We start from the raw sequence: 72,089 nt of genomic DNA on the forward strand, positions 1-72,089 counted from the left end.
TCCCCATTAGGCTTACTCTTTTCCTAAAAGCGTACCAATCATATCAACCACATAAGGGATTTTAAAGGGAATCCCCATTAGGCTTACTCTTTTCCTAAAAGCGTACCAATCCTATCGAGGAACATGATAATAATAAAAACCAACCCAAGTTATTATAAACAACTATATTTTTAAATGACAACTTAAGCTAAAAATTCTAAATAATAACATGAAACATGTCAAAGAATAATATTTGATATCTCAAACATCAACAAACTAACTGTCCTAGTTCGATATTCCAGATATTCCATTAGAATGACTGATGTTGGACTAGCTGACTCCCTAAGCTTAACTAAGAAAAATGACTTACGAATCCAACGAAGTTTTCAAACCGTTCAAAAAATCTTAATCATGTTTTATCTGGTTCAAGATAACCCAACGAGTTTAACATTTTGTCTTAAAATCCCAACTAAATTACACTTTTGTTTAATTCTTTCGAAGTAAAAGAAGAGAAACAGATGACGTGACTTATTACTATATCGGAAAAATAACTTGTAAGACCAACGAAGTTTTCAAACCGTTAAAAAAAACCCAATCATATTTTGTTTGTTAAACAAACACCCAACAAACTCAACATTTTACACAAATAAAATATGATCAGGATTTTTTAAACGGTTTAGAAACTTTGTTGGATTTTTTTAGACTAAATGTTAAGTTCGTTGAATTTTTTTAAACATTCAAAACAATATTGATGTTTTTTAAATAGTTTGTAAACTTCTTTGGGCATGTAAGTTATTTTCCCTAATAACTACATGTTCAAACTTCAATCTTCAAAGATCATCAACACATCTAATACCAAATGTTTAAATATTAGATTAAAACATTCAAAAATATCTAACCATTTATTCGTAAAATGTCCAAACGTGTCAATCTTCCTTATTTTCATATAACATTTTAAACCATCAATTAGTCTACAACAATGTAAAATAAAATGATTTTAACAAAAAATCATAATAAGTTTTATTTTTCGTTAAAATATTATTATATAATTTATTTACCTTTCTCACATCATACTCAACTGTACGTAAATAAACTTTGATCTCACCGAAACAAGTTGTTGTTAAAAAAAATGAATAAAAATTCTAAATATATAAAGTATAATGGAATCTTAATAACTAAAATTCAACATGTCATCACCTCGTAATTCCTTCAAAATCCAACTTTGACAACACATTGATATCTCCAATGTCTTTGCGTGTAGTTAACTACGATGTAGACCTACCATCTAGCACATGTGGTCAATGTATGTTGTAATACCCACAAATTCGGGCTAACCAATTTAGAAATAAAAAACATTAAAAATAACTTTTTGATAGAAGATTATTTAGGATAAATAATACTAACCAAAGCTATAGTATATGTCACAAGGTATACCTAGGGGTGCAAACGAGCCAAGCTACTCGCGAGCTACTCGATATCGGATCGTTAAAAGCTCGACTCGAAACCGATTTTAAACGAGCCCGAGCCGAGCTCGAGCTTAATATTAAGCTAGTTTATTAAACGAGCTCGAGCTCAAGCCTATGTCAGAAAGCTCGATTAGGCTCGCGAGCCTAAACGAGCCTTTATATAATATAATTTATTATTATTTATATATATTAAAATAAAAACATATTAGGGGAATTATGAATTTCGGGTATTAGTAAACGAGCTTTTTAAGGAGCTCGAGCCGAGCTTAAGCTTATTTAGCCACGCCTAATAAAAACGAGTCGAGCTCGAGCCCGAGCCGAGCTTGTATAACTCTTTATGAGCTCGAGCCGAGCTCAGTAAAAGAAAGCTTGAATCGAGCCGAGCTTGAGCTCGAGCCTCATATAACTTAAACGAGCCCGAGCCGAGCCTGGCTAGGCTCGGGCTCGACTCGGCTCGTTTGCACCCCTAGGTATACCGGTCATTTTAGGTTTTTCGCAAGTTGGGAAGGTGTCATCCGATTTAGGAATAGGGGCAAGTTGGGCCCCATGTATTTCTGTCCTTTTAGGTTTTTGGCTCGGGTGAGCCGGGTTGCATATCGCTTGGATCTTCCAGAAGAGCTCAGTCAGATTCATAGCATGTTCCATGTCTCTCAGACACAGAAGTGCTAAGTGGATGATTCAATAGTGGTCCCATTGGAGGATATTCAGGTAGATGACCGCCTAAATTATATCAAGAGATCGGTGGTGATCCTTGATCGAAAGATGAAAACCTTGAGGAACTAGTATGTGGAGTTGGTGAAGGTATAATGGCAGCACCATAAAGGTTCATAGTGGACTTAGGAGCTAGAATAAGAGATGAGGGAGCACTATCTGAAGTTATTCGGTGCAGCGGACTTCGAGGACGAAGTCTTATTCAAGTGGGTAGAATTGTAACACTCTCACTTAGGGTATATTTCATATTTAACTCTTCTCATTTAACAGTTTTTCATTTTAGTCATTGAGCTAGTACATGGGGTGTACAGGGTGGTACGCTTAGCGTATTAACCCGGTTTGGATCGCTTCTTTGGACCACGTACGTGGGCATACACTTGTGTACGCATGATGTACGTGTGAGTAAGTGAAACCATAATTTTAGGGTGTTACACCCTATTTAAACCTTGTAATAGCCTCACTAGTTCATGTTTAGACAACATCCATCCCCTCTTGTCCAGAAAATCGAACCCTAAGTGAAATCTTGAGAGTTTGAACCTTAAAGTGTGATTGTTGGTGCTTTGTGAAGAAGAAAAAGAAGTGAACCATTTGGAGTGGTGCTTGGAGCTTGAAGATCTGAGATTTCTTCTTCATTTGCTTTCCTTCTGAGGTAAAAAGCTTCTATCTTGCTAATCCATTATGCTACATCTAGTTAGGTGCCATTTTGTGCTTTTTGAGTATATTGTTTGATTGTTGAACCTCTTGATTCACTCCAAAAGTGATTGATGGTAGATCTAGGGTCCTTTAGGTCCCTTTGTCCATAAAAATGCAAGCTTTATGGTATTTATGATCACATGAATGTGTTAAGTCATTTGTTAATCTCCTTTGATCTCTAAGAGCCTTATTAAGTCGTGCATTCACGTAAAGTTGGAAACTTTATGTGATAAACCACCTTAAGGAAGTCAGATCTAAGTGTTGGAGTGAAGTCTTAACCGTTTAAGAGCTGAATGAGAAAGTTGGCCAAGTGGTGGAGTATGTTAAGCGAACAAGCAGGTACACCACACATATAAGCTCTTAAGCGAGTACGCTTAGCATACAAGCTGAGTACATCATGTGTACTTAGCAGATGGGCTTTAGAATGTTGGGGCTCACGGTGTTAGGCCATGTTTGGACTCTAGATGATTAGGGTCTTGGTGGGCCATCAGAAAATTATTTGGGCTAATGATATTTTATTGGACTTTGGTTGAAGGCCCATGAAGGGGTTTAGACCCAATTTGGAAATTTTGGCAATAATTGGGCCTTGGATGATTATTTTGGAATCTGGGCTTTTTGGACATTTAGATTGGGATTTGGCCTTGGGCTAATTTAGGGAAAGGGTAAAAATGCCTTTTACCTTAGTTTGGACTCTTAATGTGTATCAGGATCTAATTATTAATTAGATGTTAGTTTGCAATTGATAGCATGAGGATTTAGCGGGACAACAACCAGAGATTTTTCTGTGAGATTCAATAGTGCAAGGTGAGTTTCCTCAACATGTTTAGTGGGTATAATGCACCAATGTCGGCCCATGATCAGTTATGCTAGGATACTAGATGTCCTTGTGACTCTTGTATATGAATATGCTTATATGGTGGTAAGGACCCGTTATGCGAGTTTGATCGGGGCCCATTATACTTATTGGATGGGGCCCGTTATACTTAGTTGGTGGGGCGCGTTATGCAAGTGTGGGAGAGGCCCATTAGGTGTTTATTTATGTATGGTATGTGGTATTTTGGGGAACTCACTAAGCTTTGTGCTTACGATTTTCAGTTTATATTTTGGGTACTTTAGGATCGAAAAGGAAGAGTCGGGATGATTATAGCGCACACACCACCTTTTCCGCACTCTGATATTTACTCTGATATGTTTTGATGTAGTGACATACTTTGATCTTTTGGGGCTGTATGACAATGTTTGGATTAATGTTTTTATTAATTCAAAAATAAAAATTTTGGTCTTATTTTTGGGACGTTACACTCAATCAACAACCCAAATCCTTCAAGTTTGACCCAAGTTCAAACTGGCCAGAAGTCAATGGTCAACGATCAACAAAAACCAACGGTCAACCATGTTGTGACATCCCCAAAATCACGGCCAGAAAAGACCGATTTTCATTTATGCTTTTAAAATAAATTCAGAGTAAATCCTTTTGATTTGAAAGAGTTGCGGAATTTGTTCCCAAAAACAAAACATGATAAAACAATGTTTACCAAAGCATTTCATAAAAGAAATGTATTTTTCATTATATAATCAAAACTCGGGGTGTTATGTTCCGATATAGACCATTAAGCATAAACAATAACATTACAAGTCATTCAACAAATATATACATATACAGACTTGTAAACAAAACAACTTGATGGGTCATCCATCTTACGCCCTTGCACCACTTCCTGTAATACAAATAAAACTGAGTGGGTCAGGCTTGGGAGCCTGGTGAGCATATAGGGTTTTCAACCCACAATAAATAAATTATATTTAATTTCACCAACCAATCACTATCCCGATTACCCATTCCCGTTATCCTCACTTTACGCCCCTAAAACAACATCTATATCAAGGGACCTAATCTAGGATTTTCATCGGGACGGACATTACTGCTAAGGGGTTTCCTCAACAATAGATATCCTAAAGGCAACCATGAGGGGGATAGAGTACACCGGTGAACACATCGTTCACAACACCTACAGGTTATGAACCTGCTGGCGTTCCACGAGACTGTCTAGAAGGAGTCTGTGGTCGTTATCCATACTCTGCTGAATAACTAGGTCAACAACAACAACATCGAGGCCTCTCATCTGTTTATTACACACCAACTATCTACCCATGTTCTACCCAACATATTAGTAGATAAAAATATATATTTTTATACATAGTTTAAAACCTGTATAGCATTTTCATTCGATATATATTCCACATAACAGATGAGGCACACCCACATAACACGTATTTCATAGAAAACAAATCAGATCTATGAGATTGAAGAGAGTGAATATACATTCACGCACATAACAACAAAATTATACACATAACACGTATTTCGTATAAAATACTTCATAATTATGCGTTAGAAGAAAGTAACTATACACTCATTTGATCAGAAGATGATCGGATAGCACTACGGCTTGTAGAAGTAGTATTCTTCGGTAGATCTGGAAGATCTTCACAAAAATTGAACTTCTCGCGGGCAGAGCTTCGGCTCGGAAACCGCACTTCTCGGGATCTTCAGGATCTCGGGACTTGCTTCGGGACTCGGGAATATTACCGGGGCTTCGGGGGTAAAAACGTAGAGCTTCGGCACGAAACGGAGGAGAAATGAGCAACTATACCCGGACCCCTCGCATCCTATTTATAGGAGGCTGGAACCTCCTCGTACGCGAGGCGTACATGGCTCCGAAATCGTCACTGCATGCGTCATCCGAAGTGTCGACATTTCTTTCTGTACGCGAGGCGTACTCGAGTACGCGGGGCGTACTCCGGATGAGTCCGGTGACTCGTCTTCGGATAAGGCCGGATTTAATAATTAAATTTAATTATTAATTATTTAATAAACTTCGAAAATTCATATCTCCTTCATAAGAACTCCGTTTTCGACGTTCTTTATATCCACGCGAAGGTGAAACTACGCTTTACAACTTTCGTTTAGACTCCGTCGGCTAATTTTGACTTTATTTTTATTATTTATTTTTAATAGGCCGGGACAGAAAATTTCGTTATAAATTCATAACTTCTTCGTTTGACGTGCGTTCTCGCCTAACTTTTTATCACTTTGATACTAACAACGAGATCTTCGATTCTCTTTTAGATCACTAAGGCTAAATATCGCTCTAACGTAAATTTCACTTTTTACGTCATTCAGCGGTGCTGGTTTTGTCGCGAAACTTCGACAGGTCATAACTTCTTCGTTATAACTCGGATTTCGGCATTCTTTATATCCTCGGAAACCTTGTTTCAACTAATACAACATTATCTAAAGATATCAAGTTTATTTTACACTTAAATTTTGACGCTTGTTTTTATTCTTAATTAATTAAACCACATAATTAAGCAATTAAGCACAAAACACATAATACTCAAATAATACACTTCTATTGTTTCAAAACGGGTTACAAAGGTTAACCTAGACTATCACATTGCTAAAAGTGGCAAGCCCAGAAACACAGACGTTACAATTCTCTCCACCTTAGAATGATTCCGTCCCCGGAATCACACATCAACAAACAAATGCGGATAGCGACCCATCATGTCACTCTCCGTCTCCCAGGTGAGATTCGGCCCATTCGTGTGTTTCCATCGGACAAGCACTAACTCGACCATCTTGCGTCGCAACTTCTTAGTCTTTCGGTCAACAATTGCCTCTGGTTCTTCAATCAACCTTTTGTTCTCATCGATTCTCAACTCCGAAAGTGGAATCATGTTGGGAACTTCCCCCGTGAACTTTCGTAAATAACACACATGAAAAGTGTTATGAATTCCATTCAGTTCTTCTGGTAGTTCGAGCTTGTAAGCTTGGTTCCCAATCTTCTGAAGAACTTTAAACGGTCCAATAAACCTTGGACTCAACTTTCCCCTTTTACCAAATCTTATAAGTCCCTTCCACGGCGAGACTTTAAGCAAAACCGAATCCCCAACTTCAAAAGTCATCAGTCTTCGCTTTTTGTCAACGTAGCTCTTTTGACGATCCTGAGCCGCTAACATTCTTTCCCTAATTATTTTCAACTTTTCAACAGTTTGATGAACCATCTACGGTCCCATAAACTGCTTTTCCCCAGCCTCAAGCCAACAAGACGGCGTACGACACTTTTGTCCATACAAAGCTTGGTAAGGTGCCATCTTAATGCTCGAGTGAAAACTATTATTATAGGAAAATTCTACCAATGGTAAATGTGCATCCCAATTACCTAGGAATTCCAAGGTACATGCTCTCAGCATATCCTCAAGTATTTGTATCGTTCTTTCACTCTGACCATCAGGCTGCGGATGGTAAGCTGTACTTAAACATAACTTGGTACCCATTTCCTCTTATAGAATTTTTCAAAACCTTGAGGTGAAATGACTATCACGATCCGACACAATGGTTTGCGGAACACCGTGAAGTCTCACAATTTCCTTCACATAAGAATTCGCAAGCTTTTCCATAGACCATTTCTCCCTGGCTACTATGAAATGCGCACTCTTAGTGAATCGATCGACGGCCACCCAAATCATGTCGTGACCATTCTTTGTTCTGGGCAGTTTAGTGACAAAATCCATGGCAATGTCTTCCCACTTACCCATAGGCATAGGTAAAGGTTCTAAACTCCCGTACGGTTTCTGATGTTGTGTCTTGACTCTTGCACAAGTCACACACTCAGCCACATACTTTGCAACGTCAAGCTTCATCGTCGGCCACCAGTAGTAGGGTTTCAGGTCCCTATACATTTTAGTGCTACCGGGGTGAATCGAGTACATGATTTTGTGAGCTTCTTCCATCAGAAGATCTCTGATTCCTCCTGTCTTAGGTATCCAAATCCGATCTTGGAACACCTTTAGTCCATGACTGTTTACACCGAACACCAACGTTTTGCCCAAACGTTCCTCCTTTCGGCCATTCTTCTCAGAAGCTTCCTCTTGAGCTTTCTTTATACTTTCCACAATGGTCGAGACAACTTCAATTATCAACGCTCTTAGCCTTTCCTTTCAAGATTGACTTTCCGACTGAGAGCATCAGCAACAACATTAGCTTTACCGGGATGGTAGAGTATCTCACAGTCGTAGTCCTTGAGTAATTCCAGCCAGCGTCGTTGCCTCATATTCAATTCCTTCTGATTAAAGAGATATTGGAGACTCTTATGATCAGTGAAAAGTTTGCACTTCGTGCCATAGATGTAATGCCTCCATATCTTCAGAGCGAAAACTACCGCTGCCAACTCGAAATCATGAGTCGGGTAGTTCTTTTCATGCTCCTTTAATTGTCGAGACACATATGCTATCACCTTTTCTCTTTGGGTCAAAACACAACCCAACCCAACCCCAGACGCATCGCTATAAACAGCGAAGTCTTCGACTCCATCGGGTAGAGAAAGTATCAGTGCCTCGCATAGCTTCTTCTTTAGCTTCTCGAATGCTTCTTTATGCTTATCACTCCAAGCATAAGTAGCTCCTTTGTGGGTCAAAGCTGTCAATAGAGTAGCAATCGAAGAAAAAGCCTTGGATAAACCTTCGGTAATATCCGGATAATCCTAAAAAGCTTCGGATCTCTGTGGGACTTTTGGGTTGTTCCCACTTCATCACAGCTTCGATCTTCGCTGGATCAACCATTATCCCTTCTTGGTTGACCACGTGACTCAAGAATTGGACTTCACAAATCCAAAAATCACATTAGGAGAACTTAGCATACAGCTTCTCCTTCTTCAAGACTTCTAACACTTCTCGCAAGTGTCTTCCATGCTCCTCCTGGCTTTTTGAGTAAATCAGAATGTCGTCTATGAACACTATCACGGATTTATCAAGGAACGGATTACAAACCCTATTCATTAAATCCATGAATGCTGTCGGAGCATTGGTTAGTCCAAACGACATAACCAAGAACTCGTAGTGTCCATATCTAGTTCTGAACGCAGTCTTCTCTATATCCTGCTCTCTCACTTTCAGCTGATGATATCCTGACCTCAAGTCGATCTTCGAGATATAGCTCGAACCTTGTAGTTGATCGAATAGGTCATCAATCCTCGGCAACGGATATCTATTCTTTATTGTTGCCTTATTCAGCTCTCGGTAATCAATGCACATTCTCATGCTTCCATCTTTCTTCTTCACGAATAACTCCGGAGCTCCCTAGGGTGATGAACTAGGTCTAATGAAACCTTTGTCCAATAACTCCTGAAGTTGCATCATCAGCTCCTTCATCTCCGTCGGTGCTAATCGATAAGGTGCTTTTTCAATTGGCGTTGTTCCTGGTAACAAGTCAACACGAAATTCCACTTGTCGATCAGGCGGTAATCCAGGAAGATCTTCGGGAAATACTTCCGGATAATCACACACCACAGGAATACTCTGCATCACCTTCTTCTCCTTCTTAGCATCAATCAGGAATGCTAAATATGATGTACATCCCTTGGTCAAACACTTTCTGGATTTCATTAGGGAAATGATTCTAGAATTCACTCTGCGTTTGTCCCCATACACCATAAACGAATCTTTCCCAGGCGGGTTCACTTTAACTATCTTCTTCTTGCACAATATCTCGGCATCATTGGCACTAAGCCAATGCATTCCCAACACGATGTCGAAACCGTTAAGTTCGATATGCAATAATTCTTCGTGAAACTTATTCCCATTAAGGTCGATTAAGATGTTTTTCATACGATGGCTAACAGGTACAAACTTGCCACTAGCAACTTCGACTAATAAAGCATTATCTAGTCTATCAACAGGCAAGGCTAGTTTTCTACCAAATTCATGCGATATAAAGGAGTAGTTGGCTCCAGAATTAAATAAAATTTGGGCAGGCAATTTGTTAACGAGAAAGGTACCTGAAGCGACATCAGCTTCATCTTTAGCAGCTTCCAGTGTCATCTGGAATGCTCTCGCCTTTGGCTTTGGCGGAATGTTGGGTCTAGCTGCCTCCTTCTTCTTCAGGCAGTCCCTCGACATGTGTCCCTCCTCACCACAACCATAACAAACTTTCTTAGTGAGGGTACATTCATTGGCATAGTGACCTGGCTTTCCACACTTGTAGCATGTGGCCACTACCTCACATTTTCCATGATGCTTCTTCTTACATTTATCGTACCATTTCGCTTCGCCTCCACTTCCCCTCGAACCAGACTTCGAGAACTTGTTTTTCTTATTGGACCCTGAAGTTCCATCGAACTTCCTCTTTTCACCAACCTCTATCCTTTCCATACCCTTTTCCTTCTGTTGGGCCTCCACATTCTTAGCTACACGAACAACCGTTTTCAGAGTAGTTGCCATCTTGACTGTCGGGCCAAAGTCGGCAGGCAGTCCATTAGCAAACCTCTCAATCTTGGAGAGTTCCGTTGGCACTAGGTACGGAAATAATTTCATTTTCTCAGTGAATGCCATAGCATAGTCGTCTACGCTCATCCTCCCCTTCTTCAAGTTTTGGAACTCATTGTTTAGATCAATCAGATCTATCTCTGAACAATATTGCACCCTTAGTTGTTCCAAGAACTCCTCCCATGACATTTTCAGGGCTTTCCCTTGTGGCATAGTATCTGCCAACAACTTCCACCAACTTAATACTCCAGTCTTCAGTTGTCTGACTGCAAAGACAGTCTTCTGTTTGTTGCTACAGTCGCAACTTTCGAATACCATCTCCATTTCGGAGATCCAATCCATTATTTCAACAGGCTTTGGGCTCCCAGAAAGACTTGGCGGTTTGGCGCCCAAGAAATTCTTGTACATTCGCCCATCGTTGTTGTTTCTCCTTTCCGGATTGTTCCTTCGTTCTTCTTGAGTCCCAACTTGACTCATAATGCGACTATTGTTCCCTTCCTCCGATTGCTCGGGAATCAATTCAGGTTCCTCAATAGGTATGATAGGTTCGTCCCTATTATTATGCAACATTTGTCGCATCTCCTCCCTTTGTTCGGCTAACATAGCCCGAATCATGGCTTGCACTCTAACCATGGTGATCTGTTCTGGTGCTGCTGCTACAACAGGTATTTGCTCAATCACTTGTGGTTGATTCCTGTTTTCATCCGCGTTTCCAACGCCACTCCTTGTTCTCACCATTTTTGATCTACACACGGAATAAGGTGAAATTTAGATCTTCGATCATGATAGATTTTCAAATCATCCTTATCACTCCGAAACAATTACATGCTAGTTCTAATATCGTATACATACGCTTAGAATCCTAAACACATAAACCTTCAGATCCGGTTGGCAACAAACCGTAGATCCGAACAAATAATATCATATATGGCAACATATAACATTTAGCACATAAAAGTATTTTAGTTAACGTTCCTAAAATAAACTAGTGCTTGTGTCTAAAATCCAGCAGACACACATCTCAAATTCCACTTAGCATTCTAAGTTTAAGTTTAGAAATCCTACAAATTCCTAGTTCGCTTAAACTAATGCTCTGATACCAACTGTGACATCCCCAAAATCACGGTCAGAAAAGACCGATTTTCATTTATACTTTTAAAATAAATTCAGAGTAAATCCTTTTGATTTAAAAGAGTTGCGGAATTTGTTCCCAAAAACAAAACATGATAAAACAATGTTTACCAAAGCATTTCATAAAAGAAATGTATTTTTCATTATATAATCAAAACTCGGGGTGTCATGTTCCGATACAGACCATTAAGCATAAACATTAACATTACAAGTCATTCAACAAATATATACATATACAGACTTGTAAACAAAACAACTTGATGGTTCATCCATCTTACGCCCTTGCGCCACTTCGTGTAATACAAATAAAACTGAGTGGGTCAGGCTTGGGAGCCTGGTGAGCATATAGGGTTTTCAACCCACAATAAGTAAATTATATTTAATTTCACCAACCAATCACTATCCCGATTACCCATTCCCGTTATCCTCACTTTACGTCCCTAAAACAACATCTATATCAAGGGACCTAATCTAGGATTTTCATCGGGACGGATATTACTGCTAAAGGGTTTCCTCAACAATAGATATCCTAAAGGCAACCATGAGGGGGATAGAGTACACCGGTGAACACATCGTTCACAACACCTACAGGTTATGAACCTGCTGGTGTTCCACGAGACTGTCTAGAAGGAGTCTGTGGTCGTTATCCATACTCCGCTGAATAACTAGGTCAACAACAACAACATCGAGGCCTCTTATCTGTTTATTACACACCAACTATCTACCCATGTTCTACCCAACATATTAGTAGATAAAAATATATATTTTTATACATAGTTTAAAACCTGTATAGCATTTTCATTCGATATATATTCCACATAACAGATGAGGCACACCCACATAACATGTATTTCATAGAAAACAAATCAGATCTATGAGATTGAAGAGAGTGAATATACATTCACGCACATAACAACAAAATTATACACATAACACGTATTTCGTATAAAATACTTCATAATTATGCGTTAGAAGAAAGTAACTATACACTCACTTGATCAGAAGATGATCCGACAGCACTACGGCTTGTAGAAGTAGTATTTTTCGGTAGATCTGGAAGATCTTCACAAAAATTGAACTTCTCACGGGCAGAGCTTCGGCTCGGAAACCGCACTTCTCGGGATCTTCAGGATCTCGGGACTTGCTTCGGGACTCGGGAATATTACCGAGGCTTCGGGGGTAAAAATGTAGAGCTTCGGCACGAAATGGAGGAGAAATGAGCAACTATACCCGGACCCCTCGCATCCTATTTATAGGAGGCTGGAACCTCCTCGTACGCGGGGCGTACATGGCTCCGAAGTCGTCACTGCATGCGTCATCCGAAGTGTCGACATTTCTTGCTGTACGCGAGGGCGTACTCGAGTACGCGGGGCGTACTCCGGATGAGTCCGGTGACTCGTCTTCGGATAAGGCCGGATTTAATAATTAGATTTAATTATTAATTATTTAATAAACTTCGAAAATTCATATCTCCTTCATAAGAACTCCGTTTTCGACGTTCTTTATATCCACGCGAAGGTGAAACTACGCTCTACAACTTTCGTTTAGACTCCGTCGGCTAATTTTGACTTTATTTTTATTATTTATTTTTAATAGGCCGGGACAGAAAATTTCGTTATAAATTCATAACTTCTTCGTTTGACGTGCGTTCTCGCCTAACTTTTTATCACTTTGATACTAACAACGAGATCTTCAATTCTCGTTTAGATCACTAAGGCTAAATATCGCTCTAACGTAAATTTCACTTTTTACGTCATTCAGCGGTGCCGGTTTTGTCGCGAAACTTCGACAGGTCATAACTTCTTCGTTATAACTCGGATTTCGGCATTCTTTATATCCTCAGAAACCTTGCTTCAACTACTACAACATTATCTAAAGATATCAAGTTTATTTTACACTTAAATTTTGACGCTTGTTTTTATTCTTAATTAATCAAACCACATAATTAAGCAATTAAGCACAAAACACATAATACTCAAATAATACACTTCTATTATTTCAAAACGGGTTACAAAGGTTAACCTAGACTATCACATTGCTAAAAATGGAAAGCCCAGAAACACAGGCGTTACACATGTCAACAGTCACTACGCCATGGTGAGTCCTTGGTCGTGTCGTAGTCAATTCTGGACAAATTAGACGCGTTGCAGTGTGCCACCCTGCTATGGGCCTTCCTTGGTTGCGTTTGATTTCGGTTAGAAAAGTTTTTCTTCATTAAGAGCTTAATCCTTACTGATTAAGGCTTATAACTTTAGATCTGGTACTTCTTAATGACTTAACAGATAAAGTTTCCAATTTTATCTAATTAAACATCAACCCAAAGTAAGATCTTAAATCCTAAGTCCATTAATCTCTCATAATGACCAAAACATGTGCATGGTTCAAAGGAACCCAAAAATTAACACTTTTCCATCATATTCAGTCCTGAAATGGTCACCAAGTAAGTCTAAGGTTTTGGAGTTACTTAAAGCTCTAAGAACATCCCTCTAAAGGATTCAAAAGGACCTCAAAGCATGAACTAAAAAACATGAATGATAAATGTGGAAGCTTTATACCTTCTAGAGCTCCACAAGATGCAGGAGATGCAAGATTTAAAGTAAAAACAACCCTCCTATCAACAAGCTCACCACATTTTTCTCCTAACTTTCACTCCAAGGCTTAAAACATTATGAACACTATATAAACACCAAGCACACTTAATTGGGAGTAGGGTTTGCTTCTAAAGGGAGGGAGACCGAAACAAGGCAAAATCCTAACCATCATGTTACTTAAATATGGCCCAAGGCTTGAACTCTAGGCTTTAGGAATCAGCCGCTATTGCGTCGTGGCGATTACCTGACTGCGTTGCGGTCGACATCCAAACACGCTCTTCATTAAATCTTATACTCGAAATCCTTAAGTCTTCAACTTATCAAATCTAGAAAATGGGTGTTACATGAATTTTTTAACAATAAATGTATGTGTATATGCATGCTTGTGTTATTGTTCTTTTATGTGTGTGTGTGTGTGTGTTTCACTGTTCCTATAAATGTTACTATTCTTCTTTGTGTATATGTGTGATTTTTGTAACCACAATTTATATGTATGTTAGTTTCTATGCGTGTGTGACAAGCATGAACATCATCGAAATAACAACCTTATGGCTATGTATGTTCATGTGTATCTGTTTTTTTATGTGTGTGTATGACAAACATGGACAATTTCTGATATTTTTTAATTAATGGTTAGTTATTAGTAAGGAGTCGAAATATACCTAAAGGTCCTTGATTTGAAGATCCTTGGCTAGATGTAGTCCCATGATTAGTGTCTCGTATTCAGCCTCGTTATTGGTTGCATTTTACTCACAACTGACTGAGCCTCGTTATTGGTTGCATCTCGTATTCAACCTCGTTATTGGTTACATCAAATGTTATATATAAACAGATTCTTTGTGAATTTATGAATTATAACTCTGTGTTTTCATTTTCAATAGTATTGCTTTAAATCCTTAACGTAGTTATATATTTGAAATTCCAATCGCGTTCTCTGAAAATTTTGGTTTATAATTTGTTAATCTCCATTAGTAACTATTTAATCTTTTCTTTACTCAACATATATAATATACTGATTTCTTACATAGGTTATCTGATAAAGATATAACAAGTGTATCAAGAAATGATATAGCAGAAAGAACAAACACATAAAATCATGAGGGGAATCAAAACAAAGTAAATATATGAATCAATAACATTCAATTTATTAAACTGACCTTAATCAGTTATAATCAGTTTAAGTGTTTAACCGATTATTCCAAATCTTATTTTGATTTGTATTGGTATCATATATTCATTGGTTTAACTGAATAAACCGTTTAAAAATATAAATATTTTTAAGTTATTTTTTTTAAGTATTCATATGCCATAATAACGACTTTCACAATAGATTATATTCCATTATAATTTGTATAACCGAAGAAATCATTATTATGCAATTATAGGCTCATGAAAACTCTTGCTCATCAAAATACTACAAGGTGGTGGTCAAGATTCTTATTAAGGGTAAAGGGTATGACCATATACATCGTTAAACTTTCTATTTCAAAATATATTTTAATATTTAAAAAAAAAAATTATATACTTATATCTTTGCCTTGAAGTGTGTTCTTATTTTTAAATGGGTGAGTGGTTTTCCTTACTCTTTGATGCTCTTTGGTTAAAAATTGTTAAGGCTATCCATAGTATCCATGGTTTGATTGGTAATCCTCCTCAGAAAATCCTAGTAGCTAACTTAATAATATCTTTGTCCTTCAAAAAAATATATACATATTGCCTTGAACCGTGTTCTTATTTTTAAATGGGGTTTTCATATCTAGCTTTTTGCTAACTTAATAATATCTTTGTCCTTAAAAAAAAAATATGCAATAAATATACATATTGCATTGAGACAAAAACACAAGATTGTAGATTATTTGTCCACCCACATATTCAGGGTCGGTTCTCTGATTTCGAAGGCCCTGTGCGAAAAATAAAAATAGGCCCTTAATATAATTTTTTATATGTATATAAAAAATATTGTTAATACTACTAAGGTGTTGTAATCGATTAAGATAGATAAGAGTCAACTAGAAAAAAACAAAAAATAAAATGGGCTCTCAATATATAGTTTTTATGCATATAAACAAATTTTAATAATACTAACTAAGGAAGTGCCCCCCGCGTTGCGGGGGTTAGATGTTGTTGGTTATTTGTTTCAAGGTTGTGAAGCTTTGTTTTCTTGTTAAGTGGATGTTGTAAATCCGTGTATGTGACAACCCGAAGTTTTTCCATTGCCGCAAACCATTTCGTCCGTAAAACTCGTTTAATCGAATTATTCTGATTTCGTTTTTGGATTAGGTCAATTAAGTTAAGACTTTTATTTGACCTTGTAAGTATCCAAACATGTTGGAAACATGTGAAAACACCCCAAACTAGTTATTAGAAAAATTTTAGTTTCGACCATATCGGGTGATGACAACTTAATCGGGTGCGACCAAAAGCCTCGGTTAACATCAGTATTGGGTATAATTCCACCGTGTATCAAATTCAAACCATATTTAAAGTGAATTAAGACTCATTTGGAGCCTTTTCACTCTCTCTCTCTCTCTCTAACCTCTCTCCTCAACTCAAGAATTTGATCCAAAAATCATCCATTTCAAGCTTCAAAACACCAAGGTAATCATCCTAGCTTCTTGTACATCATTCTTAGCCTTCAATTTCGAGTTCAATTCATGAATTAGGACCTCAAACATGTGTTTACGGCCCTAGAACACTCTTGGGCCGTGAACACATATAAATGGTGTTTTTGAGCCTCAAAACCCTTCCAAATCACCATTGGAGCTTAGATATGGCTTAAGAACTTATTGGATTGGACTTAGGACACCTTAAACTCAACATTTTGGGAGTAAACATGAGTTTACTGCCCAAGAACAAGCTTGGGCCATAAACACCATTTCATGGAGAGTAAACTCCTTTTTGGGTGTTAAAATGCAACTTACACACCTCATAAGCCCTGGAATAAAGTCTAGAAGAAACCACAAACAAGTTAGGGACCTTAAACTTGATTAAAACAACTCCATAAGGAGTTCACAGCCGTAAACCCCCCAAGAACGAGTTCCTGGGCCGTAAACTCCTATAAATGGGTTGTTTGATGCCCTAAACTCACCCCTTGGCTTGTAAAATTGAGTAGAATCACTTGTGATAAATCATTGACCTTCAAAACACTTAAGAATGATGTGGGTGAGAGTTTACGGCCGTAAACACTTAGTTTACTGCCGTAAACTCATAAATTGGTCCATATGGTTAAATTAATTCCTTGATAATGCCCTAGAACCAAACCTAGCAACACCCCTCATTTGATTTAAGGCCATTTAGCATATAAGAACACCCCACCATGAGCTTACGGCCGTAAACTCATGGGGATGTGGTGTTTAGGGCCGTGAACACTCCTTAGAGTTTACTCTTCAAGAGTAAACTCCATATCCTAGCCATTCATGTCCAGAAAAGTCACCCGGGTCACTCCAAACACTTAATTTGAAGTGTTTTCGCGTCTTGGAGTGTATAATCGTACATGATTAGTGTTTTAAAGTCTAATTAGATACATTTGTGTATCATTTAACATTATATAGGAACCTCGCACGTTTTCAAGCCTTGATTCGACGTTTAGCATCCCAGTCGACACATTTCCCGTCCGGTGAGTTCATACCCCTACCCTTTTTTTTTAAATGTTTTTCAAATGTTTTCAGGAGGGGAATACAAGCAAAAGTACAAGGAAATCTTGTACTTAATCTTATTATTTTCTGTTCAAATGTTTCATATTTTGAATACTTTTAATATCGAAAATCATACTAACCATTTGTTCGAATTGCAGAGTGAATTGTCAAACTAATTGTAGATTCCTTTAATAGATGTTATAAACTAAGTTTCATATTATGTTTTGTTTAAGGAATCATACTAATCATAAACTAAGATTAATACGAATATAACTAATAGGATAGAACGAATACGAATATAACTAATAGGATAGAACGAATACGAACACGAATAGGATTAGGAATAGGACTAGGAATACGAATACGAATACGAAATAACGCCTTTGGATGACGCCAAGACTTCAAATATACAGCTTGTGTACCCATTGGGTTTCACCAGAGTTTCGAAATTAATTTGACAGTACGCCTCTGGACATCGACTGTCGACAGAGTTTCGAAAATACGTCTAAGGTACTCTTTTGGAAATCACCAGAACTTCGAAAATATTGTTAATGTATGCTTCTGAGTGAATCCAAATATTCGAAAATACCTCTAAGTATAGCAGATAATCAACAATCGAATGTAGGATAACTAAGATATTACAATACTTAACTAATACTATAATTAAGGTAGTTACTAGTACATCGAAATCTAAACTACTAATTAAGTATCAAATGGACAGCTAAACACTTAGAAAAATATGGGATTTTCTTGGAATAACGTAACAACTCGTAAACAAATTAAATAACAAAATGATAACTAAAATTTACTTTTAAGAAAATATGAGATTTTCTTGGGTCGTAACATTTTCAGAAACCAAAAGGAATCTTGTACATTTTCATAAAAACAAAGCGCTTATGAACTCACCAGCTTTATGCTGATTTTTAAAATGCTTGTATTCTTAGGTTCTACTTAGACAGGTACCCCGCGTCCTTTTGCAGAAGACGGAGCGAATGGAAGTCACGTCTTTCTTTTGTTTAAACTTATGTATCTATGAAACTTGTACTACTTTACTTTTCAACTGATGTAATGAAATCTATGTAATGTAACGTTTTGTGTTTTACTTCGCTTACTATGTACATTGGTTATGATATTCACATGAAGTCACCTCCGCCCCGAGATGTTTCCGCCTTCGGTTTCGGGGTGTGACAGTGTAACACTGTAACTTACTATTTTAATAATAAAATGGTTAAGGTTTGTTTATCTGTTTTTATCATTGAATTCTTATGCTTTTTTTTTAATAGTTTGGATCGATAATTAGTGTCATACGTTTCTTTGATCTATTAATTATCCTTTTTTAGGACAGTCAAATGGTATGTTAGATATTTATCGTCTTTATTGACATAAGCAAAAGATAGCAAAATATTAGAGAGATGTGCATACAATTAGTTACACAAAAGACACAGCTTCATCATATGAACATAGTTACACAAAAGACATAGCTTCATCATATGAACAGGAGATGATTGAGCTCCTTGATGATGGTCTTGTAGGTGGGAAGAGAATTAGTAACATTTATGAATGATTTATGTATATACTAATTTTGGACGTTTAAGAGATCTTGTAATTTTAGTTGTTTATACTTTTCAATTCTCTTATGGATTGATGCATGCACGTGTCTTCGATTCTTGCATCTTCAAGAATGCCTTTTGTAGTTGTCGTCCTCTTCTTTTATGGGGATGGTGTTATTAAAATCATTATGGATGCTGAGTCTTTCTTTAAGTGTCACCTGAACACCTTCCATAAAAAATTGCACTTAGCCCAAACATGTGCTTTTTAAAAGCAAAATGCTCATTTTGGACATTTTTGCCCTTTTTTCCCATTTTTATAACTTATTCCAACTACCATGCATGTTATGTTTACTCACTGATATCTAATCTAATAATGTAAAAATGGTTTTTAAGGGTAATATCATCTAAAAATGTAAAAAGTTACGGCACAAAATAAGAAATAGCAACGAACTTTGATTGATATGTTTATTTAAGCATCATACTTTCACTTCATCTCATTACAGCAATTCTAGTTTGGAAAGTCTATCTAACTACAATAATATCATCTTATCACAAAGCAATTAATACTATCATTAAGTAGATTTTCCAAATTACAATGCCTTATTAAAAAGAAATTTGAATATAAATTGTTGTAATAAAAGGAAAGTAAATTAGGATGCTATGAAAGTATATTTCTATTTCATGCAACAGTCTGTATTCTCTAAAGCCTAAAGTAATCTACATGGTAAAAAAAGATTTATCATAAAGTAATAAAAACATAGTTTAAAAGTTACAGCATTAGATTCTATAGTATTATTTACTGTTTCATTATCAGAAACCCTCTACTTCATTTCCCGATTCTTTATTAAACTATTAAGATTCAAATGTGTAAGATTTTTTATATATAGATTTAATAGCTTGAAGTTTAAACACAATGTGATGATTGGCTTAAGTAATTACTATTTATGGAGTAAAATCTTTTAGTGCAGTGCTCCATCAACTATATTTTATGCCTGCTCCTGTAACACACAATCAAGCAACATGTCAGTTACTTAGGGGATTAATACCATGTTAGTTACTTAGGGGATTTATACATGTCATGGCAAGGGGTTTAAAAATAACCAATCAATTATAGTCAAACACCAACTTACGTACAATAAAAAAGTTAAAACAGGTTAAAGTGTAAATTAATTAAAAGTCGATGTTCTGTACAAGAATATTATGCAAAATTTTAAATGAGGCCTCCCTGGGATAGTGTGTGATGAAGAAAGATGTTGGTGAAGCAGAGAACCCAAATGAGAAGATGAATGGCGGCACCTATTACAGAGAACCTAGCGAACAGGGGGTAGAAATGTTGGTTTAGCATCCATGACTACCATTGGAAGTGAAACACTCTAATTTCAATACCTATATAACCAAACAGTAATTTATCCTAAACTAAATTCACATTGATGTAGAAATTAACTTACGCTTTCATATATTCTACTCCTTACACTTTGACCACTCAAGGTTGTCTTCTTCAACATGCTCTTGAGTGAAGCGAACATTTGGAGTGCCACTTAATCTTCAACAAAAGAAGACTAATGAGATGTTTATGATATCCATACACTGATGCTTATTATATCCATGCACAGGGAAAACGTTAATTATGAAGAAAACCAAATTTGAGCCCAAATTAGGGTTGCTGTTACCCCAAATCGATTTCAGTCCCTCATATGAGTTGTGAAAGAAAGATCGAGATGGAGCGAACAAAAGAACCACATAAATAAACAGAACGAAGAACTTGTTGATTGTTGCAGGTCAATGGGAAGATGACAACGAAGATGAAACTCCGGTCGTTGGTGTTTCTTGTTCTTGGGTACGATGAGCTGATCGGGATAACTAAAAATCTCTAGCATCTCCGTCTATGATGGTAATGGTCGCCAATGTGACAGATAATCGCTCCATCTCAAACCCTACTTAGACAAAGGTGGAATAGAAATGAAGAAAAAAAGGTGTGGAAGTTCAATAGGTGGACTTAGAGGAAAAAGGGATCGGTTGAAGGTACTGGAATCTGGTTTCGAAGGCAGAGCATGTGTTGGATGGAAGAAGGAACGTTTGAAAAGGTTGAGCAGCATAAAAGGAAACACGTATCATCGACCGACCACGAATTGTCGGTGTCATATATTGCGTCGACAATAGATAAGCAGACGGAAAAGCACCGCGTAGATGATAAACTTGGACGTGAATGCACGTGTATCCTACAGTCTTGAAGAACACAAAAGAAAGGGATAAGCATTCAATTAAGAGAAGACAGTGAACCATAATCGAAGCAGTGGATATCTGGTGTCCGTATCTGATTGGAAGCAGTGGGAGGTGGCACCACGTGTAAAGAGAAATTTTTAAACCAAAGACAAGTGTAAAGGGACGTCTCAAAAAATTATTAAAAAGGAAACAAAAAATTAATAAATAAAATCAAAAAACTTTGGTCCAATCAATAGCAAGAACTGTTCAATTAGGAACCCTCATTAAATATATTTAAATAATCAATTAAAATGGATGAGAGTGAACTAGGAAAAAAATAATACAACAAATTGACAAAAAATGATCAATTAGGTAGGGTGAGGACGAATTAAAAAGGAAAAAAATAGTTGATTAATTAAAAAAATTATATAGAAATGAGGAATAAAAAATCACTAATAAAGAAAAGAAAAAACATCATAAATGGTCCCTGTGGTTTCCCAAAATCTGAAGTTCAGGCCCTGTGGTTTAAAAACCTCATAGATGGTCCTCGTGTTTTCAAAATTTTTAACAGATGACCCTTATCCCTCACACCGTTAGAACCTCACTGTTAACTCTTATTTCATTAAAATGATATAAGGGTAAATCGGTCTTTTCAGTTATGCCCTCTTCTTTATAACCAAAGGCATGTCTGATATTTTGAAAACCCTTCTCGCACCCACCCTCTTCTACTCTCACTCTACCATGCATCCAATTGCAAAACGAATTCTGTGAGTGTCGAAGATGGCGATTTGTAGATGTGGAATGGAAACAACGAAGTTGAACTCATGGACGGATCGTTACCCAGGAAGGCAATTTTTGAATTATTCAAGATGTGGGTTTGTAAGGTAGGTTGACCCTCCGATGTGTGCTATTGCATTGGTTGTGATTCCATGTTTGATAAGATCAATGAATCGATTGGAAGAGAGGGTTGCGATTGCAAGTGCAGAATTGTGGAACTACCAGCTGATGTTATTCTGTTCATGTATGTTTTTTTTTGTTTTTTAACCAGTAAGGTGGTTTAAGGATCTGGATGGTAATAGGATGGATGATTTTTAGTTTCTTTTGTACGCATCTAACTAGTTCAGGGGGTTTTGGATTGTGATGGAACGGGTATTTTTGGTTTCATTTTGTTACATGAATTGCAACACATTAAGTTAATGGAAATGATGGGGGTTTTGTCTATGTATTTTGTTACAAATCAGTGGTTTTGATGTGTATTTTTTTATGATACATTGTTATAATTTCATCTTGATAAAATCATCACAAGTCTGTGTTTAAACATGACACTTAGTTTCAACATACTTAGTGATGGAAGGTCTTAACCCATACAAACATTACAAAAGACCTAATTACCATAATTTAAACAACCAAGCCATAATTTAAGTTTCAAAAGACCTAACTACCCAAACATCCAATTAACTACTTAACAGAATTTCCAACCCTATTTCCCTTTCCTTGTCTCTTCCTTTTTGCCTGTGTCTTCCCCTTTGATCCAACTTCACCAATGCCTGCCTGCCCTTTACATGTTCTAGAATTGTGCCCCTTGTTATGACACTTTGAACATGCGAGTGCAAGAAATTTCTTGCTCAATTTAGTTGTTTGGCTGTTGGGCTCATCAACACCTCTCTTTCTCTTCTTTTTTGGCCTCCCAACCTACACATATGCATTTATTATATTTAAACCATAAATATACATGCTGGCATTAAAAGTACATATCTAGCCTAGTTGACATAACAACCTGTGTGTGATGTTTTGGTGGAGTTAAAGTGAATGGACAATCACTTTTTGGCCACATTGAACGACCAAATTTTTGGATCAATTTTGTTCAAATACATGGCTTTCCATGTTGATAACTTATAGCAAGGATGGACCCAATCCTCAATATCAGGGGCATCTTCTCCATTTTCAATTTTGTTCCATATAGCAGAAACAACATGGCTACATGGAAAACCTATAATCTCCCAAAACCTACAAGTGTAACTTCTTTCATTTAGGTTCACCACATACTGATCCTGCCATGTGCTTGCAACTTGGTACTTTCCTGCCCCATTATACTTAGCTACATACTTTGTTGCTCGAGTCTTAATCCCCTCTAAAACTATAGTTGCAGTAGTACTTAGTTCCCCTTGACACTTATTTATTTCCTTTTGCACAACATAAAATCTCTTCATGAGATACTCTCTAATATACTCTAAGCAGGTGATGATTGGTTTATCCCTACCTCCCTCTATCTTAGCATTGAATACCTCACACAGATTATTCAATAAACAATCAGTGTGTGCCCTACCTGTGAAAAACATATTCAAAAAGAGAAATTACAAATTTTATATTAGAACATAAAACTCAACAGCTTCTAAATGACATACCACTGAAGTGAGATTTAGACCATGTCTCTGCAAGAATCTTACACAACCAAGAATGAGCTTCATCATTCATTTTCTTCAACTCATCCATTTCATATTTAAAGTGATTTAATGTTGTTTCTCTACCACATTCCCAAACCAAGTCACTCAACTCTTTTCCTTTCCATTGTTTCTTCAAATTCTCCTGAATATGCCTCAAACAAAACCTATGTCCTGCATTGGGGAATACCTTTGCAACTGCTGGTATTATCCCCTTAACAAAATGCAAATATAGTCGGTTTCATTTATAAAAATAGAAAGTAAGGTACACTATCATGAGAAATAATTAGGTAAAACATACCTTTTGTTTATCAGAAATGAAGGTAAAATTTGAATTTACTCCCAATTCCAAGTCTTCTCCTAACAGTTCCATGAACCAGGTCCAAGAACTAGTTGTTTCAGCCTCTACCATTGCATATGCTACATTGTATATTCCATTATTTGAGTCTAGACCTACAACACTTAGTACCTGCCCAGGATATGGGCCTTTCAAGAATGTACCATCAACTCCCAGGAAATCCCTTAACCCAACTTTGAATCCCAACTTCAATGCACCTAGACATACATATATTCTTCTAAAAGTTCTTGTAGTAGTCGACAAGCATGGTTCAGGATACACATCTATCCTAACAGTTGAACCAGGATTAGTGTTTAGCAGTTCCAAAGCATAATCCCCATATTGAAGTTGGTAGTCCCCACTAATCACACGTTCAGCCATTTGCTTTGCCCTAGCAACCTTTTGAACTTACATACCAAGCTCCAGCTTCTTACACAACTCCTCATGTAAAGCTTTGATTGGAATTTTAAGGTTACTCTGAATTTGTGGAACAATTAAGTTTGCTAAATATTTGGAAGTACAAGCTTTATCTGATCTTGTCTGCAAACATTTATGGACATCGTGTACCGTTTTCACCAACTAATCCTTATTCTCATCTGACCTTGAGATTTGGACTGCCCAAGGACATTTTCCTTTTTTACTAATCACACTTTTTCCCTTGCACTTTACCTTACTTATAGTTGATGGCCCACCACATTCAACTGTTTCAATAGATTGTTCCTTGCACTTTACCTTACTTCTAGTTGATGGCCCACCACATTGAATTGTTTCAGTAGATAGGCCCACAACACCTCCACATTTGACCTTTATCCTAATTTTATCATTTTTTGCTAAGTATAGGGACTTCCTTGTATTTATAGCATGTGAATGCATGTAGTCCACAACTTCCTTCTTTGTTTTGAAACATTGTCCCACCCTATATGGTTTTAAATGGATCTCCCCATGTGATCATGGAGTTGACTTACTCAACTCCTTAAGCATTTTTGTCCTTTCATCTTCATAAAATCCTGCATACTGATAATCATCACTTTGAATAACTTCCAACTCTTCATCAACTATGTCATTCCCTATAATTTCGGTTTGCTTGTTTAAATTCCATGTTCATCTGCATCCACGACACTTTGGAATTCAATCATGTCTACATCCACATCAAATTGCAAGTTAGACTCATGTACAATGTAGTCAATATCATCATAATCATTTCCACTATAATCTTAACCATCTTCATTCTGACTATAGAAAGCATCTCCACTATCATCACTTATCATGCCCTCTAGAATTTCCATTTCTACTTGATTGTCTTCACCATTTGGTACACTGTACTCAGCATCAAAGTCAACATAAGTTGAATAATCATCTGTAAATGCTTCAAATTCATCAAGTCTTGCACTTTGTTGTCCGTCAATATCTTCACAAATTGGTTCCTCTACAAGATTTCCTAAATTACCTTTACACACTTCTTCTATGTGGCCCATGATCAATCCTTCATTCACATCAATGACATTACTTCGTTGGCTAACTTGAGACATAACATATGGAACAATAGTCTTTGAATGATCCTGACTTTCATCCATATCTATTACCTGTGTCAACAACATGGTTAGCAGGGTGGTCTAACTCAAGCTTTTTACTGCACGATCCTACTTCTCTTCTACAAGGTTTTTTCTATTAAGTTTCGGTGACACACTCTAAGGTTCTAGTTCCTCAATAACAACGTTGGAAGGAGACTAAAAATAACTAGCTACCCTAGTCTGGCCAATTTCAATATAGACCTTTACAAGTCTGTGTTTAGGGACATACGAAACCAATTTAAGAACATCTTGGTAATTACCTAAAGGCAATAACCCGTAGTCTAAGGGAAATTCAGGGATACAGAAATGGTAGTAAAGAGTTTGTTCACCTTTGTACCCTAATTCTTGAACCATGTCATCGAGTTCATGGACTGAAAATAAATCAATGTCAACGTCATCTACGTATGATACAATACCATCGACGTATTTCCTTCCAGGTGACTTGGTGAAGACACCACTATAGTGTATCTTCAACGTGAAATGGTTATCATATCACTCTGCAAACACAAAAATAGAAAGGGTAAAGAAGATGATTTATCTTCATGAATACATTCAAGGAAAACAAAAACTTATTTTTTTTTTTATGAAAAATATTACCGTATCTCGATTGCAAATCCTTCAAGCATGCAGTTGAAGAGTGATCAGTTGAAGACGAAGTCACTGTACTCTTGGGAGTTGACGTGAAGAAGACGGTGGCATAATCATTTCCCTCAATAAAAAAGATGGCACAACTGAAAAGACCGATTTACCCTTATATTATTTTAATGAAATAAGAGTTAACGGTGGGGTTCTAACAGTGTGAGGGATAAGGACCACCTGTTAAAAGTTTTGAAAGCACAAGGACCATCTATGAAGTTTTTAAACCATAGGGCCTAAACTTCAGATTTTGGAAAACCATAGGGACCATTTATGATGTTTTTTCTAAAGAAAATAATAAAGAAAAGTGAGAATGAAGAATAAAATGCCGATTAATAGAAACGCTTTGAAGACGGGGTAAAAGAAAAAAGAATTGATCAATAAAAACATTGTTAATACTACTAAGGTGTTCTAATCGATTAAGATGGATAGGAGTTAACTAGAAAAAAGCGAAAAATAAAATGGACCCTCAATATATATATATATATATATATAATATCAAATTTTAATAATACTAATCAATTAAAATGGATGAGAGTGAACTAGGAAAAAAAATAATACAATGATCAATTAAGTAGGGTGAGGACAAATTAAAGAGGGAAAAAAAGTTGGTTAATTAAAAAAAATTATATAGAAATGAGCAATAAAACAACACTAATAAAGAAAATAATAATAAAAAATGAGAATGAAGAATAAAATGCCGATTAATAGAAACACTTTGAAGACGTGGTAAAAGAAAAAAAGAACTGATCAATAAAAACACGTTTAAAGTTGGGAAACAAGAATTAAAACTTGTTAAAGGGGTAAAATTTATTTGTTACGTAACATGAATTAATATAAAGAAGAAAAGTGTGCAAAGCAGAAAAAGCAAGAATCGACCCTAGCTCATTCGAAAGAAATAATTATATGCGGCGCTCCTGCCCGGTTGAACCAAATGTTTTTTTAGAAATAATTTCGTAAACAAATATATATTGACATATTTACTATATAATTTGGCCAAAATCAGATCCTTTTTTTCTCTGGACCATGTGCGGTTGCCATCTTGTACATCTTCAGGGCCGACCCTGCACATATTATAAGATTTTATGTAGTGAAAGACACACCCCTTGATGTTATTGTTTTATCAAACAAGAAAGTTTAACATATATTATTTGAATTTAATTGTAAATCAAACTTCTTAAATTGTAAACCAATCAAACAAAATTATTTCTCGTTTGGTTTTGATTAATATTTTAGAAGTGAAAACCTATTAAATCAAACCAAAAATATTGGCGATCGAATGACACATATATTCTTAAAACACACACCCGTTTTTGTGATGTTATTGTTTTGTCATACAAAAAAGTTTAACATATGTTATCGAATTTAATTGTAAATCAAACTTTTTAAATTGAATATAATTGTAAATCAAACTTTTTAAATCGAAAACAGATCAAACAAAATCAATTCTAGTTTGGTTTCTATTAATATTTTAGAAGTAAAAACATATTAAATCAAACAAAAATACACGCGACGGCATGAAACCTATATTCTTAAAAGACACATAAAAAATAACAATTTATTTGTATATATAGCATCTTATTTCTATTTAACTTTTTTTTTGTACTTCTAAAAGACTATGCTTTTGATTGTTATTTTTCTTTTATGAAAGCATTGTAACTATAAAAATCTTTCCCATTGTACTTTTGATTTTTTGATATTAGGCTAGGGTTAATGAGTTTAATTTTATTCACATTAAGCTTTAAGGTTTTATTATTATTATTATTATTATTTTACATATTACATTAATATAGTTGTATGTAACCGTTTAAAAAATATAATAAGTTTTTATTTTGTCCACATTAGATCCCCAAAGTCTTTTTTTGTACATATTAATCAATATGATTTTTATAACCGTTTAAAGAGAGATACTAAGGTTTTAACTTTGTTCATATTAGGTTATTATTTTAAATATTTTTATCAATTCATCTAACTTTTTTACAATTTATATTTGTATCTAGTTAGATGACTTAATCATTTCATATTTTTATTTTAGTCATCCATTCACCACAACCACGGTTTCAATTGAAATGTTACATAACAAATTTTTGTTGTTTTTACAAAAAAAAATCTAATAATAATCAAAGTTTTAATGATTAAGGTTATGTTTGGCGCACCACAACTAGCTGATAAACTATTTTATTTTTCGATCTTTTTTAAGTTGTCATGTTTGACAAATCAAAAAATAACTTATAAGATAACGTTTTAAAAAACTACTTAGACTAGTTTTTTAAAAGTTTTTTTTTTTTTTTAATTTCCGAATATACCCGTTAATTAACTAAGAAAAAATATTTTTTAAATGTCCTTTTATGTCATTATATAAATTTCAGATAGCTTATAAGCCACTGACAAAGTCATGGTTAAAGTAAAAAATTATCCCCTAAAAGTAAAGAGGTATCCCTCATAAGTAATGGCGTATCAAGGATACCCCATTGAGAGAGCCATTACTTTTCGGGAATACCCTTTTATTTTGACTCTGGCTTCACCACTAACTTATAAGATATCTATAATTTATATAATGACATAAAAGAACATTTAAAAATATGTTTTATTAATTAATTAAGGGATATATTTGGAAATAAAAAAAAAAACTTTTAAAAAACTAATCTAAGTAGCTTTTTAAAACACTAGCCTTAATCATTAAGACTTTGATTATTATTAATTTTTTAGCAAAAATGACAAAAAATTGTTATGTAACCATTCAATTAAAACTATGGTTGTGGTAAATGAGCGACTAAAATGAGAAAATGAAATAATGAATTCATTTAAGTAGATACTAATATAAATTATGAAAAAGTTAGATGAAATGATAAAAATATTAAAAATTGGGATCTCATATGGACAAAGTTAAAAACTTTATTACCCCATTTTAAACGATTGTAACAACCATGTTGATGTAATATATAAAAAAAAAATAGGGACCCAATGTGGATAAAATTAAGATATTATCTTTTTTAAGCGGTTATATACAATTATATTGGTGTAATATAAAATAAATAAATAAATAAAAACAAAATTAAAATGCTATTACTCTCCTAAGTTGTTAAGCTATTAGGATGTGATATTTTAAGGAAATTTACTCATTTATATGGCAAAAATAAGTATATATAGAAGAAGAAAGATGGTAAAAAATTAATCATCACCTGAGAGATTCGAACTCTCGCGGGGAAACCCATTTACTTAGCAGGCACACGCCTTAACCACTCAGCCAAAGCGACTTTGGTGATTCAATTTTGGGGGTGTTTATTAAAATAATGAAAGTAATCATGATCAGGTACTCTAAGAATTTAGGACTAAGAAGCGAAATTGGGGTGGATCTCCCTGCATACTGGTACTGCCTCAAAGCAAGGCTGATGAATGTCATATGCTCCGACTGTGGAGAACAGAGTTGCAATCAGAAGCCCTCCTCAATCCTCATCTTCTTGCTTTCAAGTGTCTGATTGATGAATACAAGAAAGAAAGATGGATTTGATTCTTCAGTGCACAAATCTCTCTGTGTCTATTTCAATCGATACAAGTTGAGATTACCGGTGGCATTTGTAACATCGGTTTCATCTTCTGTTTATCGATGGCTTCAATACCCAAAATTGTAACTATATTCCAACAAATACGCAAACAAGATAAGGCTTCATTCTTCAATGCCGCTGGACTGAATCAACAATCTGCTACATGATTAATTTTTGATCGCCAAAATCGATGCTAAATTTATTTTTGGTGTTCAACCAGATACCTGTTCTTCACTATCACTATCTGTCCTTAAAATGATTTTGATTCCCCTCATGTCAATTTTTGAGAGAATGACAAAACTTATCAATGATATTATTGTTTTTATCCAATATTTTAGGCAGTTTTTATTAACGATCACCAATTTGGTTTCATAGGTTGCTATACGAAATTAGACAAAATTGCAAAAACATCCTTGTGGTATGTATTTTTTTGGGGTTTTAGTCCAAACCATGACTTTTTTTTTGTTTCGTGGTCATTTTGGGCTACTTTCATTGCAGAATTAGTCCCCAATAAAATTGAAAAGACTACTTTGCCCTTTTAATTTGTTTTTTCTATTTACTTAAATATTCTTTTTCTTTTATTTAATTATAAATGTTAAACAAATCAAGAATGGGACCCACCTGCCCTCTCTCTCTCTCTCATTTCTTACGGTTCTTTATTTCTTTCTTCTTGATTTCCGGCAAGACCACCCATCGGAAACGGTGTTTACCGGCCACCAAGGAAGACAAACAGCTCCCATTATCCTCTTCCCTTTTTCTATCGACAATCACCACCCAAACACCCTCATCTTCTGTTGCCAATTCTTGATTCCCCTCTCCCTTTTTTTTTTCTTCGACTCACCAGAAAAATAAAACAAAAGAAGGAGGCTATTGCCTCCGTTTCAACCACCTGCGATGGTAGATATGTTAAGGGGGAAAGGAACCCGTTTTTACGACGGTCCTATTGGCTTGACTTCATCGCCGACAGCCACAGATCGAGGTGAAGGTAAGCAGCACAAAGTAGCACCGAAAAATGGCAGATGGGGTTGTGTATGTCGACGAGGGGCAGTAGTCTGCATCTCCGACGAGCAAAGGGACCAAGGATCTTCAGGGGTGTTTCGTTGTGGAGTTGATGAAAAAATGGTGGAGGGGATAACTGCTCTTCGGCATGCCCTCGTGGGTTCCTTTCTTGTCGTCAACAGTAAGGAAAACGAAGGAACAAAGCAGCGATAGCAGTGCCGAATTGGGGGTGTTTGAATGTTGTTGTTCGACAGGAAAGAATGAGGGAGGATGAGAGTCAATTTTCCGGTGGTGAATCACGAAGGAAACAGAGGCTGCTTTGGCGGCCTCCCTTGGCTTCTTTCCTCCTGTCACTGACAGTTAAACATGAAGGGGCAGGGGTGTTTGGGTGATGCTTTTCGAAAATTGCAGAGGTGTTTGGCAGCTGGGATTGAAGAAGGAGAAAGGAAGGGTCTGTTGCCCATGGTGGTGGCCGGAAAATGCATCACCTCCGGTGGAGTTTCTTGGCAGCGAAACGGAGAGAGAGCGAGCGAGCGAGCGAGAGAGAGAGAGAGAGAGAGAGAGAGAGAGAGAGAGGGTAGGGTGTAAGTCTCATTCTTGATTTGTTTAACATTTATAATTAAATAAAAGAAAAAGAATATTTAAATAAATAGAAAAAACAAATTATAAGGGCAAAGTAGTCTTTTCAACTTTATCGGGGACCGATTCTGCAATTAAAGTAGCCTAAAAGGACCACGAAACCAAAAAAGTCATGGTTTGGACTAAAACCCCAAAAAAATGCATACCACAGGGACCATGTTGAGTCTCTATTTTCAAAATTAATTTGGATTGTAAAGATAAAACTGTAAAATTAGTCCCTATGGTATCAAAAAAACTTTGGATAGGATCCAAAAAGTTTCTAATTTGCATTGATGGTCCAAAATCAAAATTTTTGTTTTGTTTTGATCCTGAAAATATTGAAATGTCCATTTTACCAAATTATTTCTTTTTTCCATTTTTTATTGAGTTTAGTATTTAAAAATTTATAAAAAAATTAAAAATAAAAAATATCATATTACCCCTCTCCACGACTCCACCCACCGTAGCCTCTTCTCCTCTCTCTCTCTCTCTCTCTCTCTCTCTCTCTCTTTCTCTCTCTCTCTCTCTCTCTCTCTCTCTTTCTCTCTCTCTCTCTCTCTCCCTCCCTCCTTATTCTTCTTCTTCTTCACTTGCAAATTAAAAAAAAGCAACCCATAACCCCATCGTATGATATTATATTTATGAAAGTACTTTCTTTCCTCGGTAAAACAGAATAACATATGATATTATGTGTTTATGAACAATAAAAAAGACATGGTATTTTTATTACTTGCTACAAATGTGAATTGATTGTTTTGCTTACCATCATTTCCAACTTTCTACTAACAGTAAGAAGGTATGCTTGGGTAACCAGGTCCATAACATGGACTTACACCTTGAACTTGAACAACAACTATCTACTTAAAAGCAAGAAACCAAATCAAAATCTAAGGTAAATAATAAATTAGAAGAGAAGATTATAAGTCCAAAACTGTATAAAAGAAGCTTGCATGTGCTATTTATATTTATCATTGGTTAAGTGGAGTACATAAAGATCATCAGTTGAATGCTTAGAAATACCTATGCCCTCTATTAATGCAACATCAACTTTTTCATAAATTAGAACCACAACTTCAAAATAAAGTTGTTGATGGATACATTTCATGTATTACAACCATTCATTCTCATACTTGTTTGGGTTAGTAAATGTCCTATTAATCACCTGAATACAACCATGGTTCCAACAGTACCAACTACATGAGCATCATTGGGTAAAGGGGCTACCCTAACTGGTCGCATTCTGAAAAAGTTTTTCCAAATTAACATTTAATTCTAATTTTAAATGCAAGAATAGTATATAATTGAAGTAAGATTGTCCAATTTAAATGAGAATATCATACGAATGAAAACAAATTTTCACCCTGGCTAATTCAGAAGTTAATAATTGAATGAGAAGTTATCATTTTGCATATATTACAAAAACTTATACACTAAAAAATAAATTGATAAAAGGAATGATGATTACTAGTGCCAGAGGAGGTGAATCCTTTAATTGCGGTAGCGCTGCTGAATAAAATAAGACGAGATCTGTGAGATTTGGTATAAACTAATAATTATCACATCCACTCCAATTGATTTCTCGAAAAATTCAGAAGATAGTGAGAAAGATATAGCATCAATCCTTTAGGGGAATTCTTCGATAATGTAGGGTTCATTTGGTGTTTGATTAGATATGATAATTATTAGTTTAAATCAAAAATTCAGTTACCAGAAATATAGGAATTCAATTTAGGTTATTAAATTAAAATTATACAATGTTCCTATTTTACCCTTAGACGGTGATTGCACCATAATTGGTCATACATTCACACAATAACTAATGGTTATATATGATCCTAACTCTTTTTTCTCTCTCTCTCTCTCTCTCTCTCTCTCTCTCTCTCTCTCTCTATATATATATATATATATATATATATATATATATATATATATATATATATATATATATATATATATATATATATATATATATATATATATATATATATATATATAAGAAATGAATCTTAGGAATAGTAAACTTGCCATTTTTTGGCAACTTTGCTCTTCATTCTTTGACCATTTTGACACTTTTAGTCATTGTAATCAATAATTTTACACTTTTTTAGGAACATTTTAATATTTAAAGTTTGGTCAAAAAACTTTAATGATTTGACAACTTTGATCCCTTTTCGAAAAAAGTTGCTAATTCCTACCCCTTTAATTCTTTAGCCATTTTGACACTTCTGGTCCTTGCATGAGACTTTTACATTTTTTTCATAAAAACATGAAAAAAGCGATCTGTGGCAAAGTCCAGGCTTTTCATCCTTGCACTTTCTATGTCTGTCATATTTATCGATTTAAAAACAACATTGAAAGCTTATGGTCTCCGCGTAGTGGAGGTAACCTTTCTAGTTAAAATTAACATATGACTAATTTAACAATACATATAGTTTTTTATTTTATTCATAATATTTACACAAACTCTTGAACATACAACTAATTTAACCATACATATTTTTTTAATTTAATTAAATTATTCACTTTAACCTTTTGATTTTTTAATATATTAAAATCATTTATTAGTCTAAATTAAAATTAAATCTTCACTTTTCAACCTAATCTATAACCTTTTTATTACATTAAAATTGTTTATCAGTCCAAATTAAAATTAATTCTTTATTTTCAACCTAATATATACTTAACTTTGAAATAAATATGGTTTTAAATGACAATCATAATTAAAATATCATAAGACTATTTTTTCAATTGTCAAAAAAATGTTTATATTCTTTAATATAAAACCTAAACTTAAATATATACTTAATTAAACGTCAATGTAGGAGTAGCCTACTTAGTAGAAGTTTTCATTTTTATTGGAGGTTTTAGGTTGTAATCTAGATGGTGGTCGGTGATACTAACTTCCACCCATTAACCACTCGTTAATGGCGGATCTAGAAATTTTTATATGATGGTACAAACATTATCAATAAATATTCTATGTAGTTATCATATTCGGGGCATTAACAAACATGATAAATTCTCTTTAAGTGGGGGTACTATAACATAGAACTTGTTTACAAATATTTTTTTTTATATATACATAAAACAAGTTTTTTGATATGTTGTAGTACCCCCAACGCCCCATGTAGCTCCGCAACTGCCACCATTAAAAAATCAAGGTTTTAAACAATGTAATTATACTTTGCACAATGTGCAGGAAATTCGTCTAGTTAGATGATAACTAAAGAACCATTTATTGGAGAGTTTAAGTCATTTTTGGTCATTTAACTTTTGGTTTTATAGTCATTTTGTCTTTTATTATTATTATTTTTTTAAAAGGTCATCAAATTTTTGACTTTGTACTTATTTAGTCACTTTACTTTTTTTTTGTCACTTACTTTTTAGATTTGTACTCATTTAATCACCTAACTTTTAAAATTGTGTTCATTTAATCATTAAACTTTTGAAAAAATTTAAAAGTTTAGTGACTAAATGAGTACAATTTTAAAAGTTAGGTGACTAAATGTGATCAAACCAAAAGTTAAGTGATTAAATGAGCATAAAACCAAAAGTTTGATAACCTTTTAAAACTTAAAAATAGTTAAATAAACAAATGAATACAAAACAAAACTTAAATGTTAAATGATAAAAAATCATTTAAACCCTTAATTAAAACAGTCACATTTAAAAAAAAAAGTCATAATTGAAGAAAAATAACAGTCACAATCACAGTAAGAAAAAGAAAAAAAAGTCATAATTAAGGAAAAAAAACAGTGACATTAAAAAAAAAAGGTCATAATCGAAGAATAAAAAACAGTCGCATTTAAAAAAATCATAATGGAAGAAAAAAAACAAAAAAAATAGTCATAAGAAAAAAATAGAACGTCGCCTGAGAGATTCGAACTCTCGCGGGGAAACCCCATGTACTTAGCAGGCACACGCCTTAACCACTCGGCCAAAGCGACTTTTATGATGGAATCTTGTGGGTGTATTTCTTATTATTTTAATTATTCTAGATTACAAAATAAAAACCCCACTAGAAAAAGCAAGATTTGAGATCGTATTGTTTCTTCTACCCGAAGAAGTTGTTAATTTCAGAATTTTGATAATGAAATTCTTCTGGAGTATCAACTGAAATCATACATTACACGAAATCAGAAGCCGTGGTTGAAAATGGCGACAGTTCAGGCGGTTTTAGGTAATTTGACGGCGGGAGAACGTCATGTTCTGACTGCGGTGAACTCTGGAGCCTCTACTCTATCACTATTAGGTTCCGGATTCATAGTGCTTTGCTACGTGTGTTTTAAAGAACTCCGCAAGTTCTCCTTCAAGCTCGTTTTCTTCCTCGCTCTTTCAGTAAGTCTCTTTCTATCGAATTCAGATCGATTTGAATCAAAGTTGTGAAATATATTTGACAATTAACTGTTGTAGTGGTTTTAGTTAAGTGCTCTAGTAAAGTCCAGATTACAACATCGATTTGTTTATTTGTCTGTGTTCATTGTATTTTCTGGACCTGATGTTATGATCCTTATAAATGATTTCAACATAGAGCATGCTACGGTTTGGAGTTAATTGAATATCTCTTTAATGGTTTTTATTTTTTTACATTTAGGAACTGATTGTGGTGTGATGATTTGGTTGAAATGATAGCTTCATCACCCCCTTACACACTTGCTTTCTATTAGATCAATGTACTCCATTTTACATTTAAATTGGAACAAACCTTGAGTGGATGGTTGTGTTAACCTTAGTCTTTGTAATAGAATATGATTTTGCTCTAGTATATGCATTTTGGTGCTATTGAACCTCTGCTGGGATCAACAAAGCATGAGCTTTTAATTTTAGGAAATTTATCACTTTACCCTTTTAGCATGCTGTTGAGTTCTTCACTTAGACTTCCATTTGCTTAACTTGTTGAATGAAAGGTCACATAGTCATAATATCAAATTAGAATCCCTGGAATTGTTCCTATGTAAAAACCAACATTTTTTCTGCATAAATCAATCTCAATTCAGAGCTGAAAGGTAATAACTTATGTTTTTTTCTTTCTTTTCTGTTCTTGTTGCAGGATATGCTTTGCAGCTTTTTCAGTGTTGTTGGGTATGGATACTAAGTGAAGTGGAATAAATTTGCTTCTTCTTCTTCTTCTTCTTAGAGTTCTGTATTCACTAACATGGATTTCTATATATGTAGTGATCCATCTAAAGGAATCTTCAGTGACTAAATACTACTTTTGTATTATATATGCAGTGATCCATCTAAAGGATTCTTCTGTTATGCCCAAGGCTACAGCACTCATTTCTTTTGTGTGGCATCTTTCCTTTGGACAACTACTATTGCTTTTACTCTTCATCGTGCAGTTGTCAAACACAAAGCTGATGTTGAGGATTTTGAGCCCATGTTTCACTTGTATGTTTGGGGTATGCACTCATGATCCTTTACTTAACCAAATAGATTTGGTAGATTATATGTTCCTTGATCCATTTCACATTCCTCATTAATGAAAGCTAAACTGTATTCTTTTTTCTTTTTTTTTTTTTTTTTTATCATAGGAACTTCACTTGTTATGACAGTTGTCCGATCTATCGGTAATGAACATGGACATGTAGGAAACATAGGCCGTGTAGCTGCATGGTGCTGGACAGAAACCGGAAGAACAGGAAAGGTTGTTACTTTTTAGTTATATAATGTCATTACCAAAACTTGAAGGGTGAAAAATGTAAATTTACTTTCTTTGTTGTACAGGCTGTCCACTTCTTTACATTTTATGCACCTCTTTGGGGGGCAATTCTTTTCAATGGGTTCACTTATTTTCAAGTGATACGCATGCTAAACAATGCAACACGTGTAAGCTTATATTGTTTTCTACTTTTTTTTTAAATGGGTTACAATGAGTCAATTTGGATATTGTGCAAGGACATTTATTGTAAATTTCAGATGGCAGTGGGCATGTCTGATCGGGGTTCTCAGTCAGATACACGTGTAGACATGAAGGTTTCAACTTATTACCAATTTATTCAACAATGTTTTATTTTATTTTTTTAACAAATTATTATTTTTTTTATTTGTAGGCTTTGAACAGGTGGGGTTACTATCCATTGATTCTTATAGGGTCATGGAGTTTTGGAACAGTCAACCGTATTCATGACTTTATAGAACCAGGTCATAAGCTTTTTTGGCTTTCTATTCTTGATGTTGGAATGGCTGCATTAATGGTAAATTTCTTCTTAACACATTTATATCTCTCTTTACTTTTTTATTTATAAATTACCATGATTCATGTTAATCTTCAAATACTCACTCTTGACTTATCACATTGTTTAAATAAATTGTTTTGACTTTCTGTCAAAATATGAAATACAGGTATCTTGTGACTCTAATTGATACCCTCACTCTATTTGTTACAATGGCAAAGAGGTAATTTTATATTTTTGCAGGGTCTTTTCAACTCAATAGCGTATGGCCTCAATTCTTCGGTGCGACGTGCAATTTATGAAAGGCTCGATCTGTAAGTCTTTTTTGACTGACTATGACTGTGCAAAAGACGATAATGCCCTTCACATATATTTTAAATTGTTGCGTGTTGATTTGAATTTTGGTAATAAACTATTATTATTGTTATTTCTAGGTTACCGGAAAGTTTGAGAAGATGTTTCCCGAAGAAGTTAAAGTCAAGAAGTCAACAACAGCAACATGAAAGTGAACTAGTCTCTTTGAGAATTGAAGACCAGCATCAATAGCTACATGACAAAACCCAAACCATTTCCAAATATCTTTCTTACCAATTCCCATCGATGAAATACCGAAAATGCCCTTAACGACTATGACCAAGTTATCAATTTTGTTTTGTTTTTTTTTTTTATTTGGATAAAAAGGCAACAGCAGCAATCAACGGTATCTTCAAAGTTGTTCCTTTTCTTGTAGTGATTCTTGTAGAAACTAACTAGCATTTGAAATGCCAATGATGTAAAGTAATGTGTTACTCTTAATAGTTTGGTCAAATATTTATTTGGTTTGAGATTTGTTATATAGTTTAGTTGATTGATTGTTTTTGGGGAAAAAATTAGTATGGTTTGTAATAATTCTTTTATTGGTTTGTGCTTTTTTATAAGTTCATGAATGCTTGTTCTATCAATAAGGAGGTATAATTTCATAAGTGATAAGAATATAAGTAAATATCTATGATGATGGATTTTTACAAGATTTTGAGGCTGTTTGATAGTTGATAATTAACTCCAATTTTAATGAATCAATGTTTGACTTGGCCGAGTAGAAGACATTTCAGAGGAATCAAAACCGAATTAAAGATTTTTAACTGAATATAGTCGTACTCAACCTCTAGACCCAGTAAGAGATGATAGTATAATATCCATAGATTGAGCAAATTAAATCATTGGTCATACAATGTGTATTGACCTACATTAATCTACATATGAATTAACATTTTACTTTTCTCTATGCAGTCATATCAAACATACATGATTTGGTTTAAGATTCAACTCAATGAAACAACTATGAAAACTCAAACCCTTCTTTATTTATAAGCCATTGAATCCCCTTTTACACTATACATATGGTGTAACATATTCTAATTGTCCACCGCAGAAATTAGATCTGATGTGGGGAATACATCACCTTTTTATAGTCCTTTTTAATATTCAAAAGTGTAATTATCACCATTTTAAGTCAACTAAAATAAGTGACCCGAGACATTGATATGTGAATCAACCTAATAAAATCATTAGTAATCTCTTCTTTGAGCAATTATTGTATTCTTATTAAATGTAACTTGAGAATTGAAGATTCAAAATAAAACCAATGTCAACTTCCACGGGATAAGTATTTGTCGTGTATGCCAAGGGGATAATTGAAGCATGCAAATAGTGTGTCTTTAAAGTTGAGATTAGTTCACTTGACCAATCAGGGTGTCTAACAATGAGTTACTAACAAGGTCATGAGTTCTATCCCAGACATATACTAATCCGTCGTTCAAAAAAAAAGTATGTCTGTGTGTGTGATTACTGTGGTTTATTCCTAACAAGTATCTTAAAAAACTTACGAGAAAATTATGGTCCATTTGAAGAATGATTTTTTCTTTTTTATGAATGAATATCTTGTAATTTCTCTTTTAATATATAATCATAGAAGACAACCCTAATAAGGATGTAAGATCTAGTTTTGATTAAAAAAGGGGGCCGATATGTAATGCAAGAAATATGAAAAGAAAACTATAAATGAGACATCAACGGAATTGATGTTTCACCAACCATGTACGTTGATAATCTCCATAAAAAATGATTTTCATAACTCATAAGCCATATTATGCGTATTTAGATTATCTTTATAGATGATAGTACTTTGTAAACATTTTTGTTTCCAACCATTAAACATGTGCTTAAATCATTTCAGGTATAATGTATTTTTGTTAAAAATTAGGTGAAATTGTGTTTTTATAAAGGGGTGTGTATGGGGCGGTTTGATTCGGTTATTGGTCAAAACCGAACCATAACCATTATGACTGGTTAATGTATTTTGGTAGCCATTGGGTATTGTTAATATTGGTTATCGTTAATGGTTTTTGTCGGTTAACGGTTTTGGTTAATGGTTAATAATGGTTAACCATAATGTTCAAAATAATATAAATGGCGAAAGTATAGTGGCATAAAAATGAAAAGAGAATATAAAAAGTCCTCTGCACCAATGTTTGTAACCTTACTTATAGTAATAGAATAAAATGTGTACATTTTATACTCAGAGTGAAATAACACATAGTCACATTCAATAAAAGTATAACAAATTAAAAAAACTTGACATTAATAACTTTGTATATTGATAATTGATATTAACATTAAAATAAAGCCAAACATTCATACATTTTCAATGCGATTAAATAAAAAAAGTATAAAATAAAATAGTTAAACATTTATCTTACGTGTTATCTGTATAAAAAAAACAATCACTCATATACATTCAATGTGATTAAGTAAAAACAGTAAATAAAAAGCAATTTTTTTAGAAAAAAATACATTCTTAATATATCATAAAGTGAAGAAGAATTAAAAACTTAACTTACCTAGAAGTTTTGATTATAAATTAAAAAAAAAATCCTTCGAATAGAACTATAAAGTTAAAACAATCTTTGATTAGGATTAACAGTGTGAGAAGCCTCCGATTAGGATTATGAATGTGAAGATTAAATTAATTGTGAATAATATTTACAAATTATAAAATTAGCCGATTAGGAATTACAACATTAATCAATAATATAACTCAATGCATGATTAGAAAATTGTGTGTCTGCATAATCTACGTGATCATCCTTTTATGGTTTGATTGTATGTTCATCTCGTGATAAGTGAGGATTAATGAATTATATTTTGAAAATTTAATGGGTCTTAAATAAGTTTGACTATATTATTTTATATATAATCCATAATTTTTATGCATTAAAATATAAAGTTAGTGGTTCGGTTAATAATGTTTCCAACCTATAAAACCATAACCGAACCGTTTGTTATCACAAAAATTAGAAACCGAACCAACGGTTTTTAAAACGGTTCGGTTATTATGGTTCGGTTATATCGGTTAATTTGGTTATGGTTCGGTTTTTCGGTTATTATGCTCACCCCTATTTTTATATGTAAAGAAATGTTTAATAAAAGTAGTTTGAACATTTCAAAAGATGTAAAATTATATAAAATTTAAAAGTTAAAAGCTTCCAAAATTAGTTGAAGTAACCTTTGGATTAAGAGGTTTTTGATTAAAAAGATTTTCTAACATGTATCCTAAGGGTACACATAAAAAATATTTTAATTATTAATTATGAGAAATATTACCATAATTAAATATAAAATTTAGTAATTATAGAAAATATTCTTCATGATTAATACATTTTATATTTAATTATAATAATATTTTTCATAATTAATAGTTCTTATGTAATCCTTATTTTAAATTTCAAAACAATATTTGTCACTTTGTTGCTGAAGTAGTAGCAAATAATATTTTAAATTTCAAAACAATATTTCCATACTGCTCTATTTTCTAGAAAATAAATACATGAAAAACCATAACAATTAAATTTACAATTTCTATAAACTTTACTATGAACTTAATCACATTATTAATAACAAAACTTTTAGAAAATAGAAATCATTAAACTAAATAAATAGATGCCAAAAAAATATGTTAAAATAATGTCGTTGGAGTTGTTTGACGGAAAACAATAATTTCATCCATTTACAACTTCATCAACCAAACTATGTATTCTCCTATTTTTCATATAATTTCCCTATCATTGTCTCTGCTGCTTCTTTTAGAGATCACAATTTGTCGGAAAATAGTGGGGATGTCACAACTGTTTCTTAATCCCTCAGCATCCTAACCAAGTCCTAATAGTTTAAGTCTTGATACATGTGATGCATATAAACCGAGTGAGTCAGGTTGGGGAAACCTGGTGAGATACTAGAGATTTCAATCCCACAATATTGATATGATAATATTCCAAAATTATCAGACCTGCAAAACCAACCGTTACCATACAAAAGATCAATATAAGCTTACATTCCTACATATCAATTCCTACCGATCCTCACAAATCCTAGTCCACGATTATCAAGGAGAAATTATTTCACCTAATGAACTATTAAAAGGTTTGACTACACAGCTAAGAGCTTTATTGGCCCGTGTAAGTCATAAGGCATATAAGCCATATAAGCCATTAGAGTGTTTGATGAGTATGGTATCCCCTTTCATCTACGTTTGTGAGTAATTAGCTCACACTAGCAACATAATTCATAAGATTGTCTTATGTGAATTGTGAGCATTGATTTAGCATGCGGAATTAAAGAACATAAAGAATACAGTGATTTAGGTGCTAAAAGATGTATTCAATCATAGTTATGAGTACAAAAAAGGAACTAGTCTAGAACTTCATAAATATCTCACTCACTAGTCACTCTGAACTACATCTCTCAAGCACACATCTACAAGTGGTATGAAACCCACTATATATAAAGATGTTTCCATCTCTATCCCTCTCTCTTTCTCTCTCTCTCTATATATATATATATATATATATATATATATATATATATATAATATATATATATATATATATATATATATATATATATATATATATCCATCTATCTATCTAGTACGCTGGTCGTACCTATAGTAGTACGTTGGGCGTACTACTATAAGAAAAACCCTAATATTTGAGTTGGTCCTTATATAAAGAACGTGATGGTTTCATTTTTGGACACCCTTACCATCCTCCAACCCTCCCATAAACCCTAATATCGTGTGTGTGGCTTGTGTGTGTTATTGCAAGTTTGGAGTGTTCTTGGCTCTTGTAGTTGAAAAAGGAGGTTAGAGAAGAAGAAGAAGGTGCTAGCAAGCTTGAAGATCCAGAAACTTCCCACCTTTGTGCATAATTTTCAAGTATAAAGCTTATACATTGGTTAGGGTTCTTCTAGATCTCTTTGGTTAAAGTTTCATGAGCTAAAGTCCCTAAGTTTATAGCTTTTTGAGTCTGGGGCTCTCCATAGGGTTTAAGTTGTCCTTTCATGCATATTAAGACATCTAGATTGATAAAAATGCTTGTTTGATCTTCCCTTTTGACTCATGCATGAGTAAAGTAGACTAGAATGGGTAAAATAGTGTTTTGAACATCTCTTAGCCATGCAATGGCATAATTCCCCCAATTTTATGGATTAACAGGCTTCAAATTAGTCAGATATGTAGTTTGAATGGTTGTCTTAACGAATTAAGATGTTAATAGTGGATTTGGTGATTTTTGGAGTGCGTCGTGCGTATTCCTGACTACGTGCAGCATAGTACAAGTTTCCCCTATCTCAAGCTAGATCATTTGTACGCCCAAAATACCCGTTATGTCTTGACTTTTGCTGACTTTGACCATTGGTCAAAGTTTAGGGTCTTTGGAACTAGGGAAGGGCAAAATGGTCCTTTTGCCCTTAGTAGGTTTCGGTCATGGGGTTTTGGACTCGTGTGCGGTTTTGGACCTTAATTTTAATTAAGTATAATTATTTTGTTGATTAGGCGGAGTCTAGATCTCGCAGTTCGGGTGCTAGGTTTGGGTTTCGGGTATACCCGATTACCCGAAATTTTTTTAAGACGTGGGTTTTTTTTGGTAAATGCAAAATACATGAATACATTGTTATCAAGTAATTTAGATGACTTTAGTTGTTATTATTTTATCAAAATGCATTTGTGTATATTTTTCTTTTCCTTTCCTTTTTTTTTTTTTGCTTATTTCTAGTCTTTTAATTTACACATCTTCCATCTAAAACAATAAGTAATAAATCTACTCTGTATATTAAACTCTTTTTTTATTCTATCATGAGATTCAACTTTTAAACTAAGATCTTTAAGTATTTGTTTTTTTTTTTTTATCATCTTATTATATTAGATTAAGTTGTTAAAAGATTACTTGCTATCTCAACTATTATTGACTAAAAATCTTAATGTTAAAAGTTGAGCAAGACATATTTATTTCATTAAACTTATTTTCAGGTGTTATTAAAAAAATTTATATATTTTTGGGTAATACCCAAATTACCCAAACCTGACCCACTACCCGAATTACCTAAATTAAATTTGGGATGGGTAACGGGTAATTTTTTTAATATTAAAACCCCGAATTATCCAAAACTCGAAAATTTACCCGATCAACACCCCTATTAAGTTGTTGGTGGCCATGTATGAAAAGAGATGTGACATGTTTTGTGGAGCGATGTTTGACTTGCCGAAAGGTCAAGGTGGAGCACCAACACCCTCATGAAAAGTTACAGCCTCTGGAGGTTCCCCTATGGAAGTGGGAGCAGATTACTATGGATTTCATTACAAAACTACCAAGGACTGCAAGGGGTGTTGACGTTATATGGGTGATATTGGATCGTTTGACGAAGAGTGTTCACTTCTTAGCCATTAGTTAGAAATCTTCTAAAGAGAAGTTGGTTGAGATTTACATTCGAAAGGTGGTGGCTCGGCATGGTGTTTCGACGTCTATTGTGTCTGATCGGGATGTGTACTTTACTTCCAGATTCTGGAAGAGATTTCACGAGGAGTTGAGTACCCAGCTACACTTTAGTACCGTATACCATCCACAGACAGACATGCAGAGCGAGTGAGCAATTCAAACGCTCGAGGATATGGTGTGTGCTTGTGTTATCGATTTTAATGGGAGTTGGGACTCCTATCTTCTGTTGGTTGAGTTCTCATATAACAACAACCACCATGCTCGTATCGGTATACCCTCGTCCGATCTCCTTTATGATCGGAGATGTCAGAATCCAATTTGTTGGGGCGAGGTGAGACAGAGGATCATAGGGAATATGGTGGTTGTGCTAAAAATGACTGAGCTTGTCCAACAGGTTCGACATAGATTATTGATAGCGTAGAGCTGTCAGAATAGTTATGTGGATCGGCGATACTCTGAGTTAGAGTTTCACGAGGAGTTGAGTACCCAGCTACACTTTAGTACCGTATACCATCCACAGACAGACATGCAGATTGAGTGAGCGATTCAAACGCTTGAGGATATGGTGTGTGCTTGTGTTATCGATTTTAATGGGAGTTGGGACTCCTATCTTCTGTTGGTTGAGTTCTCATATAACAACAACCACCATGCTCGTATCGGTATACCCTCGTCTGATCTCCTTTATGATCGGAGATGTCAGAATCCAATTTGTTGGGGCGAGGTGAGATAGAGGGTCATAGGGAACATGGTGGTTGTGCTAAAAATGACTGAGCTTGTCCAACAGGTTCGACAGAGATTATTGATAGCGTAGAGCTGTCAGAATAGTTATGTGGATCGGCGATACTCTGAGTTAGAGTTTCAAGTGGGGGATCTAGTGCTCCTGAAGGTGTCACCCTGGAAAGGTGTTATCCGCTTCAGGAAGCAAGGCAAGCTAGGCCCCGCGTTCATTGGCCCTTTTCGAGTATTGGCCTGTGTGGGCAAGGTTTCCTATCAGTTGGAGCTACCGGGGGAGCTGAGTCACATCCATGATAGCTTCCATGTTTCCCAGCTAAAGAAAGGTATAGATGATGAGGCGGCTATGGTTCCCTTGGAGGACATTCAGGTCGATGATCACCTAAATTATGTGGAAAAGCTTGTATCCATTTTGGATCGAAAGGTGAAAATGTTAGAACAAGTAATCAATATGCAAGGACAAGGTTTGAAAACTCAAACCTTGAGTTAATCTTTAAGATCAACATCTACTCTTAATGTAAGGTTCCAATCGAATCTGGTAATACCAGTTAAGATTTGAATGAGATGTTCAACAAAGTATTCAAGTAATAAGTGAAGAAAACATAGAGTATAATCAATATAAAGATATTTAAGGAACAAGAAGAATTTTGTGAAAGAACTTTGACTTGAAAGGAAACTAAAAAATATGTGAAGAGGATATTTTCTATTCTGAGTGTAAAACTTTGAATTGTTCACTTGTCATTAATGGTGAAATGTTCACTCCTTATATAGTAGAGGAGGAACATGGTACAAATCGAGAAACATTCCTAGGACTGGATAATAATCAGTGTTTGACAAACTGATATCCAAAAGATACATAAAGAAAATTCATATGAATTGTTACATCACTAATAAGACAAAATGCATTAAATGCTTAAACAGACTATTAATCTCGGAATTGCCCTTCATCTCGGAATGATCTTTATCTCGGAACTTTAACTTACTGCTGACTTAGCTGACATCGGAACTTGAGTGATTGTGATTGCTAGAGGTTCACTTTTCATGATTCAACAGAAGACCTTGAGGAACAAGGTTGTGAACTTGGTCAAAGTTCAACGGTAGCACCGTAGAGGTTCGGAGTGGACATGGGAACCAGATTCCGAGATGCGTGAGCAGTCTCTTGAGTTGTTTTTGGAGGATGACTTCGAGGGGGAAATCCGATTTTAGTGGGGGAGAATTTGTTATCATTCTTTATCATAAGTATCGAATTGATCCCTAATATAGAGAAATTAACAAAAAGGTTGTATACGGGACATACACATGAGTATGTGCAACCTACTCATGCATCATGCATGGATGCGGGATGCCATCTAGTACGTTGGGTGTACCTATGGTACGCTGGGTGTATTAGCTCAGAAGCAAAACCCTAATATTTGAGTTGGTCCCTATATAAAGAACATGATGCTTTCATTTCTAGCTACCCTTATCAGCCTCCAACCTCCCATAAACCCTAATCTCATATGTGTGGCTTGTGTATGTGTTATTTCAAGTTTTGAGTATTCTTGGCTCTTGTAGTTGAAGAAGAAGAAGAAGAAGAAGAAGAAGGTGCTAGCAAGCTTGAAGATCTAGAAACTTCCCACCTTTGTGCATCATTTGCAGGTATAAACCTTATACATTGGCTAGTGTTTTTCTAGTTATCTTTGGTTAAAGTTTCATGAGATAAAGTCCCTAAGTTTGGACCATTTTGAGTTTGGGGCTTTGCAGAAAGTTTAAGTTGTCCTTTCATGCATATTAAGACATCTAGATTGATAAAAATGTCTGCTTGATCTTTACTTTTGACTCATGCATGATTAAAGTAGACTAGAATGGGTAAAATAGTGTTTTGAGCCTCTTTTATGCATGCAATGGCATAAAGCCCCTGACTTTATGGATTAAGAGGCTTCAAATTAGTTAGATATGAAGTTTGAATGGTTGTCTTAACGAATTAAGATGTCAATAGTGGATTATTTGGTATTTTTGGAGTACGTCGTGCATACTCCTGACTACGTGCATCATAGTCTGAGTTTCCCCCATCGCAAGCTAGATCAGTTGTTTGCTAAACGTAAGGTGTGGTATGTTCAGCATACCCGTTGTGTGTTGACTTTTGCTGACTTTGACCTGTGGACATAGTTTAGGGTTTTTGGACCTATGGAAGGGAAAAATGGTCCTTTTGCCCTTAGTAGGTTTTGTTCATGGGATTTTGGACTCGTGTGCGGTTTTGGACCTTAATTTTAATTAAGGATAATTAATTGTTGATTAGGTGGAGTCTATATCCGGTAGTTCAGGTGCTAGGTTTTTCGTATCGTCAGTATTAGGTGAGTCTCCTCACTTACTCTTACCTGTATGGTAGGATATATGTATTATGATGATCAGTTGGGTCTAGTTGCTATGTTATGTTATATTATGATAATTATATGTGACTAAGGCTGTTGATAGCCAACCAGGGTTGATAACCCTTAGAGCGTGTTGTTAGCTCACCGGGACTACTGATAGCCCTACGGTTGCGGATAACCCACAGTTGTTTATTTTTATTGTGTTATATGTGCTAGCTTTGTGCTTACAATTGTTGATTTATACGTGGTAGGTAATTTACAGGACCGCGGGAAGGCGAATGTCTGATTGTACACACACATTGGGAAATTTACTACTGGGAAATGTTTTATGTACTCTGATAATTATGATACTTGTTGTTTTGGGATGATCCTGTGTTCGATAACTTGTTAGTGAAACTATGGTTTTGGTAGTTTAAAAATGGAAAAAATTGGTTTAAATTTGAGGTGTTACAGCATAACAATAAATTCAAGTTACAAAACACAACAATTTTCAAATGGATGCTGATACTTACATAAATTTTTTTATTTATCCATAAATTTCTAAAAAGAAATTGATAATCATGCCCTTATTAGTATTTACAGTGTGATTATGTTCTATGTTAATATAATGTATCTTTTTTTAATAAATAAAAGATTCAATCAACCCACCCCTTTTATCTCAAAATTATCTCCCCCCTCCCTCAATACCCTTTCCCTCATTGTTCATTTGATACCCACGTCGGAGACCTATAGCCCGATGTCATATTCTCATTCGTTGCTCCTCATTTTCTGTCCTCAAGAAACCTCCTCATCTTCGCCCAATAAAAAATATAAGGCTTACCGGAACTTCCATAGAAACACCCATCTGTGTCTGATTCCATTCGGGGACAAAGCTCACCCCAACAGGCCCTCCCAGCACAATCCCCCCCCCCCCTCCTTAGTCTTCAAGAAACACTCCAACCCCAGTTGATAGAAAGCACTAGATTGAAAGCCTTACTCGTCAATGAAAATGAAACCTCAAAGAACTCTTGAACTCTTTTGTAAATCGAATCTTGAAACATTTAAACACCATGGACCAACAAATCGTATTTTGAAAGGGTGGTTTTGATTTTAGTACTTACATGTGAGTTTCTTGAAGACGACATTGTTTATTTTGGTAGTGGTTTTGAAATGCGTTTACGTGTGATTTTGGTACTTCATATGGTTTTTTGGAAATGATTGTGGATTTTGCAGACAAGGACAGAGAGAGTGGTTTCCAACGAGGGTGTAGGTTGAAGGTCTCTAGCATAGATGTATGAAAGGTGAGGAAGAAAGTATGGTGATGAGGATGAACACTAGTAGTGATAAAGAGTGTTTGATAAAAATAATTATAAGCTTTTAAATGTGTAAAATTACATAAACGGAGAATTAAAATATATTATGTTAATCTTATTAAGGGCAATTCTAAAAATTAATTAAAAATGCTAATAATTTTTTTCTTAAACGCGACATGAAGTGACTTTTGGATTTAGAGTTTTTTGTTTAAACTAAAAGCTAAAAAATCATACTCCCAAAAAAAAGTTTTTGTTTAAATCAAATTTTCTGTTAAAAGTTGGAAGCTAGAAGCTTACAAAAATTCATTGCAAGATATGCCCTATACATATATCTTCTCTCAAAAAATAGTTTTCCTATATTCGAGAATTCTATTAAAATCTAGCCTTATATGTAAGTCATTTATTTTCAATGACTCACAGTATATACATAATCGCATCCAATTCTATGTATAGAGTGGCCCATTGATAACCTAGTTTTTTCAGTGGGAGATCAAAAAAATTAATTCCACCTACTTTATGTAAGTAATTTTAGTGTTATCGATATATTTTAGTGTAATTATTATCAATATCGAGGCATGTTAAGTTCGATTTACTTTCCAAGATTGTAGTTGTGGGGTGCATACTCGGATTCTATAGATATGAACTCAGAAATATGGAGGTTCGGGGGCAACGCCCCTGAAGATGGGGTTCTAAGGGGCCCATAACGAAGGCCAAGAGACAAACCTGGAAAAAATATGTTTGGTGATTTTAATGTTATCAACATATTTTGGTGTAATTATTATCAATAATGAGATAGACCGAGATCCATTTACTAACCGAGCTACGACGTACGGGGTGCACACTTGGAGTGATAAATGTGAACTCGGGAATATGATGGTCCGAAGACAACGCCCATAGGTGCAGGGTCTAGGGGCAGCCTGTGACAACCCAATATTTCGACTCTATGTAATGACCTAAAAAGTCAAGTATTATAACCACTTTTGAAATAATGAAATTAACTTCAAAAATAAAATGTACAAAAGTCTCTATTGGGTTACCTACTATGCTAGATATTGTGTCAAGGTTTACAGAATTACTAAGAACACTAAAATCCGAGTTATAACGAAGAAGTTATGACCATTCTAAGATTTCCGACAAAACCAACAACACCGATTAAACGAGAAACGTGAAGTTTCAATACAATAGTTTTTATCCTTAAATATCTAAATGAAAGTTGTAGATATCATTAAACCGTGAGCGTACATATAAAGAACGTCCAAATCTAACTTCGTATGAGGAAGTTATGATTTTTCCAAAATCCGGATATAGCAGTAGACAACTAAAAACTCGAAATAGAGATCGAGAGACTTTTAGCCGAAACAACCTAAATGAGAATCGAAGGTCTCAACCAAATTTGCGCAACGGTAAAAAGTCTGGCAAAAACGGACGCCGTATGAAGAAGTTATGGATTTTAACGGGCTTTTCCAGTCCTGGCCTGTTAAAAATAAATAATTAAAAATAAAGTCAAAATTAGCCTACGAAGTCTAAACGAGAGTTGTAGAGTATATTCTCACATACGCGTGCATATAAAGAACGTCGAAAACGGAGCTCGTACGCGAAAGTTACAAATTTTACAAGTTTAAGGCTCAAAATCCGAGGCTGTCAGGTATGCCACGACGCGGCACAACTGGTCGCGACCCGACAAGTGACTGAGGGCATCCAATCAATGGAAGAGGATAAGATTTGCTCACCACGACGTGACACAGTTGGCCACGACGTGGCACACCAGATATGCCCCTATAAATAGAAGCTTAAGGGTGCCGGGTTTGGTGCTTATCTCTTTCCATCTAAGTGTTGTTACTCTGCATAATTACCTCGAAAAGCCATCCCGAAGCCCCGGTTTTCACACTCAAGTTCCGAAGGAAGGTTCTACACTCCCGAGATTCACGAGAATCCGGAGAAAATCAACTCTTCTAAGTCGAAGTTCTGCTCGATTATTATCTCGCTTTCTCCCATCAATCAAGTGAGTTCATACCCCTATAAACTACACTTTTAAATGTTTTATCAATGCTTTTTATACACTTTTAAGGGGGGGAAATACAAGTAAACACACGGTTATTATCGTGTGTAACATAAAGCTTCACTATATACTCTTTTTATCAAGTAAATCATATATGATTCGTAACTACTACATGGGAACTTTCGTATGCAATATATATTCTCGATAACGTCTTGTTTTTTGGAAACAAAGTTTATATATATACACGAATCAAACACTTTATTTATACTTTAAGTATATGTGATCATTTATGTCACTATAAATGTTATACTTTACATAACAAGTGAGTATTACACTATGGTTTACTATACGAACGAAACACCCATTTTGAAAAACTATAATATGTATAGTTTACGAGGAAATCATGAACATTTACATACTAGAAACTGTTGGATAATGTGTCTAAGTCCATAACTTATTTGGTATATACTTGACCCGACCCGGCATGGTCCATTTGGGTTGCATTTCATCCAAACTATTTATGGATAATTTTATGAGAGTTATACACATATGATTATTAATATATTATAAGTTATAATATATTAATATGAAGTCATGTTATTAAATTAGTCTTAGTCTTAAATTAATTATGAATTAATTTAGAGATTAAAAGGAAGACTAATTAGATTGTGGGCTATTGGTTTTATATGGTGTGGGCTAACACTCATTTGTTAATGGGCTAGGCTTGTATGGAAGTCCATGGATGATCCATGGAGCTTTTAACCCATGGATCCTTGGAAAAGGAAAGGTCATGGGTTATTAGGGTTTCACCCTAACCATGCACACTATATAAGCATGCTTATGTTGCATGAAATAGCCACTAGTGTAACTAGAGTATGTGTGTTTGTGTGTGGCCGATTTTATAAGTGTGTATACACTCTCTCAAAGTTTTCCAAGAGTTTGTAGTGATTTATGATTCCATTTGAGGCATTCACACTATTGGTGCTTGGCCCTCAAACTCCTTAGGAATCAAACTCATCATCAAAAGGTATGTAATCTCATCTAATTCTTTTATGTTTAAAAGTACCCCATGCCATGTTAGATAGGTTATGAACCTTGGAAAAAATTATTATTTTGCATGTATTTAGACAAACATAGATCCAAGGTTTATTAGGGTTGAATGCACACTTAGGAAGTGTTAGATAGTTAAATTTTGAAAACATGGCAAATAAAAAAATATTGTAGCAAAAGACTGGTCTAGTATCATGTCTTTATGTCAAACATCATGAATCGTGTCCCATATGCTTCGGATATAGGATCGATTGCATGTGCTATAATATTCATCTTTTCTAAATTTTCCAAATGCTTAAGGCATTGAGAAGGGAAAAGTCTAGAACTGGATATGACTAAAGTGATTAAGCAATTGTCGAGGACAATCTGAGGTTCGCCAAAGATTGGTTGCTCATGGAAAGTTGGAAGTATGATGTAAGTTGTCGGAAAGGACTGTATTGACATGTTCTGAAAAGAATAACTCTTGTTCGGAAGTGATAGTCAAAATAGGACTATGGAAATGTCTCCATAGGTGGAAGTTATTCAATCTATGTAAGATTAGAAAACCTTAATGCAAGAAGGATGTTCAAAGCAATGTACTTTGAATATGAGATTTCCGTTCCATAGAAGTTGACCTTCTTTGGAATACTCTATAATGACTAGTGACAAAGTTTTGGTGACTTTGTGAATAATCATTACAAGAGGAACATTGCATAAAAGTTTAAAATCTAACAGATTTTTTGGTCGGGGATTCTCACATTTACAATAAGGATTTGGGATTGTGAAATGAGTATCATTGGAATCATGTTCAATTGATCTACATCACAATGTAAGGATCATAGACAAACATAGTGTGCATACTTGAAGTATGGCATAACTATTGTTTAGAAAAACAAAGTGTACATGCTAGGAGCATGGGATAACTATTGTTTTATTCAAGTATTAAGTTGATTATTTGAAACATTATACAATGAATAATGTGTAGTCAATATGGTGATAAATAAAAGGTGGTTTTGTTTATATTCAAAAGGGTTCTGAGACCATATTGGATTCGATTATTATTGTGTTTCACTTTGCATGTTTTGACTTCCAAAATAGCCAGGTTATTCCTTTCGAATGACTAAGTTATTTAAACACTCCACAGTCGTTCATATGTTGGAAGTAGGTATGAATCAAGACTGTCATGAATCGAGTTTGTAGATGACTAAATTGGTTTAGTCATAGCAATGGTTTCTACAACATTCATGAGTGCTCATAAGTTATGAGTATTGGATTAAACCCACGCTCACTTGTATCACTTCATGGAATTTATCTTGAGTGATCGTGAGACGGTAATATCATATAAATCTTCAAACCTAGAGATATTAGTTGTTACCTATGAGTTGGTTGTGCATTGATTGCACGTAAACGCATCAGTAACTTGATGTTATAAAACGTGCCTTTGTGTACAATTCAACAAGTAGTAGAACAAGCATATGAGTCGAAGTTTATCTTTTCCTTCTAGAAATAGAAGCGATATATGGGCCCCTCGATGATTTTGTTGTGACCTATGTACCAGACGGTCAAAACTAAATTGATGTGTTCGATTAAGTTCTTGGTCAAACAAATCGAAAATCGGGAAACAAACTGCTGGACAATAAGTACGACGTTGTTCCATGTATTTGTCCGGCTGATATCATGAGAACAGAGGATTATACGATCACTTATCTAAAATGGCGCTTCATAGTTCAACAGAGTTTTCGAGAGCTACGATTGTTGGTTGGTTCCTGAAGTAACATACGCAAATACAGTTATTAGACTTATCCAAGTGGGAGTCTGTTGGATAAGGTGTCTAAGTCCATAACTTATTTGGTATATACTTGACCCGACCCGGCATGGTCCATTTGGGTTGCATTTCATCCAAACTATTTATGGATAATTTTATGAGAGTTATACACATATGATTATTAATATATTATAAGTTATAATATATTAATATGAAGTCATGTTATTAAATTAGTCTTAGTCTTAAATTAATTATGAATTAATTTAGAGATTAAAAGGAAGACTAATTAGATTGTGGGCTATTGGTTTTATATGGTGTGGGCTAACACTCATTTGTTAATGGGCTAGGCTTTTATGGAAGTCCATGGATGATCCATGGAGCTTTTAACCCATGGATCCTTGGAAAAGGAAAGGTCATGGGTTATTAGGGTTTCACCCTAACCATGCACACTATATAAGCATGCTTATGTTGTATGAAATAGCCACTAGTGTAACTAGAGTATGTGTGTTTGTGTGTGGCCGATTTTATAAGTGTGTATACACTCTCTCAAAGTTTTCCAAGAGCTTGTGGTGATTTGTGATTCCATTTGAGGCATTCACACTATTGGTGCTTGGCCCTCAAACTCCTTAGGAATCAAACTCATCATCAAAAGGTATGTAATCTCATCTAATTCTTTTATGTTTAAAAGTACCCCATGCCATGTTAGATAGGTTATGAACCTTGGAAAAAATTATTATTTTGCATGTATTTAGACAAACATAGATCCAAGGTTTATTAGGGTTGCATGCACACTTAGGAAGTGTTAGATTGCTCAAAACCCAAAAGAAACACTATATCAAAGAGATATTGTCATACACAAGAACAAATGGACATTTTCGTACGTAAATCTGTTTTATACTAAGTTTTGTGAGACATTTCACGTACTTTCGAGTATGCATTTTAAATCCTATATTATATACCAAAATCCCTTGTAGGGGGAGTGTGATAGTTGTGTATAGATCTATACTGGATTGACAATCCCACACCTAAGTTGTTAGCTGCAGCTAGGCCGGCAGGCCTGGGGTGACAAACATCATAACCTTCCAACTCTTGAAGAACGTTGTTATAGGCATCCTGGTCAAATAGCATGGTTATAAGACTCACATGGAGTATTAAAAACACATTGATTTACGGGTTTTTTCAAATGCATTAGCGATTTATACATAAATCTACTATTTTAGGCATAAAAAGCACTATTGTATTACAAGTTTTGGAACAATTAAACTACCATCTACTATAGTAGAAAATATGGGATTTTCTAGGAACATTCAAACGTGTACAAACCATTTTCTTCTATTTCATACAAACATTGTTACTAAATACTTATGAACTCACCAACTTAAATGTTGATCTACTCTTTCAAAACTACTTGTATTTTTCAGGAATTTAGTAAAATAGGTAAACAAACAGCTTTTGAAGAAGGGACGTTGTGGCGTCAATTTAGTTTCATTTTGACATCATATTGTTATTTGTTTTGAAACAAGTATCTTTCAACAATGTAAACTTTTAAATTATATATATGATGGTTGTATCACTTTCTTTACTATGTATTCAATTGTTACGATACTACATGAAGTCATCCGCCCTCGAACGATTCCGCCGCTCTGGTTTGGGGGTGTGACAGATTGCTATCAGAGCATTGTTTATAGTAAACTAAGTATATCGAACCACATACTATATACAAACTATAAATGCATAGGGACTTAAAGTCTTTGACAAAACGTTTTTACACTTGAACCACATTTCTAACTTAAACTATTTGAGTCGTAAAAGCACAAATACATGCATACAATGATTTATTTTCATACTTAGAGCTATAAAGAAGTATTAAGACAAGTTGGACACTACAACTAGGCCTCAGAATATATAATTGGATTTGGGACGGATATAACCTGATCAATTATATTTATCTGAGATCGGACTAATGTATGTCGGGGAATGGTCGTAGTGAGCAACAAGTCAAAACTTACCAAAATAACCCCAGCATCAAACATACAAATTCAAATACTATAGGAGTATTTAGTAATTTCAATAGTTTAAACTACATTTCTAGATTTACATGCTTTAAATTCTAGACAATTCTCATACCTCCATTCTCGCACAGACACAATGGCTGGATTCCATCCACTCGGGGATCCCTACTACCCTAATCAGGGAAATGGAGGATGGGTTGAGGAAGACCCCAAAGAAGATGAGGAACCTATAGAGTTGGAGGAAGGAGAAGAATCGGGGACAGACTCAGAGCTAGAAATAGTCAACCCACCAGTCGCTCAACCTCCCGCACTTAGGGGAAACTTTCAAGGACGAACTCCTATCTGGGGAAGCCACATCCACTATTGGAGCCAGCAGCAAGGACTACGTCCTCCTTACGGTATGTGTCGGGACTTCTACGATGTTAGCGGAGGAAGTTCAGCTGATCGAGCACTCCCAGTTGTGGTAGGCAAACTTGCAAATCAGGCTTATCAATCCGAAGTCCAAGCAAACCGGATTCGCGAGGTTGACATAAGGATGGAAGAGAACGCAGCTGATATCCATCGCCTAGACATGCTACAAGGGAATGCTCAACTCCACACCAACTCCCTCCAGGAGAAAATGACTGCAGCTCTCTCTGAAATTAGGGATTTGAGGGAGCAACAAGCTGCTTTTGACAGGCGTCTAATGGGAGCCAAGCACTCGGATGCGGAGTCAAGCTCCATGCGTAATCCGCGCAGCAAGTAGTGCTCGCCTAACTCCCAAATTTTGATATAGAATAGGACCATCGGCTACAAGTCTTACCTTCTTTAACTTTCTGTAATCAGAGACCTTTAGAAAGGTCAAAATTTTCTAACTTCGGATGTAACACAACCATCTATTTAATATATATTGGGCATACCTCTTTCGTGTGTTAATTATGTGCATTTCCTTCGAGTTCATGAGTTTGCTTATTGTTATTCAAAATCCATTTGTGAATCAAACTCAAAGCCCTATGTTGGTCAAACCAAATTCTTGAACTATTAAAGATAGTTAACTCATTATCATTCAACTCTCAACCACCAAAACTTATAATCTTTTATTTTTATTTCTTGGCAGCGCAATGCCTCCTTGTCCAAACCTAAGACCCAGGGCGGGCACAATACCAACACCACCTCCACCACCACCACCTCCATTAACGGAAAATGTAGCCTTAGTAGTTGCTGTAAAAGCTGCAGTAACAGTGGCAATGGCCCAAATGAGTAATAATGGTTCTGGAGGGGGAGTAAATAGCTTTACGAATGGCCAACGTCAGGGTCATTCAGGGGATTGCACCTTCAAGGACTTCACCAATAGCAAGCCCATGACTTTTAATGGATCCGGAGGGATAATGGCTCTATCACAATGGATAGAGAAAACAGAAGCGGTTTTCGAGATCTGTGCATGCCTGGAAGTGAGAAAGGTAAAATTTTCCGCTTGTACATTCTCAGAGAGAGCCCTGACGTGGTGGAATGGACACGTCAAGTCACTAACTCTGATAGTGCAAATTCTATGGGCTAGGAGAATCAAAATCAAATGTTAATGCAAGAGTACTGTCCAAGGGGCGAAGTACAAAAGCTAGAGCAGGAACTTTGGGGCCTTACTATGGTAGGCTTGGACATCACGACCTATACCAATAGGTTTAGTGACTTGGCAATTCTTTGCCCAGGGATGGTTGCTCTAGAGAGAAAGAATATCGAAAGACACATATGGGGACTGTCACCCCAGATTCGAGGAAGTGTACTAGCTTCCAAACCAGTCACTTTCGATAGCGCCAAACAGTTGGAACAAGCTCTCGTTGACCATGGAATCTGTCAAGGCTTCGTAACTGCTGTCCCGAAGCAAACCATAGGAAACAACAACAGCAAGAAGAAGTTTTGGAACAAGAGGAAGGTTCAGTCTTCACAGGAACCTTCCAAGAAGCAACAAATAGTGGCAGTCCATGTCGCTACTACCCCCACTACTGCTCCGGTTACCCCTTCACCAGCGAAGCAATATGCAGGGAACCTACCAAAGTGCAACAAATGTAATTTCCATCACAACGGAAATTAGTCGGGAGATGCACTGCAACAATTGCAACAAGAAAGGGCACACTGCTTGTTTCTGTAAGGCACCGGTACGACCAATCACCCAAGTCCCTAGAGTCGGGGTGGGCCAGGCATGTTATGGATGCGGTGAGACTAGACACTACAAGAGAGACTGCCCTAAGGCAAGGAATGTTGGCAGTATATGAAGTGTGCTGACAATAGGGCAGAACGAAGCAATAGCTGATCCCACGGTGGTTACGGGTACGTTTCTCCTCAATAACGCTTATGCATGCAAACTCTTTGATTGTGGTGCAGAAAGGAGTTTCATGAGTCATAAATTCAAACACATACTAAACAGAACCCTCAATCACTCAATAAGATATTTACAGTTGAAATGGAAAACGGTAGGATAGAAAGTACAAACGATATGTACATAGGCTGCACACTAACTCTAAACGAACATTCATTTCAAATCGACTTAATGCCAATCACCATAAAAAGCTTTGATGTCATCATCGGTATGGATTGGTTAATCCTGCACCATGCCGATATACTTTGTCACGAAAGGGTCGTCCGCCTAAATCTGCCAAAAGGCGAAACCCTTGTAATTTATAGTGACAAACCCGGTTCCAATATACAAATCATCTCTTGCGTCAAAGCCCAGAAATACCTACGTAAGGAGTACCATGCCTTCTTAGCCCACGTAGTAGATAAGAAAAAAGAAACGAAAGGCATCAAAGACATTCCAGAAGTCTGCGATTTTCCCGATGTCTTCCCTGAAGATCTCCCAGGAGTCCCACCAGAACGACAAGTCGAGTTCAGGATCGATTTAATTCCCGGAGCTAACCAAGTAGCTAAGTCGTCGTATCGTCTGGCGCCAGCTGAGATGCAAGAATTATCCAGCCAATTAAACGAACTGCTTAACAAAGGATTCAACAGGCCGAGCTTCTCACCTTGGGGAGCAGTCCTGTTCGTAAAGAAAAAGGATGGATCTTTCCGCATGTGCATCGATTACCGGGAACTCAACAAGCTCACTATCAAGAACCGATATCCCTTACCACGCATTGACGACTTGTTCGACCAACTCTAAGGAGCGAGTTATTTTTCAAAGATCGATTTGAGATCCGGGTATCATGAGTTGCGAGTCTCGGAAGGAGATGTTCCCAAAACAGCCTTTCGAACTCGTTATGGTCACTACGAGTTTGTAGTGATGCCGTTTGGATTAACAAATGCACCGGCAGTGTTCATGGAATTAATGAATCGAGTGTGTCATTCATTCCTGGAAAAATTTGTGATCGTGTTCATAGACGATATACTCATCTATTCAAAGAGTAAAGAGGAACATGGTCAACACCTCCGAAAAATCTTGGAAACTCTAAGAAACGAAAAGCTATACGCAAAATTCTCAAAGTGTGAATTTTGGATTCGGAAAGTAGATTTCCTAGGTTATGTGGTTAGCAAAGACGGGATACACGTGGACCCCTCCAAAATCAAGGCAATCGAGAACTGGTCAGCTCCCAAAACCCCAATGGAAATCCGACAATTCTTGGGCCTTGCTGGCTACTATCAAAGGTTTATACGGAACTTCTCGAAGATTGTGAAACCACTTACCACCCTGACCCAAAAGGGTGTTACTTTCAATTGGGAAGAAAGACAAGACGTTGCATTCCAAACACTGAAGAAAGCTCTATGCAGCGCACCTATATTGTCCTTACCAGAAGGAACATAAGACTTCGTGTTCTACTGTGATGCATCTAATCAAGGTCTTGGATGTGTTCTAATTCAACGAGGAAAGGTCATCGCCTATGCCTCAAGACAACTCAAGACGCACGAGGTCAACTACACTACACACAATCTTAAACTCGGAGCAGTCGTTTTCGCGCTAAAGATCTGGAGACACTATCTCTATGGCACGAAATGCATGATTTCACCGATCACAAGAGCCTTCAGCACATTCTCAATCAAAAGGAACTCAACATGAGGCAAAGACGATGGGTTGAACTGCTGAATGACTACGAATACGAGATTCGCTATCACCCAGGAAAAACGAATGTAGTAGCTGATGCTCTTAGTCGAAAGGAATACTCGGGCCACCGAGTGAAATCCTTAACTATGACGATCCATTCACACCTGTCCACACAAATCAAGGAAGCTCAGAGGGAATCCTTGAGAACAGAGAACGTGGCAGGTGAAGCCTTAAGGGGAATGTATAAGAATCTTGAAGTCAAGGGTGACGGAGTTCGTTACTTTGTGGATCGGATCTGGACACCGAAGTTTGGGGGATTCAGAGACGTGGTCTTGAATGACGCTCATAAGACTCGATACTTCGTGCACCCAGGTTCGGACAAGATGTATCTGGACCTCAGGAAACTGTATTGGTGGCCGAACATGAAAGCAGAGATCGCTACCTATGTGGGCAAGTGTCTGACTTGCGCCAAAGTCAAGGTAGAGTACCAAAAGCCATCGAGATTGCTACAATAACCCGAAATACCCGAGTGGAAGTGGGAACGGATAAACATGGACTTCATAACCAAATTACCAAAGACAGCAGGTGGGCTAGACACCATCCGGGTAATTGTAGATAGATTAATAAAATCCGCACACTTCCTACCCATAAAGGAAACCGACAAGATGGAGAAGCTAGCTCGAACATACATCCGAGAGATTGTACGACTACATGGTGTGCCAATATCCATTATCTCTGATAGAGATAGTAGATTCACCTTGCGCATCTAGCAGTCGCTACAAATATCTCTTGGAATGAAACTAGACATGAGTACTGCTTACCATCCACAAACCGACGGTCAAAGTGAGAGGACCATACAGATATTGGAAGATATGCTAAGAGCTTGTGTAATCCATTTTGGTAAAGCGTGGGATACCCATTTACCACTAGTCGAATTTTCATACAACAATAGCTATCACTCCAGCATTAAAGTTGCTCCATTCGATGCCCTCTATGGCCGGAAGTGCAGATCACCACTGTGTTGGGCTGAAGTGGGTGACACGCAATTAGCCAAGGGACAAGTACCTAACATCACTCTCACTGGCCCAGAGATCATAAGAGAAACAACCGAGAAGATTGTAGAAATTCGGGAACGACTAAAGGCTTCAAGAGACAGACAAAAGAGTTATGCAGATAAAAGACGGAAACCCTTGGAATTTCAGGTTGGGGACCAAGTGCTATTGAAGGTCTCGCCCTGTAAAGGACTAATACGTTTTGGAAAACATGGGAAACTAAACCCAATGTATATCAGACCATTCAAGATCCTTGCAAGGATCGGCCCGGTAGCCTACAAACTTCGTCTACCGCAGGAACTCGATAACGTACATCCTACCTTTCATGTGTCAAACTTGAAGAAATGTTTGTCCGGTGAGACCCTCGTCGTCCCTTTAGACGAAATCGAAATCAACAAGAGTCTCCACTTTATAGAAGAACCAATTGAAATCATAGATATGGAAATTAAAAGAACAAAGCAAAGTCGCATACCCATCGTGAAGGTCCGTTGGAATGCAAAGCGAGGACCTGAATACACCTGGGAACGCGAAGATCAGATAAAACACAAGTACCCACATATTTTTCCCTAATCCACAAGTGTTTTTCTTACATTAAAATTCGGGACGAAATTCCCTTTAACGGGGGGATGATGTGACAACCCGATATTTCGACTCTATGTAAGAAATTAACTTCGAAAATAAAATGTACAAAAGTCTCTATTGGGTTACCTGCTATGCTAGATAGTGTGTCAAGATTTACAGAAATACTAAGAACACTAAAATCCGAGTTATAACGAAGAAGTTATGACCATTCTAAGATTTCCGACAAAACCGGCAACACCGATTAAACGAAAAAACGCGAAGTTTCAATACAATAGTTTTTAGCCTTAATTATCTAAATGAAAGTTGTAGATATCATTAAACCGTGAGCGTACATATAAAGAACGTCCAAATCTAACTTCGTATGAGGAAGTTATGATTTTTCCAAAATCCGGATATAGTAGTAGACAGCTAAAAAATCGAAATAGAGATCGAAAGACTTTTGGCCAAAACAACCTAAATGAGAATCGAAGGTCTCAACCAAAGTAGCGCAACGGTAAAAAGTCTGGCAAAAACGAATGTCGGATGAAGAAGTTATGGATTTTAAGAGCTTTTCTAGTCCCAACCTGTTAAAAATAAATAATTAAAAATAAAGTCAAAATTAGCCTACAAAGTCTAAATGAGAGTTGTAGATTATATTCTCATCTACGCGTGCATATAAAGAACGTTGAAAACGGAGCTCGTACGCGAAAGTTACGAATTTTACAAGTTTAAGGCTCAAAATCTGAGGCTGTCAGGTCTACCACGACGCGGCACAACTGGCCGCGACCCGACAAGTGACTGAGGCCGTCCAATCAATGGAAGAGGATAATATTTGCTCACCACGACATGACACAGTTGGCCACGACGTGGCACACCAGATATGCCCCTATAAATAGAAGCTTAAGGGTGTCGGGTTTGGTGCTCATCTCTTTCCATCTAAGTGCTGTTACTCTGCGTAATTACCTCGAAAAGCCATCCCGAAGCCCCAGTTTTTACACTCAAGTTCTGAAGGAAGGTTCTACACTCCCGAGATTCACGAGAATCCTGAGAAAATCAACTCTTCCAAGTCGAAGTTCTGCTCGATTATCATCTCGCTTTCTCCCATCAATCAAGTGAGTTTATACCCCTATAAACTACACTTTCAAATGTTTTATCAATGCTTTTTATACACTTTGGGGGGGGGGGGGGGGGGGGGGAATACAAGTAAACACATGGTTATTATTGTGAGTAACATAAAGTTTCACTATATACTCTTTTTATCAAGTAAATCATATATGATTCATAACTACTACATGGGAACTTTCGTATGCAATATATATTCTCGATAACGTCTTGTCTTTTGGAAACAAAACATGTTTATATATATATATATATATATATATATATATATATATATATATATATATATATATATATATATATATATATATACACGAATCAAACACTTTATTTATACTTTAAGTATATGTGATCATTTATGTCACTATAAATGTTATACTTTACATAACAAGTGAGTATTACACTAGGGTTTACTATACGAACGAAACACCCATTTTGAAAAACTATAATAGGTATAGTTTACGAGGAAATCATGAACATTTACATACTAGAAACACTATATCAAAGAGATATTTTCATACACAAGAACAAATGGATATTTTCGTACGTAAATCTGTTTTATACTAAGTTTTGTGAGACATTTCACGTACTTTCGAGTATGCATTTTAAATCCTATATTATATACCAAAAATCTTGTATGGGGAGCGTGATACTTGTGTATAGATCTATACAGGGTTGACAATCTCACACCTAAGTTGTTAGCTGCAGCTAAGCCGGCAGGCCTGGGGTGACAAACGTCATAACCTTCCAACGCTTGAAGAACGTTGTTATAGACATCCTGGTCAAATAGTATGGTTATAAGACTCACATGGAGTATTAAAAATACATTGATTTACAGAGTTTTTCAAATGCCTTAGCGATTTATACATAAATCTACTATTTTAGGCATAAAAAGCACTATTGCATTACAAGTTTTGGAACAATTAAACTACCATCTACTATAGTAGAAAATTTGGGATTTTCTAGGAACATTCAAACATGTACAAACCATTTCATTCTATTTCATACAAACAATGTTACTAAATACTTATGAACTCACCAGCTTAAATGCTAATTTACTCTTTCAAAACTACTTGTATTTCTCAGGAATTCAGTAAAACATGTAAACAAACAGCTTTTGAAGAAGCGACGTTGTGGCGTCAATTTAGTTTCATTTTGACATCATATTGTAATTTGTTTTGAAACAAGTACTTTTCAACAATGTAAACTTTTAAATTATATATATGATGGTTGTATTACTTTCTTTACCATATATTCAATTGTTACGATACTACATGAAGTCATCCGCCCTCGAACGATTCCACCGTTCTGGTTTAAGGGTGTGACACAGCCCCCTAGCAGGATCCAAGGGGCAGAGCGTCAGTTATGTCTAATAACTACCACTTTTTGGTGCCAAATATGGGGCCAACTACCATAACAACTATTCCCTATGGTATAAGAATCTTCTTCATGTTCTAGAAAACAGGTTATAAACCATATATTCTCAAAATCTGATTTTAAGATTTGTTCTATCTTTCAAGAACACATTAACATGTATTTTGCGTTTCACAATCTAAATTAGGCATGTAATTTAGATTGGTTTATTATTGGATTATTCCATTTCTGAATTCGTGTACCCCATGCAAAATGGACGAATTACAAAATTTGGAAAGTGTTTGATAAACACAATCATTGAATCTATCCAAGTTTGTTTTTATTGTTATTATGATCCTTTACTTTTCTACTTTTCTAACAAAATAGTACCATTATAAAATAATTTTTTATAGAGGAAAATGTATTTTTCCTCAAAACCCTTTTATTGCATCATTATTAGTTGGGGTCGATTTTTCCCTTGTCACTGTTATCAAGTGTCATCTTCCATGTATTTTATATATCACGAAAAATTGCATTGTTACTATGGAGAAATTTGTCTTTGAAAAACAAAATCCGTAACAAAGTATTTCGTGTTTCTAAATCTAATTAGGACTGTAATCAGGATTGAAGTTCTTGGATTATCCCACTTCCGAGTCCATATAACCCCAGATAGTAAGAACGAATTACATATTTCAAAAAGTTATACACCACGGTTCTTTGAAATATCCAAATTTATTGCTATTCAAAATCCCTAAAAATAACAATTTACACTTTACACTATGTCACATATCAACCCTAAGGCATGGATAATGTAATAAATGGCAAAAAAAAAAAAAAAAAAAAAAAAAAATCTCAATCTCATACACCCCCGATTACAATTAATGTGGATCTTGCCCGAACTACTACTAATCAAATCTAATTTGGAGAGATAAAGGATACACGAATGCAGGATCCAAACTCTTCACAAGGGAATAACCCAAATACGAGGAATCGCTATGATAGATGCTCTCAATAACGTCTTCAAAATTACTATAAGAAAAAGTTTACTTTAAATCAATATAAAATTTTCTTCAATTCTAAAAAAAAATGATATTTTCTCACCATACCAAATCCTCAACACCCATGACCTAACAACGTCTACTCAACCCTTTAGTACTTACTTGAGTTATGGATGACGCATGTACTTATCACTTTATCAGGTCAAATGTCCCCATCTCGATCATTGTGGCCTCTAAGAATAAATTTCCAAACAAATATCACGTCAAAATTTTACCTATAAAGTAAAAGATGAAACCAAATTACTACTACATATCGTAAAAGTTGTGAATGCAACAAATTTATTAAATTATGCTTTAATATTTATGACAACTCAAATAATTACAATAAGTAACAACGACAATACCAAACATGCGGATGTTCAACCAACATAATATACAATAGGGTGTCAATCAATCGATGACAGAACAAATGTATACTGCATAAAATGAAATTGGGACAAACAAAATTCGAATTCTCGTTGACTATGCATGTAAATTCTATAAGTTGTTTGATTGATAGAGAGGGTTAAACTTTAAGGGATACATACAGTGTTATGATTTAACTTAAACCCTAAGGAGGTTCTTTGGTCTAAACTCTAAATGCTAACATACAAATTTCTCTCAGCAGTTTTATCGAACTAGAATTAAACAAAAAACAAAAAACAAAAAACATAGATATAGATAAGAAGACTGACGGAGATCACGAACGTGACTCAACAATGATGGCTAGATCTTGATGCGGCGGTGGCAGCGACAATTAGATCTGGAGGTAGCAACGAGCGGATTCAACGACTATGGTGTCGGCAAAAACGGCGGTGTTTTGACGATATCTATAACTTTGGCGAAGATGGAAACTACAAATTTGATAAAGATAGATTTGGAATGGGGGCTAACCAGAGACAATGACGGCTCATTAGAGAAGAAGAGAGACAAAGCTAGGAGATGAGGCAACTGAAGCAACGACAGGTTGGTCTCGCTGGAGAGAAAAGAAAAAAATAAGAGATTTGAAAAGGGAAGATGGTATTTAGGAGTTCTTATATTGATTTCATTGTTGCTAGCTACGGTCTCAACGATAAGTCGTTTAGAAGAGAGGATTGAGAGTGTTTGATTCTAATAACATGTAAATATTATAAGTTTTTTGGTTGATAAAAGGATGTTAAACCTCATGTATAAAATAATATATAATGGACTCTCACCTAACCTAAACCATAAGGGTTTTGGGTCTAAACCCTAAAAGCTAACATACTAACAAGTTTTATAGTAAAAAACACGACGACTGTCGTATTGTGTTCTTGCCCAAAATCCAACATGATATTAACACATGTTTTTTTATATTTGTCGCATTTTGTATGATTAATCATGAATTAAATAAATTAATAGCTAGTTATTTTATTTTCGTCATGTTTTTTAGGTTTTATCTTGATTCTTTTTATGTTAGTGAAAAGTACAATATCATTTGGAATCATATTCTTATTATATATAAAATTATATTAGTATGCCTATAGCTAAAAACACAACATGATTATATATGATTGTCACTCATGCTCAATCACCATTAGAAACAATTTTTAAGTCAAAAACTTTTTCTTTTGGTATGTTTGCGTGAAATGTCAAAACACAACAAAAATCAACCATAACAATAAATATCTAGAAAATGACTCAATTTGGTGTGCACTTTATTTTCGTGCAGTGTACTGAAACGATCCAAAAACATGACCCAACAATTTTCGTTTTTCAATATAATCAGACCCATAATATAAGTATCATAACATAAAACACACGCGATGTATCCCCAAAACATAATAAAATATTGTGCGGAAAACTGTATCATACAACATCAATCCAAAACATCAAAAGACATCCCCAGGATAAAAGCTATGTTGTGGTGTGTGCGATGCTGTCACCCCGAGCTCTTCCCTTGCTTGCGGAAGTACCTGAAACCAAACTGAAACTGTAAGCACGAAGCTTAGTGAGCTCCCCCAAACTACCACATACCATACAATAACACATAAACACATATTGGGCCTTGCCCACTGCATCGGGCCGAAGCCCGGAACTGCATCGGACCGAAGTCCGGAACTAACTGCATCGGACCGAAGTCCGGAACTGACTGGGACCTTGTCCCCTGCATCGGACCAAAGTCCGGAACTAACTGCATCGGACCGAAGTCCGGAACTGACTGGGACCTTGTCCCCTGCATCGGACCGAAGTCCGGAACTAACTGCATCGGACCGAAGTCCGGAACTAACTGACTGAACATGGCATAGCATAACACATCAACTAGCATAACACATATACGACATGCTACATCGGGCCGTGGCCCGGAACACATAATACTTAACACATAAAACATAGCACACAAATCCTGTTCGAACCACGAAGGCATCGAACATACTAACTACTGCATCGGACCTAAATCCGGAAACTACTGCTAACTGAACGGGCCGGCATTGTGGCCTTAGACCCGTTCCTACTGGAAGGAAACTCACCTCGTAAGCTGGCTGCTGAGTGTGTGGCTCGGAAAGCTAACGGCGGCTGCTCCTGAATCTCCTCGGCTACAAGTCCATAAACACACTCAATCAAATACTAAACACTGCGCTTGGGGTAAAATGACTCTTTTACCCTTGGTCAAAGTCAATTCTCCTTTGGGCTGAATCGCCGAGTTGGGCCACCCAACTTGCCGAGTCCTACTCTCACTTTTCACTTTTACTCACTGCTACTCGTCGAGTCTGGCATCGACTCGACGAGTACCCTCTTGATCTAAGAACTCAGACAATCTTCATCCGACTCGCCGAGTCGGATGAACAGACTCGACGAGTTGTTCTTGATCCCAAGAAGATTGCCTTGGACTCGCCGAGTTGATGAACAACTCGCCGAGTCCCTCCATCACTGAGTTCACCCTCAACTCGCTGAGTCCACTCTCTAACTCACCTCGTCCACTCAACACTGATAAAACTGAAGAACTCGGGACTCACGACCCAACTCGTCGAGTCGTTCTTCCGACTCGTCGAGTCGTTCTTCCGACTCGTCGAGTCGTTCTTCCGACTCGCCGAGTTGCCGCCATGCAACTGATTTTTACTTGATTTTGTTTGAATCCAATGCATACCATTGATAGATCTGAGTCCAATAAGCTGTTTTACCACGTAAAGTTTCCAACTTTACGTGCACAACCTCATGAATAAGGGAAATAAGGCTAAAAGATGCATAAAATGGGTAGATCTATGGTTATCATGCAATATAACTCCAAAAAGACAGTAGATCTGGGCTCTACAACACCCCAACATTCAGATCCATAGATATTCCGACTTAATAAGACGTTCATGCAAGTGTAAGGCTTGGAACAAGCATCAACTAGCTCTTAGGAGAGCTCTAATGGAAGTTTAAAGCATATAACAAGATGGAACTCCGAAAATACCTCAATTAACTCTGATTTGGCCTTGGATCTTTGCACTACAACACTTCTCCTTGCTTCTTCCTTCTTCTCCTTCTTCACACCTTCACAAAATAGCACCAAAACACATATAAGCTCTTCAAGGGAGGATTAGGGTTCTCTCACTGTGTTCTCAGGGTGAGGGAGGCGAGGATGGGGGCTATAAGGTGGTATAAATAGTGGGCAACCCGGGGAATTTAGGGTTTCACCCAGACAGATGGACTCGCCGAGTCAGGGATATGGACTCGCCGAGTCCCCGGCTCACTCGTGCCCTCAAGCGCGACCCTACTCGGCGAGTCAGGCTAGAACTCGCCGAGTCCCTCTTGAAAAACTCACTATAATTACCAATAAATCAACATACCGGGAACGGGTCGTTACAATTCTCCCCCACTTGTCTCAGACTTCGTCCTCGAAGTCTGCTACGGCTGGATCTGCAAATAACTCCGGGTAGTGCGCTCTCATTTCCTCTTCAGCCTCCCACGTCCATTCAGACCCCTTCCGGTGCTGCCACTGCACCTTTACTAGCTGAATTACCTAGTTCCTCAAGGTCTTGGTCTTCCGTTCCAGAATCGCGACCGGCTTCTCGATATAATTCAAGCCGCTATCAACCTGGATATACTCTAAAGGAACGACTGCCGTCTCATCCACCAAACACTTCCTTAACTGCGACACATGGAAGGTGTTGTGTATCTGACTAAGCTCCTCAGGGAGATCTAACCGATAAGCAACCCGACCCACCCGGGCCAAAACCCTGAAAGGACCAATAAATCTGGGGCCCAATTTGCCCCTCTTCCGGAACCTAATGACACCTTTCCAAGGTGAGACTTTCAGAAGAACCATATCTTCCACCTGGAACTCCAAGTCCGAACGCCTCCTGTCGGCGTAGCTCTTCTGCCGACTCTGCGCAGTCTGCGGCCTACTACGGACCTGCTGGATCAATTCCGTCGTCTTGAGCACCACTTCGGTGCTCCCTATAACTCGCTGACCGACCTCGCCCCAACAAATCGGGGTCCTGCACTTCCTGCCATATAACATCTCAAAAGGAGGTCGATCAATACTCGCATGATAACTGTTGTTATACGAGAATTCCGCTAACGGAAGATACGTATCCCAACTGCCCCCAAAATCTAAAACACATGCCCTAAGCATGTCCTCGAGAGTCTGAATCGTCCTCTCGCTCTGACCGTCAGTCTGAGGATGAAAAGCGGTGCTGAAATGGAGACGAGTACCCATCTCGTCGTGGAATCGCTTCCAGAATCTGGACGTGAAACGAACATCTCGGTCCGACACCACCGATACCGGCACTCCATGACGTGCCACAATCTCTCGCACATAGATATCGGCTAACTTTTCCGCCGATATACTCTCCTGAATCGGAATAAAATGGGCACTCTTCGTCAACCGATCCACTACTACCCATATCGAGTCCACCCCGCGTGCGGTCTTGGGGAGTTTGGTGACAAAATCCATGGTGATATCCTCCCATTTCCACACGGGAATGTCTAACGGCTGCATCTTGCCGTGAGGTCTCTGGTGCTCCGCCTTGACCTTCCGGCAGGTCAAACATCTCTCCACATACCAAGCGACGTCTCGCTTCATGCAGGGCCACCAATAATCAGGTCGAAGATCTCGATACATCTTCGTCGCTCCTAGGTGGATAGAAAATCGAGACTTATGAGCCTCGTCCATCAATACTTGCCGTACCCCACCCCAGTACGGTACCCACACCCTACCATGAAGCGTCAACAAACCCCGACTGTCGTAAACAAACGAAGCTACTCGGCCCACTATCCTCTCGCACTTCTGCCTCTCCTCCTTGAGGCCCTCCATCTGAGCCTCCTTGATCCGCTCCAACAATGAAGTGATCACTGTCATCCTCATACACAGAACTCTGATAGGGGCCGCCGACACCTTACGGCTCACGGTGTCGGCCACCACGTTGGCCTTCCCTGGATGATAAAGGATCTCACAGTCATAGTCCTTCAGCACGTCTAACCATCTTATCTGCCTCATGTTCAAACTCGGATGATCCATAAGATATCTCAAACTCTTGTGATCCGTGTATATAGTACAGCGGACCCCATAAAGGTAATGTCTCCAAATCTTGAGGGCAAACACAACTGCCCCCAGCTCCAAATCGTGGGTAGGATAATTAGCCTCGTGAGGCTTCAACTGTCTCGAGGCATAAGCTACCACATGGCCTCGTTGCATCAATACTGCTCCCATACCTGTGATCGATGCATCACAATAGACTACGAAATCCTCTACTCCTTCTGGCAAGGTAAGGATCGGAGTCTCGCACAATCTCTGCCTGAGAGTCTCGAACGCCGCCTGCTGCTCAGGCCCCCAACGAAAAACCACCGACTTCTTGGTTAGTCGGGTGAGCGGCACTGCTATCTTGGAGAAGTCCTGAATAAATCTCCGATAATACCCTGCCAACCCCAGGAAGCTCCGAATCTCAGATGGAGACCTCGGGACCTCCCACTACATCACGGCCTCAATCTTGGCCGGATCTACCAAAATACCCTTCTGGTTGACGAGGTGACCAAGAAACTGCACCTCGCGCAACCAGAACTCACACTTGGAGAACTTTGCGAAAAGTCTCTCCCCCCTCAAAGTCTCCAACACCTCCCGCAGGTGCTCCTCGTGCTGCCCCTGTGTCTTGGAATACACCAAGATGTCATCTATAAACACTATCACCGACCGATCCAGCATCGGTCTGCACACGCGGTTCATGAGATCCATGAACGCGGTTGGGGCATTGGTGAGCCCAAATGGCATCACCACGAACTCATAATGACCATACCGGGTCTTGAAAGCAGTCTTCTGTACATCCTCATCTCTAACCCTCATCTGATGATAACCGGAGCGTAGATCGATCTTGGAGAACCAAGACGCTCCCTGAAGCTGATCAAACAAGTCATCTATCCTCGGAAGTGGGTAACGGTTCTTCACCGTTACTTTGTTCAACTCCCGATAATCAATGCACATACGATGCGACCCATCCTTCTTCCTCACAAATAAGATCGGCGCTCCCCAAGGCGAACTGCTCGGCCGAATGAAACCCTTGTCTAACAGCTCCTGAAGCTGTGTAGACAACTCCTGCATCTCAGGGGGAGCAAGTCGATACGGTGCTTTGGCTATCGGAGCCGCACCAGGAACTAGGTCGATCCTGAACTCAAACTGCCTCTCTGGAGGTATCCCCGGCAAATCCTCGGGAAACACATCCGGGTAGTCACGAACAATAGGAACATCATCAATCGTCGTCTTGCCCTTCTCCCGGGCTTCCAAGACGTAAGCTACAAAACCGGCGCAACCCTGCTGAACATAGCGCTTCGCCCTTGCGGCGGAACAAAAGATCGGTCCTCGCTGGGGCCTCTCGCCCTGAATCACTATCTCTCCCCCACTGGGAGTGCGAACCCTCACTAGCTGAAGCTCACAATCAATCACCGCCCCATTGGGGCTGAGCCAATCCATGCCCACAATAACTTTATTCCCACGCAGGGGAATAGGAACCAGGTCCACTGAAAACTGCTCCTCAAATATCTGGAGGGGACACCCTCTATGCACTCTGCCGACCCTCACGGTCCTATCATCTGCTATCTCAACCTCTAGTGGACAATCCAGCTCCCCTGGAGCTCTGCTAAATCTCTTGCTAAGCGCAAGCGATACAAATGATCGGGTAGCCCCCGAATCGAACAATACCAAAGCAGGGATGCCGTTCACCAAGAACGACCCTAAATAAAACATATCATCAAGTAATATTCAAACGATATAATAACAATTAAAGATGAAGGAAAGATTCATACCCGTCACCACATCAGGAGTCGCTCGCGCCTCCTCTGCTGTCATCTGAAATGCCCTGCTCTTCGCCACTGGCGCATCAGCTCGGCCCTGCCGGCCATCCGTAATCCTCAAGGTGGCAGGGGCAG

The 72,089-nt window shown here is 36.6% G+C and overlaps 2 protein-coding genes and 2 non-coding genes across 4 annotated transcripts; 1 reads left to right on the forward strand and 3 right to left on the reverse strand.

The window, feature by feature from the left end:
- Positions 1-22,742: 22,742 nt before the first annotated feature.
- LOC145009926 (uncharacterized) lies at positions 22,743-24,443 on the reverse strand. The gene is made up of 4 exons (XM_078968541.1): positions 24,027-24,443; positions 23,690-23,939; positions 23,117-23,610; positions 22,743-22,976 (listed from the first exon to the last, which is right to left on the reverse strand). Exons 1-4 carry the CDS (start codon positions 24,441-24,443, stop codon positions 22,743-22,745), a joined length of 1,395 nt encoding a protein of 464 aa, XP_078824667.1.
- A 5,002-nt stretch (positions 24,444-29,445) lies between these two features.
- On the reverse strand, positions 29,446-29,526 carry TRNAS-GCU (transfer RNA serine (anticodon GCU)). The gene has a single exon. It is a non-coding gene; the product is annotated as a tRNA-Ser (tRNA).
- Positions 29,527-35,296: 5,770 nt separating this feature from the next.
- TRNAS-GCU (transfer RNA serine (anticodon GCU)) lies at positions 35,297-35,378 on the reverse strand. The gene has a single exon. It is a non-coding gene; the product is annotated as a tRNA-Ser (tRNA).
- Positions 35,379-35,458: 80 nt separating this feature from the next.
- On the forward strand, positions 35,459-38,440 carry GCR1 (G-protein-coupled receptor 1). Its single transcript, XM_078971667.1, has 9 exons — positions 35,459-35,769; positions 36,482-36,513; positions 36,664-36,833; positions 36,966-37,078; positions 37,159-37,260; positions 37,351-37,407; positions 37,485-37,628; positions 37,851-37,921; positions 38,042-38,440. Exons 1-9 carry the CDS (start codon positions 35,587-35,589, stop codon positions 38,151-38,153), a joined length of 984 nt encoding a protein of 327 aa, XP_078827793.1. The 5' UTR covers positions 35,459-35,586; the 3' UTR covers positions 38,154-38,440.
- The last annotated feature ends 33,649 nt before the right edge of the window (positions 38,441-72,089 follow it).

Source organism: Lactuca saligna, chromosome 8, assembly GCF_052625555.1.
Source record: "Lactuca saligna cultivar CGN05327 chromosome 8, ASM5262555v1, whole genome shotgun sequence".
Lineage (NCBI taxonomy): Eukaryota > Viridiplantae > Streptophyta > Magnoliopsida > Asterales > Asteraceae > Lactuca > Lactuca saligna.

Excerpts from the sequence above, each read along its gene's own strand:
- LOC145009926 (XM_078968541.1), bottom strand. The coding sequence starts at position 24,443 with ATGGCTGAACGTGTGATTAGTGGGGACTACCAACTTCAATATGGGGAT. Across the intron at positions 23,940-24,026 it reads TCATTTCTGATAAACAAAAG|GGGATAATACCAGCAGTTGC; the intron begins GTATGTTTTACC and ends CATTTTGTTAAG. Across the intron at positions 22,977-23,116 it reads CAAAAATTTGGTCGTTCAAT|GTTGGGAGGCCAAAAAAGAA; the intron begins GTGGCCAAAAAG and ends GCATATGTGTAG.
- GCR1 (XM_078971667.1), top strand. The coding sequence starts at position 35,587 with ATGGCGACAGTTCAGGCGGTTTTAGGTAATTTGACGGCGGGAGAACGT. Across the intron at positions 36,834-36,965 it reads GTTTCACTTGTATGTTTGGG|GAACTTCACTTGTTATGACA; the intron begins GTATGCACTCAT and ends TTTTTATCATAG. Across the intron at positions 37,408-37,484 it reads ATACACGTGTAGACATGAAG|GCTTTGAACAGGTGGGGTTA; the intron begins GTTTCAACTTAT and ends TTTTATTTGTAG.